Consider the following 72,089-nt stretch of genomic DNA (forward strand, 5'->3'; position numbering starts at 1 on the left):
AGCCAGGCTTGGGCTGATAAGTGGCAAGCACAAGTGCAACACAAGTGCCAGGCAATGACCATCTCCAACAAGATAGACTCCAAACAGCGTCCCTTGATATTCAATGGCAGTAACATCATTGAATCCCCCACTATCAACACCCTGGGGTTACCATTAACCAGAAACTGAACTGGACTACCCATATAAATACAATGGTGACAAGAGCAAACCAGAAGCTAGGAATCATGTGACAAATAACACCCTCCTCATTCTAACGCCTGTCCACCATCTACAAAGCACAAGTCAGGAATGTGCTGGAATACTCTCCACTTACCTGGATGAGTGCAGTTCCAACAACACTCAGGAAGCTTGACACTATACAGGACAAAGCAGCCTGTTTGATTTGCACCCTGTCCATCACCTTATACATTCACTCTCTCTACCACCGATGCACAGTGGCAACACTGAGCACCACCTTCAGGATGTACTGTAGCCAATAACCAAAGCTCCTTCAACAGCACCTTCCAAACTTGTTGCCTCTACCATCTAGAAGGACAAGGGCAGCAGACACATGGGAACATCACCACCTGTAAGTTTCCCTCCAAGTCACATACCATCCGGACTAGGAATTATATCGCCATTCATTCACTATCACTGGTTCAAAATCAGGGATGGAACTCCTTTCCTAACAGCACTGTGGGTGTACCTACATCAAATAGACTGCAGCATTTGAAAAAGACAACTCACCACCACATCTCAAGGACAATTAAAGACAGGCAACAAATACCATCTTTGCCAGCAAGGCTCATGTCCCATAAAACATTTTTTTTAAAGTACATTTATCTATTCTTATCTAGTTCAATATTATGGCTAGCTACTTTACTGTCACATTGACAGTATCCTCCTCTGGAAGATACTCATTTAATATTTCAGCCATAGCCTCTGCCCCGACAAGAAGATCTCCTCTTCAACTTTTCTCTGATGAATTCCAAACGTTTTGGGACTACCCTGTTGTTTTATCTTTTTGCTTATAAAAGTATTTTGAGTTCCCTTTTATGTCACCTGCTAATCTGTTCTCATACGCTCACTTTGCCCCTTGTGAAGGAAGTAGTAACAGTAAAGGAAATTTGAAATTAACTGTAATAGTTTTTAAAATGTTTGAAAAAACTTTTGAAAATTTGTATCAATTGTAAAGGAATCAATTCTAACTTTGGATGAGAAGAAGTGCTGGTCCATTGGATTGGATTGGATTTTTTTATTGTCACGTGTACCAAGGTACAGTGAAAAGTATTTTTCTGCGAGCAGCTCAACAGATCATTAAATACATGGGAAGAAAAGGGAAGAAAAGAAAATACATAATAGGGCAACACAACATATACAATGTAACTACATAAGCACTGGCATCGGATGAAGCATACAGGGGTGTAGTGTTAATGAGGTCAGTCCATAAGAGGGTCATTTAGGAGTCTGGTAACAGCGGGGAAGAAGCTGTTTTTGAGTCTGTTCGTGCGTGTTCTCAGACTTCTGTATCTCCTGCCTGATGGAAGAAGTTGGAAGAGTGAGTAAGCTGGGTTGGAGGGATCTTTGATTATGCTGCCCGCTTTCCCCAGGCAGCGGGAGGTGTAGATGGAGTCAATGGATGGGAGGCAGGTTTGTGTGATGGACTGGGCGGTGTTCACGACTCTCTGAAATTTCTTGCGGTCCTGGGCCGAGCAGTTGCCATACCAGGCTGTGATGCAGCCCGATAGGATGCTTTCTATTGTGCATCTGTAAAAGTTGGTAAGAGTTAATGTGGACATTTCGAATTTCCTTAGTTTCCTGAGGAAGTATAGGCGCTGTTGTGCTTTCTTGGTGGTAGCATCGACGTGGGTGGACCAGGACAGATTTTTGGAGATGTGCAGCCCTAGGAATTTGAAACTGCTAACCATCTCCACCTCGGTCCCGTTGATGCTGACAAGAGTATGGACAGTACTTTGCTTCCTGAAGTCAATGACCAGCTCTTTAGTTTTGTTGGCATTGAGGGAGAGATTGTTGTCGGTACACCACTCCACTAGGTTATAGAACATAGAACATAGAACAATACAGCGCAGTACAGGCCCTTCGGCCCACGATGTTGCACCGAAACAAAAGCCATCTAACCTACACTATGCCATTATCATCCATATGTTTATCCAATAAACTTTTAAATGCCCTCAATGTTGGCGAGTTCACTACTGTAGCAGGTAGGGCATTCCACGGCCTCACTACTCTTTGCGTAAAGAACCTACCTCTGACCTCTGTCCTATATCTATTACCCCTCAGTTTAAAGTTATGTCCCCTCGTGCCAGCCATATCCATCCGCGGGAGAAGGCTCTCACTGTCCACCCTATCCAACCCCCAGATCATTTTGTATGCCTCTATTAAGTCTCCTCTTAACCTTCTTCTCTCCAACGAAAACAACCTCAAGTCCATCAGCCTTTCCTCATAAGATTTTCCCTCCATACCAGGCAACATCCTGGTAAATCTCCTCTGCACCCGCTCCAAAGCCTCCACGTCCTTCCTATAATGCGGTGACCAGAACTGTACGCAATACTCCAAATGCGGCCGTACCAGAGTTCTGTACAGCTGCAACATGACCTCCCGACTCTGGAACTCAATCCCTCTACCAATAAAGGCCAACACTCCATAGGCCTTCTTCACAACCCTATCAACCTGGGTGGCAACTTTCAGGGATCTATGTACATGGACACCTAGATCCCTCTGCTCATCCACACTTTCAAGAACTTTACCATTAGCCAAATATTCCGCATTCCTGTTATTCCTTCCAAAGTGAATCACCTCACACTTCTCTACATTAAACTCCATTTGCCACCTCTCAGCCCAGCTCTGCAGCTTATCTATATCTCTCTGTAACCTGCTACATCCTTCCACACTATCGACAACACCACCGACTTTAGTATCGTCTGCAAATTTACTCACCCACCCTTCTGCGCCTTCCTCTAGGTCATTGATAAAAATGACAAACAGCAACGGCCCCAGAACAGATCCTTGTGGTACTCCACTTGTGACTGTACGCCATTCTGAACATTTCCCATCAACCACCACCCTCTGTCTTCTTTCAGCTAGCCAATTTCTGATCCACATCTCTAAATCACCCTCAATCCCCAGCCTCCGTATTTTTTGCAATAGCCTACCGTGGGGAACCTTATCAAACACTTTGCTGAAATCCATATACACCACATCAACTGCTCTACCCTCATCTACCTGTTCAGTCACCTTCTCAAAGAACTCAATAAGGTTTGTGAGGCATGACCTACCCTTCACAAAGCCATGCTGACTATTCCTGATCATATTATTCCTATCTAGATGATTATAAATCTTGTCTCTTATAATCCCCTCCAAGACTTTACCCACTACAGACGTGAGGCTCACCGGTCTATAGTTGCCGGGGTTGTCTCTGCTCCCCTTTTTGAACAAAGGAACCACATTTGCTGTCCTCCAGTCCTCTGGCACTATTCCTGTAGCCAATGATGACATAAAAATCAAAGCCAAAGGTCCAGCAATCTCTTCCCTGGCCTCCCAGAGAATCCTAGGATAAATCCCATCAGGTCCCGGGGACATATCTATTTTCAGCCTGTCCAGAATTGCCAACACCTCTTCCCTACGTACCTCAATGCCATCTATTCTATTAGCCTGGGGCTCAGCATTCTCCTCCACAACATTATCTTTTTCCTGAGTGAATACTGACGAAAAATATTCATTTAGTATCTCGCCTATCTCTTCAGACTCCACACACAATTTCCCATCCCTGTCCTTGACTGGTCCTACTCTTTCCCTAGTCATTCGCTTACTCCTGACATACCTATAGAAAGCTTTTGGGTTTTCCTTGATCCTTCCTGCCAAATACTTCTCATGTCCCCTCCTTGCTCGTCTTAGCTCTCTCTTTAGATCCTTCCTCGCTACCTTGTAACTATCCATCGCCCGGCCCTGGGTCAATATCCGTGTAGAGTTTGCACATTCTCCTCGTGTTTGCGTGGGTTTTGCCCCCACAACCCAAAAGATGTGCAGGGTAGGTGGATTGGCCACGCTAAATTGCCCCTTAATTGGAAAAAATAAATTGGGTACTCTGAAATTTTTTTAAATAAAATAAATAAATAAATTATTTCTTTGTCGTGACTACTGTGCAAACTGCTCACAATTGCTTTAACTTTCAATTCCCAAATTGTATTAAAATGACGTAAAACATCTTTTTTTTAATATAAATTTAGAATATCCAGTTTTATATCAATATCAAATTTTATTTCCCCAATTAAGGGGCAATTTAGCATGGCCATTCCACCTACCTTGCATATCTTTGGGTAGTGGGGGTGAGACTCACGCGGATACGGGGAGAATGTGCAAATTCCACATGGAAAGTGATCCGGGCCAGGATTGAACCCGAGTCCTCGGCGCCGTGAGGCAACAGTGCTAACCACTGTGCCACCGTGTCACCCCTTAAAACATTCTATCTATCTCTGTAGTCTGCTGTCCTACTTTCAAACTAGTTATTGCGATTGTCTCTTTAAGTCAGACCTCTTTGTTTACTCTTCCTTGAATTCTTCTGAACAATATCTTGGTGTCTGTTCACTTAACTTTGGACTTCTTAGACAGTCTTTCTGTCCCAATTCCCTGGTTATCTGGACTGTAACTTGTACTTGAGGAAGTCTGCCTCTTTGCAGCTCCCGTCCTGTCCAATCTTTTTTCTGATACAGTGATCTGGCTCCAACTGCTCTCACATTATCGAGATTAAAACTTAAAAGCTTTTTACCTTATAAGGACCTCCAGTTACTAATCAACACCCATACCTTTTGTTTATTCTTCACGCCATAGCCCTCTCTAAGCACATTAAAAACACTGTTGGAACTTAACCAACCCCCACATATACAAACACCTTTGTCCAGCGTGAATCGAATTATAGGTTTTACCCTTCCGGGCACAGAAACATTACATTAAACACACTTATAACCATAATTTTTTTAAGATATACCATTACAAATACCCTTAAAACTACCTTTGTTTTCCGAACATATCCTCTCGTGAATTACTCCAGTAACGAGTTAATATATTTACTCATTTATGTGGTAATCTGATTTTCTTCTTTAAAATCTTCATTTACTTATCCTTTTATTCCAGAATTGCTCATGGTTCCTCTGTTCCGTTTACTGTGATGTTGTTTTTCAAACTCTCTCGGGGTTTGTCTGCCAAGTCTGATGCTGCTGCACTTATTAGATTTCTTAAAGCCTTCCCCGTGGCTATTTTGGGTTTGAAATAGAACACAGAGGGGCCCAAATTCATATGATTCATGCGCTTGATAATTCTGCAGGAGCCAAGTGGACAAAGAATTTTGTTGTGTCTACTCTCAACACCCTCAGTCCTTGATATTCTTCCACAAATAAAAGGGAAACAGCTGTGAAAAGATATGAAGGCAGTCTTAAAATGTAGCTGGGGAAGAGAATACTGAAGCCATTCAAAATATTAATTTAAGATATATCATTAGTGTAAAGGCAGGTAGAGGAACCGTGTTTCCATCAGAGCGGTGAGGCAGAGGTTTAACGGAGGTTTTGAAAAGTATTGAAGAGTTTACCTGGAGGGAATAGGAAAAAGACTCCCTTCTGGTTGTGAATTCAGTGACAGAGCCATCGCTTGAAACTTGTCACAAAGAGAATGTGAAGAGAAGTTAGGAAAAACGTCATGCGAATGTTGGAGCACATCACTAGAGAGAATGGTTGAGACAGACACCATTGCATCTTATAAAGGGAAAATGTTTCCCTCAGAGGGTTGTGAGACTTTGGAGTTCTCTTCCTCAAAAGGTTGTTGAGGCAGAGGGAGATAGGTTCTTGATAAGCACCGGGGTGAAAGGAACAGACAGGAATGCAAAGTTGAGATTAAAATTAGATCAACAATGATTTTGTTGAATGGCGGAGCGGACTCAAGGGACTGAGTGACCTACTCCTGCTCCTAATTTGTATGTTATTTGAAGAGTAGGTCCAGATCTATGGTGACAATTTGGGATGGAGGGATTGATTCTGGATTCCTCCACAAAGTGGAGACGCAGATGTAAATTTATATCTTCCACAGACAATTTTGACTACAAATCAAACAGCTATGAAGATATCCCCAGGCATTTGTTTACTCCAATGTTTTCTACTCCTCTGTCCCAGTTGGAGGATCAAGCCAAGCTATGCTTCCACAGGTGCCAAATGTAATGGTCCCATTCTGCACTGTAAATTCTATGATAATCTATGATAATAGTGACGGGAGTGAGATGTGTAAACAATATCGGAACAGTTTCAGTCAGGAAACCTGGGGTCTGGGCTTCCCCCCACATGCTGTGCAGTCCTGTCAACCTAAGTCACATGCTTGGCTCCCTGTCAGTCAGGAAGGACCCTGGAGCAGGCTGCAGGTAAGGAGCCTTCACCGGTTACCATGAGCATGGGGGTGTGGCTAACAGAGAGACCATTCCCTAATACTGGTTGGAGATACAATCTGTAGGGGCGGGGTTTCGCACAAACCTACCAATCTCTCACACAGAACCGATAAATTAGACTGTGAAGCTACTGTCATAATATCCACTCATGCATATAATGAGATGCGGACAGGCAGTGATTGGCACACAGGATGACCAGTAAGCACACAACACAGTGCAGCCAATCACCAGGCAGGACACTACCAATATAAAGCCAGAGGGCACTAGGTTTCCCGTTCTCTTGGGACCCAGCTACTGAGACAGTCAGAGTCCATGAGCTAGCAAGGTCAAACACCATGTGGTAGCTAGTAAGTCTGGTCAGGCTACTACAAGGTCACTAGTCAGATCAGTATAGTGTCAACCCACAGCTGAATATGTACAGCAGTTCATCTAGTTGAATAAAACAGTGCTGGATCTTCTCCAGTGTTAGACGTCTGTTTCTAGCTTCCCTGCATCGAGTGCAGTCCACATCGAACCTACCTGCCTAACACATCATGGTACCAGAGTGATACTGATCTTGACGGACCTACCTCGAGTGAATCAGCATTGACCAGCAAGCTGCCATCCGGTGAAATGGAAAACATCCAGCCTCCTCCGCAGCTCCGCATCTCCGGCAACCTCGCCGCCAATTGGAAAATCTTCAAGCAAAAGTTCCTCTTGTACATCGAGGCCGCCGACCTCGAAGCAGCATCGGATGCCAGGAAGATTGTGCTATTTCTCTCCACCGCGGGGGGCCCACGCCATCCACATCTACAGCTCTCTCACGTTCGCTGACGGCGAAGACAAAACAAAATTCAAAACAGTCCTGCTGAGGTTCGACAGCCACTGCGACATTGAGGTGAATGAGAGCTTTGAATGGTACATCTTCCAGCAGTGGCTTCAGGGTAAGGATGAACCTTTTCAGTCCTTCGTCACCCATCTCCGCATCCTAGCGCAGTCATATAACTATGACTCAACGGCTTATCCATGATCCGGGATCATATCGTTTTCGGGATCCACTCCGACTCCCTTCAGCAGCAGCTCCTGAAAGTCAAACAGTTGACCCTCTCTGTCGCTATCGAGACGTGCGTTGTCCATGAGCATGCTAAGAATCGTTACTCCCACATCAGGGCGGCAGAAACTGCAAAGCTGGCCTCCCACGAGGCGGAACGGGTGCAGGCCATTGCACAAATGCAGGGCCTGAGCATCGAGGAGAGTCGCCGTTTTGCGCGCTTTTCCCGGGTCCCTGCGCATGCTCGCCACGACCGAGTGGACGACGAGCCCGACAACCCGACCGCGCAGGTGCGTACGTTGACCGACCGCACTGCGCATGCGCGATGGCGCATGGAACGCGCTGACGTTGGTGTCATGACGTGTCCGAATTGCAGGCCCATTTAAAGCGGCAATGTCCAGCAAAAGGACGCCGGTGTCTACAGTGTGGCAATCTTGACCACGATGCAGCCCTTTGCAGATCTGCTCCACCGCTCAGCAGCCAGCGATCCCAGCTGTGGCGCAGAAGTGTCCGCTCAATACAACAAGGCATGCCAGATTCCGATCCCGACAGCCCAACAGACCCTGATGCTGAGTGCCTCAAGTCCCCATACGTGGTGGGCATCATAACTACACATGCGCTGCCTTCCACCACAACGGCGAAACGCCTCTCGATCCTCAGTGTGGATCCTGACGACGAGTGGTGTGCTGTCCTCACAGTTAACAAGGCTCGCATCCAATTTAAACAGGACACCGGCGCGTCTTCGAACCTCATCTCAAAATCTGACCTCAACACCATCCGTGCCAGACCAAGCATTCTTCCACCGGCCTGCCAGCTCCTTGACTACATTGGCAATGCCATAGCTGCCAGTGGCTCCTGTCAACTAGGGGTATCCAACAAGGCGAAAAAGGCAATACTGTGGTTTGAAATCGTCGGACCTGACAGAGCGTCCCTGCTTGGTGCTCGAGCCTGCAAACTCCTGAACCTGGTTCAGTGAGTCCACACCATGTCATCATCACCGGCGATGGCCTCGCCTGTTGGAAACTTGCAAGCCGACATTGATGACATTATCACGCAGTACCACAGCGTTTTCGATGGAATGGGCATGCTTCCATACCGATATAAAATCCTGCTCAAGCCGAACGCCACCCCGGTAATTCATGCACCACGCCGGGTGCCGGCACCCCTCAAGGATCGTCTGAAGAAGCAATTACAGGACCTCCAAGACCAGGGCATCATATCGAAGGTCACAGAGCCAACAGACTGGATCAGCTCCATGGTCTGCGTCAAGAAGCCGTCAGGGGAGCTTCGCATTTACATTGCCCCTCAGGATCTAAACCGCAACATCATGCGGGAGCACTACCCGATACCAAAACGTGAAGAGTTGACCAGTGAGATGGCTCATGCCAAATTCTTTGCTAAGCTAGACACCTCCAAGAGTTTTTGGCAAATACAGCTGGAAGCGTCCAGTCGCAAGCTGTGCACGTTCAACACCCCGTTCGGCCGCTACTGCTACACCCGGATGCCTTTTGGGATCATATCTGCCTCCGAAGTATTTCATCGCATCATGGAGCAGATGATAGAGGGCATCGAGGGGGTGCGAGTATACGTTGACGACGTAATTATCTGGTCCACAACGCCCCAGGAATACATCGCTCGCCTCAAGAAGGTATTCCAGAGAATTCATGAACATGGTCTCCTGCTCAACAGGGCCAAGCGCTCATTTGGTCAATCGGATATTAAGTTCCTGGGTGACCACATCTCGCGGTAGGGCGTGCGGCCAGATGCCGACAAGGTCTCGGCAATCAACGCCATGAAGACCCCGGAGAACAAGAAGGCGGTCCTCCGCTTCCTCGGGATGGTCAACTTTCTCGGGAAATTCATTCCAAATATGGCATCCCACACCACGGCCCTCCGCCATCTCGTCAAGAAGTCAACGGAATTCCAGTAGCTGCCCACAAAAGAAGAGGAATAGCGTGAGCTGAAAGCAAAGCTCACAACAGCCCCGGTTCTAGCGTTCTTCGACCCAACCAAGGAAACCAAGGTATCGACTGATGCAAGCCAGGACGGCATAGGGGCGGTTCTCCTTCAGCGAGATGACTCCTCGTCCTGGGCTCCAGTGGCGTATGCCTCCAGGGCCATGATGCCCACTGAGCAACGGAACACTCAGATTGAGAAGGAGTGTCTGGGCCTCCTGACAGGGATAGTCAAGTTTCACGACTACGTTTACGGCCTGCCAAAATTCACGGTAAAAACGGACCACAGGCCTCTAGTCCATATAATCCAAAAAGATTTAAATGACATGACACCTCAGTTACAGCAAATTCCTCTTAAGCTACGCCGCTACGACTTCGAACTTGTCTACACGCCAGGCAAAGAGCTGATCGTTGCAGATGCCCCATCCAGGTCCATTACCACACCGTGTGAACAAAGTGACTTCAACTGCCACATCGAGCGAGGGGCTGGTTTAGGACACTGAGCTAAATCGCTGGATTTTAAAGCAGACCAAGGCTGGCCAGCAGCACTGTTCAATTCCCGTACCAGCCTCCCCGAACAGGTGGCGGAATATGGCGACTAGGGGCTTTTCACAGTAACTTCATTTGAAGCCTACTTGTGACAATAAGCAATTTTCATTTTCATTTCAAGTGCAGTTGTGTGCCACCAACCTCCCAGCCTCTGACGAACGGGTGGTCCAAATTCGTGAGGAGATGGCCAAGGATCCTCTGCTGCAGTGTGTGATGCAACACCTTACCAATGGCTGGCAGAAGGGACAATGTCCCCAGTTCTATAACGTAAAAGATGACCTGACGGTGGTGGAGGGAATCCTTCTGAAACTCGACAGGATCGTAATTCCTCAGAGCATGCGGGCTATGGTGCTGGGCCAACTCCATGAGGGTCACCTTGGGGTTGAGAAATGCCGACGCAGAGCTCGGGAGGCAGTCTATTGGCCGGGCATCAGCCCGGACATTGCCAACACAGTCCTCAACTGCCCTACCTGTCAGAAGTTTCAACCAGCTCAACCCAAGGAAACGCTGCAACAGCACGAGATCGTGACCTCTCCATAGTCCAAAGTAGGTGTAGACCTTTTCCACGCCAAGGGGCGTGGCTACGTACTCCTGGTCGACTATTTCTCCAGTTACCCAGAAGTGGTGAAACTGTCCGACCTCACATCGAAGGCGGTAACCAAAGCCTGCAAAGAAATGTTCGCCAGGCATGGGATTCCACTCACGGTAATTAGCGACAATGGTCCTTGCTTTTACAGCCAGGAATGGTCTGATTTTGCACAGTCCTACAACTTCCGTCACATAACCTCCAGTCCCCACTACCCGCAGTCAAACGGGAAGGCCGAGAAAGGGGTCCATTCCCGCTATCTGACCGAAGTGCCCCGCCGCCTACGATGCTTCCTCCGGATGTACCCTGCCACGAGGCCACCGATCTACCAGCAATCCTGCCGTCCCATGCGACCACCGCGATGGCAGCGATCCCGCCTATCCACGTGCAGGCATCTCCTGATCCACCTCTGCGGCGATCAACAAGAATTTGTCGCAAACCACAAAGACTGAATCTGTAGACTGAACTTTTGTACATTTTGTGACGTCATCGATTTAACCTCTGCAAATATTGTTTTGTTTGCTATGTATCTGCACTATTGACACCTTCCTATGTATATACATTCATTTAGACACCTTTTGTATATAGGCAGGCATATATATATATATATATATATATGTACGCACGCACACCTTCGTATTTATTTATCTAAAAAAATAAATGGGGGAGATGTCATAATATCCACTCATGTACATAATGAGATGCAGACAGGCAGTGATTGACACACAGGATGACCAGTAAGCACACAACACAGTGCAGCCAATCACCAGACAGGACATTACCACTATAAAGCCAGAGGGCACTAGGTTTCCCGCTCTCTCGGGACCCAGCCACTGAGACAATCACAGTCCATGAGCTAGCAAGTGCAAGCACCATGCGGTAGCTAGTAAGTCTGGTCAGGCTACTACAAGGTCTCCAGTCAGTTCAGTATAGTGTCGACCCACAGCTGAATGTGTATATCAGTTCTATCGATGAATAAAATAGTGTTGGATCTTCTCCAGTGTTAGACGTCTGTTTCTAGCTTCCCTGCATCGAGTGCAGTCCACATCGAACCAACCTGCCTAACACATCAGCTACAATACCGGGTGGTTCAGCAGATAGATCAACACTGGGAATGCACCAACGATTACTCATGAGGATAGCACAGCTGCAATTCCTGCACACGCTCCTCACTGCTGATCACATGCTGCTCCTAATCCGGGCTACTTCCTCATTTGCATACTCCCTTCAAGTGCTATCACAATGTGGGGGAGGGAGGGGGACAAATTCCCAGCCAATGGGTGAGGGGGAAGGGGCGACATGACATGTTCATATGAACAGTTCAGAGCAAGTACTGGGTTGCAGAAAAGATGGAGCTAAGCATTTCAGATTGCAAAATGAGTGATTGTGGGGCAGAGTCAAGGATCATAGAGACAGACCACAGTTTGGGAGGGGGGGCTAGGAGGGGGGGGCTGTTGCTGACTGCAGAGATGGGGTATCAGTGATCAATGGGTATGGTTGGTGAGCGCGATGGTGGAGAGCCAAACTGCGGAAAGGAAAGCCAGTTAACCTGGGGGGGGGGGGGGGACACTCCCTCTCTCCTTGGCCCACAAGCAGTGCTAGAAAGGCTCTGTTCTGCAGTGGTCCTCAACTGCCTTCAGCTGCCAAGTTCCCCAAGGCCTGGGAAACTACCGGCCAGCATTAAAACTGGAACCGCATGAAGCCTGCGGTACAAAGCCTCATCAAAATGTTGAAATATGCTGCCTGCAGCTGGGAATGGGTTGGTTGCCTGTTCCTTGTCTATCAAAACTGGAAGTGAGTTGATTTGGGTTGAGATTTTCTGAATTTTATCATCCATTCTAACTCAAATCCGCCCAAACCTGAAATGTAAGATTATCCACTATTCTATTCTGACTATAAAGCTCTTTAGAAGAGCTCATACCTAAACACACCAAGTCCCATTGACCCATCACCCCTGAAACAGGCCAAATCATCTCCTAATCTGGAATATTTAAATTCTCATCCTTACTTTCAAATCCCTCCAATATCTCACCCTTCCCAATCTCCTCTAGGCCTATCACCCTCCAAGATATCTGTGCTTCCCCAATTCTAGTCTCTTGAGAATCCCTGATATTAATCACTTCGTATTTTTCATCAAGCTGGAGAGTGAAGCAGTTGATTCTGAGACGAGGGTCCTGAATCTTAAGGAAACTACGATGGCATGAGGTGCAAGACGGCTATGAAAGATTGGGAAACATTACCAAAGGGATGACAGTAGACAGGCAATGGCAAACATTCAAGGAGCACATGGGGGAACTGCAACACTTGTTTATTCCTGTCTGGCACAAAAGTAAAACGGGAAAGTGGCCAATCCATGTCTTACAAGGGAAATTAGAGATAGTATTCGATCCAAGGAAGAAGCACACAAATTGGGCAAAAAAACCAACGGCCTGGATTCTCCGATTTGGAGACTATGTCCCCACGCTGGCGTTTTAGGCCAGGAAAACTTGGACAAAACGGCCACTGATTCCCCGTTTTGCTGGGGGCTAGCGTCGGGCACCTGGCTGTAGCTGCCGATATGGCCTGGGGAATTGCCGGGTCCGTGGCCATGCCTGCGCACGGTGGCAGCCTGCAACGGCCGCACCATGCTTCATGGCGGATTCTGCTCGCAGACCTGGCCCGCGAAATAGTTCCCCCCTTCAGCTGGCCCGCGCTCCCCGGACCGCCCCACCACAGTGCCCCCAGCCCCGAATATGTCCACCCCTGCCCGCAGATCGTCCCTCCCCAAACTGTAGCGCTGCTGGTCTGAGTCCGCAGCCGTCCCGCCGCGTTCCCGATGGCTGAGAACACAGGTACCCACGCCGTCGGGAACTCGCCGATCGGGGCAGAGCATCGGGGGGCATATGTGGTGCGGCATATTCCTGGAGTACGCTGCATTGGACGGGGTAGAGCATCACAGAAATGGCCCCCGATTCTGTCGGCTATTTGGATTCTCCGCCCGTCGCTGAGCTTTGACAAAGGGTCACCTGGACTCGAAACATTAGCTCTTTTCCATCCCTACAGATGCTGCCAGACCTGCTGATTTTCCAGCATTTTCCTTTTGCTTTCAGATTCCAGCATCCACAGTAATTTGCTTTTTCCAGGAACCTTGGCAGTACATTCATCTTTACCACCTGCAGCACCCCCCTGCCAACATAAAGTGTAAAGTGTCTCAAATCTTGAGTTTCCCCCTTCACCTCCTCCACTAATGCTGTCAAGTTACACCTCTGCATCGTGGCCCACCCATGCATTAACCTGAATCCTCAAATATCTAAACCTCTCTCTGGCCACTTTAAATGGTAGTGCTTTCAAACTGGCCCCCCACCCCGCTGCATTCACCGGAAATACCTCGCTCTTCCCTACATTCAGCTTATAACGGAGAAGGCCGCAAACCGCTCTACAAGCCCATGATTCTGCCCAGACTCTCCAGCAGGTCTGTTACAAGCAATAGCAGGTTGACTGCGTACACCAGTACCTGGTACTCGCTGCCCCACTCACTATCCCTCGCCACTCAGCCGATCCCCAAAGGGCCACAGCAAAGGACTCGATTGCCAACGCAAATAGCAACGGTGACAGCAGGCACCCCTGCCTCGTTCCCCTGTGCAACCGAAATACGCTGTCTCATTCGAACGCACGCTTGCTACCGGGGAAGCATACAAAAGATGCACCCACGTCACAAACTTCAGCCTAAACCTACCCAGAATTTCGAACAGGTACCCCCACTCTACCCAGTCAAAGGCCTTCTGCACATCCATCGATACAATAACCTCAGGTGTACATGCCCCGACGGAGTCATAACAACTTTCAACAGCCTCCTGCCTACCCTTCAAAAAGCCTGTTTGATCCTCAAAGACAACCTCTGGCACAAACCCTCCACCCTACCCGCCAACACTTTCGCCAGTTCTTTCACATCCGTGTTTAAGAAAGAGATGGCCTGTATGACCCACAATCCAGTGGGTCTTTCCCCTTCTTCGGGATCAATGAAATTGACACCCATGACAGCGTTGCTGGCAACTCCCCCCTCTCCAGCGCCTCACTGAACATCCCCAACAGGTGAGGGGCCAACTCTGTCACAAACAGCTTATGAAACTCCGCTGGAAAGCCAGTTTATCGGGGCCTTCCCTGACTGCATTCCCTTGATGCTTTCTATCACCTCCCTCAGCTGCAGTGGTTCGTCCAATGCTGCCTCTTCCTTCTCACAAAACGCCTTATCTGCCAGAAGTTCTGAATCTAATCTTCACCCCGGCCTCTGCACCTGCCCTGGACTAAGCCTGACATCCAGCCAATGTGGTGCATGGTCCAAAAACATAATTCCCACATATTCCGCCCCTACCAACCCTATCAGCACCACCCAATTCACCACAAATAAAATTGATTCTAGAGTACACCTTATACTTCCTCCCTCCCGGGTTCCTAAACCTCCACGCATCCACCATCCCCATATGTTCCATAAACCCTCCCAGCTCTCTCACCATCCTCAACCTTCCCATCGACTTGGGGCTCGTCCAGTCCACCTTCTGCTCCATTATGCAGTTGAAATCCCTGCCAATAATCAGCTGGTGCAAATCCAAGTCCGGAATCGCCCCCAGTAGCCTCTTTGCAAACCCCGCATCGTCCCAATTAGGAGCATATACATTGACTAACACTTCCAGTTCTCCCAGTGAGCCAGAGAAGACACAGCCAGAGTGAGACAGAACCAAGAGTGAGTTTGGGAATTTGAATCTCGGTGGGAATTCAAAGCTGGGTGGGGAGGAAGTGCTTTTTATCCCTGGTAAGTGACTGGTAAGTAGTGTTTCTGTTTTTGTGTTTCTTTGCATTGGTATATATATATATTTTTTTCTTCGTTGTTTCTTTATTTATTTAATTTTGGGGGGGGAAATTGTAATTGTTGAAGTTAACCAAAGGTTTAAGACATGGCAGGAGATCGCGGACCCACGTCATGCTCCTCGTTTGCGATGTGGGATCTCAGGGACACGTCCACTGTCCCTGGCTCCTTCACGTGCAAGAAGTGTGTCCAGTTGCAGCTCCTGTTAGACCGCTTGACGGCTCCGGAGCTGCGGATGGACTCACTTTGGAGCATCCGCGATGATGAGGACGTCGTGGATAGCACGTTTAGCGAGTTGGTCACACGCAGGTGAAGGGTACTGAGGGAGATAGAAAATGGGTGACCAAAAGACAGAACAAGAGTAGGAAGGCAGTGCAGGTGTCCTCTGCGGTCATCTCCCTGCAAAACAGATATACCACTTTGGATACTGTTGAGGGAGATGGCTCACCAGGGGAAGGCAGCAGCAGCCAGGTTCATGGCACCGTGGCTGACTCTGCTGCGCAGCTGGGCAGGAAGAAGAATGGCAGGGCTGTAATGATAGGGGACTCAATTGTAAGGGGAATAGACAGGCGGTCTGCGGACGCAATCGAGACTCCAGGATGGTATGTTGCCTCCCTGGTGCAAGGGTCAAGGATGTCTCGGAGCGGCTGCAGGACATTCTGGGGAGGGGGGGGGTGAACAGCCAGCTGTCGTGGTGCACATAGGCACCAACGATATAGGTAAACATGGGATGAGGTCCTACAAGCTGAATTCAGGGAGTTAGGAGTTAAACTAAAAAGTAGGACCTCGAAGGTAGTAATCTCAGGATTGCTACCAGTGCCACGAGCTAGTCACTGTAGGAATGTCAGGATAGAGAGGATGAATGCGTGGCTCGAGAGATGGTGCAAGAGGGAGGGATTAAAATTCCTGGGACATTGGAACTGGTTCTGGGGGAGGTGGGACCAGTACAAACCGGATGGTCTGCACCTGGGCAGGACTGGAACCGATGTCCTAGGGGGGGCGTTTGCTAGAGCTGTTGGGGGGAGTTTAAACTAAATTGGCAGGGGGATGGGAACCGATGCAGGAAGTTGGAAGGTAGTAAAACAGGGACAGAAACAAAAGGCAGTAAGGTGGAAAGTGTAAGGCAGAGAAGCCATAGTCAGAAATCAAAAAGGGCGACAGTACAACGTACAGTGACTGAGGGGAGCTCAGTGAATAGGACCAGGAATACTAAAAGGAATAAAACGGGAAGTGAAAACATTAATGGTAAGCGACGCGGCAGGCTGTTACATGAAGATATGGGTTCAACGACAAGGAAAATTAGGAGAAACGTTAAGAGGAAATATAACTTAGGAGAGGTTACTGATCGAGGTGTTAAGATTCAGAACAGAGGTCAAAAAGCCAACATAAGTGTACTTTACCTGAATGCTCGTAGTATTCTTATCATAGCATAGCATTTACAGTGCAGAAGGAGGCCTTTCGGCCCATCGAGTCTGCACCGGCTCTTGGAAAGAGCACCCTACCCAAGGTCAACACTTCCACCCTATCCCCATAACCCAGTAACCCCACCCAACACAAAGGGCAATTTTGGACACTAAGGGCAATTTATCATGGCCAATCCACCTAACCTGCACATCTTTGGACTGTGGGAGGAAACCGGAGCACCCGGAGGAAACCCACGCACACATGGGGAGGATGTGCAGACTCCGCACAGACAGTGACCCAAGCCGGGAATCGAACCTGGGACACTGGAGCTGTGAAGCAATTGTGCTATCCACAATGCTGCCGTGCTGCCCTATTCGGAATAAAGTAAATGAGTTGATGGCGCAAATCATCGTGAATGACTATGATTTAGTGGCCATTACTGAAACATGGTTAAAGGATGGTTACGACTTGGAGTTAAATATCCGAGGGTATCAAACTATTCGGAGGGACAGAGTGGATGGTAAGGGAGGTGGTGTAGCTCTGTTATTTAAGGATGACATCCGGGCAACAGTAAGGGGTGACATCGGTGCTATGGAGGATAAGGTTGAATCCATTTGGGTTGAAATCAGGAATAGTAAGGCAAAAAAGTCACTGATAGGAGTAATCTATAGGCCACCAAATAGTAACATTATGGTGGGGCAGGCAATAAACAAAGAAATAACTCATGCATGTAGAAATGGTACAGCAGTTATCATGGGGGATTTTAATCTACATGTCGATTGGTTTAACCAGGTCGGTCAAGGCAGCCTTGAGGAGGAGTTTATAGAATGTATCCGCGATAGTTTCCGAGAACAGTATGTAATTGAACCTACGAGGGAACAAGCGGTCCTAGATCTGGTCCTGTGTAATGAGACAGGATTGATTCAGGATCTCATAGTAAGGGATCCTCTTGGAAGGAGCGATCACAATATGTTGGAATTTAAAATACAGATGGAGGGTGAGAAGGTAAAATTAAGCACTTGTGTTTTGTGCTTAAACAAAGGAGATTACAATGGGATGAGAGAAGAACTAGCTAAGGTAGACTGTGAGCAAAGACTTTATGGTGAAACAGTTGAGGAACAGTGGAGAACCTTCCAAGTGATTTTTCACAGTGCTCAGCAAAGGTTTATACCAACAAAATGGAAGGACGGTAAAAAGAGGGAAAATCGACCGTGGATATCTGAGCAAATAAGGGAGAGTATCAAATTGAAGGAAAAAACATACAAAGTAGCAAAGATCAGTGGGAGACTAGACGACTGGGAAATCTTTCGGGGGCAACAGAAAGCTACTAAAAAAGCTATAAAGAAGAGTAAGATAGATTATGAGAGTAAACTTGCTCAGAATATAAAAACAGATCGTAAAGGTTTCTACAAATACATAAAACAAAAAAGAGTGGATAAGGTAAATATTGGTCCTTTAGCGGATGAGAAGGGAGATTTAATAATGGGAGATGAGGAAATGGCTGAGGAACTGAACAGGTTTTTTGGGTCGGTCTTCACAGTGGAAGACACAAATAACATGCCAGTGACTGGTGGAAATGAGGCTATGACAGGTGAGGACCTTGAGAGGATTGTTATCACTAAGGAGGTAGTGATGGGCAAGCTAATGGGGCTAAAGGTAGACAAGTCTCCTGGCCCTGATGGAATGCATCCCAGAGTGCTAAAAGAGATGGCTAGGGAAATTGCAAATGCACTGGTGATAATTTACCAAAATTCACTAGACTCTGGGGTGGTCCCAGCGGATTGGAAATTAGCAAACGTGACACCACTTTTTAAAAAAGGAGGTAGGCAGAAAGCGGGTAATTATAGGCCAGTGAGCTTAACTTCGGTAGTAGGGAAGATGCTGGAATCTATCATCAAGGAAGAAATAGCAAGGCATCTGGATGTAAATTGTCCCATTGGGCAGACACAGCATAGGTTCATAAAGGGCAGGTCGTGCCTAACTAATTTAGTGGAATTATTTGAGGACATTAACAATGTGGTAGATAACGGGGAGCCAATGGATGTGGTATATCTGGATTTCCAGAAATCCTTTGACAAGGTGCCACACAAAAGGTTGCTGCATAAGATAAAGATGCATGGCATTAAGGGGAAAGTAGTAGCATGGATAGAGGATTGGTTAATTAATAGAAAGCAAAGAGTGGGGATTAATGGGTGTTTCTCTGGTTGGCAATCAGTAGCTAGTGGTGTCCCTCAGGGATCAATGTTGGGCCCACAATTGTTCACAATTTACAAAGATGATTTGGAGTTGGGGACCAAGAGCAATGTGTCCAAATTTGCAGACGACACTAAGATAAGTGGTAAAGCAAAATGTACAGAGGATACTTTTAGTCTGCAGAGGGATTTGGATAGGCTAAGTGAATGGGCTAGGGTCTGGCAGTTGGAATACAATGTTGACAAATGTGAGGTTATCCATTTTGGTAGGAATAACAGCAAAAGGGATTATTATTATTTAAATGATAAAATATTAAAACATGCTGCTGTGCAGAGACCTGGGTGTGCTAGTGCATGAGTCGCAAAAAGTTGGTGTGCAACAGGTGATTAAGAAGGCAAATGGAATTTTGTCCTTCATTGCTAGAGGGATGGAGTTTAAGACTAGGGAGGTTCTGCTGCAATTGTATAAGGTGTTAGTGAGGCCACACCTGGAGTATTGTGTTCAGTTTTGGTCTCCTTACTTGGGAAAGGACGTACTGGCGCTGGAGGGTGTGCAGAGGAGATTCACTAGGTTAATCCCAGAGCTGAAGGGGTTGGATTACGAGGAGAGGTTGAGTAGATTGGGACTGTACTCGTTGGAATTCAGAAGGATGAGGGGGGATCTTATAGAAACATATAAGATTACGAAGGGAATAGATAGGATAGATGCGGGCAGGTTGTTTCCACTGGCGGGTGAAAGCAGAACTAGGGGGCATCGCCTCAAAATAAGGGGAAGTAGATTTAGGACTGAGTTTAGGAGGAACTTCTTCAACCAAAGGGTTGTGAATCTATGGAATTCCTTGCCCAGTGAAGAGAGGCTCCTTCATTAAATGTTTTTAAGATAAAGGTAGATAGTTTTTTGAAGAATAAAGGGATTAAGGGTTATGGTGTTCGGGCCGGAAAGTGGAGCTGAGTCCACAAAAGATCAGCCCTGATCTCATTGAATGGTGGAGCAGGCCCGAGGGGCCATATGGCCTACTCCTTCTCCTAGTTCTTATGTACCGGCATCACGTCTAACACCCCGCTTACTATCACATACCTCTCCACGGGTCTCGCACCTCCCTGGCCCCACAAACCCATTTTCCTGCTCAACAAAATGGCCACGTCCCTCCAATTCGATTCAAACCCAGAGTGAAATACTTGCCCCACCCATCCCTTCCTCAGCCTAACCTGATTCTTCACCCAGAGATGTGTCTCATACAAGAAAATCACCTCCGCTCTCAAACTCCTTGGGTTGCGCAAAAACCCAGAACCTCTTGACTGGTCCATTTAGCCCCCAGACATTCCACGTCACGACTCTTACCAGAGGCTTATGTTTCCACCCCTCTCTATAGTCCGCCATCGTCCCCTGTCGGTTCTGCCTCACCTCATCCCACTCTTAACCAGGCCTCATTGAATCCTGCTCTCATTTTCGCCAGCTCCGCACCAAAGTCCTGGTAAATCCAGACTCGTTTAACCTTCCACTCACAGACTCACTTCGCCCTAGCCCACCTCAGTATCTTCTCCTTGTTTATGGACCCGCGCAACCGCACAATCACCACTCGCGGTGGCTCCCCTGCCCTCGGCTACTGCCTCAAGGACCTGTGGGCCCGGTCCACCTCTGGAGCTTTGTCCAACACCTTCTCCTCCACAAACCTGGCCAGCATCCTTGAAATGTATTTTGTGGTGCTCATTCCCTCCAGGCCCTCCTGCAGACCCACAATCTGCAAATCCTGTCATCTGGACCTGTTCTCCTGCTCCTCCATCTTTGACTTGCATAGATCCCCCAGGATCCCCAACTTCACCTCCAAGGACACAATTCGGTAACTCTGGTCGGGCACCACCTTTTCCACCTCACGGATCATCCCCCCTTGCGCTTCAGGATACTTTTCCACCCCATCCAACGACACTCGAAGAGGTGCCACTGCTCCCTCAATCGCCTTCGACCAGTCACTCTGCATCTCCGCTGTCAAAATTTCTCCTTGATGAAGCGCCTCAATTCCTCCATCTGAGGCTTTCCCACCGGCAACGACCCTTCCCCCTCCGCCATTCTCACAATTGGTGTTGCACCACAAGCTCTTCCAACACCTTAGCCAAGTCCTTCACTGTCTTCTGCAGGGACTGATGGACAGTAGATATACCAATCTAAGGGAGGACGTCTTCTCTTACACTTTCTGCTCCACTTTTCTGCCAAATCTACCCCACTAATGGGTAATAAAATACCGATGTCTTTGAGTCGGAGCTGCCCTGAATGTTGCCACTCACTCCATGGCTGCCACCGGATGACCTGAGCAGAAACAATCGTATATACAGACCCATAATCCCCAAACATTTCTGGAGCGGTTTCAAAATCGGAACAGCAGGTTATTCATGTGGAGTTTGTTACTGCAACTGTTTAATTTGAAAACCATTCATATGGCTGGGACAGAGAACACTATTGCTGATGCACTGTCTCAAGTGAAAAAGGGTCTTCTGGGAACCTGTATAAATAATGGGTTTATAGCGATGTTTTAAAATCATTGCAATGTTAGATGAGGTAGAACTGATAAGAAATGGTTGAGAAATGAAACAGCCTTTCAAATTATGATCTTTCATTTGAAAAAGAAGGAAGGTGTTAAGAATTGAGGAAACTCAAATTTTAAAATTGAAATTGGGATAAAATAAAGAAATAGGTTAAAAAGAGGCTGTAAAGTACAACTGTCTGGAGGAGTGTTTTTGATCTGCAAATTAAGTCAGCAGTAGGAAAACAAGTGTTTACCTGTGACTAGGTGAAAACAATGATGTAAAGAAGAGGTGATTTCAAAGTGGAGACATAAGGAAATAATAGTGGTTAGCACTGTTGCTTCACAGTGCCAGGTTCCCAGGTTCGATTCCCAGCTTGGGTCACTGTCTGTGCGGAGTCTGCACGTTCTCCCCATGTCTGCGTGGGTTTCCTCCGGGTGCTCCGGTTTCCTCCCACAAGTCCCGAAAGACGTGTTGTTGGGTAATTTGGACATTCTGAATTCTCCCTCAGTGAACCCGAACAGGCGCTGGAATGTGGTGACTAGGGGCTTTTCACAGTAACTTCATTGCGGTGTTAGTGTAAGCCTAATTGTGACAATAATGATTATTATTCATTAACTTGCCCCTGTTTACATCAAGTCCCGAGAGTGGGTAGCACCAAAGGAAAAAAATGAAATATCCACAGCAGGACAACTGGAGAAGAGAGCAGGGAAACAGGTACCATCAAAGGAGGCACAGTGGTTAGCACTGCTGCCTCACAGCACCAGGAAACTGTGTTCAAATCTGGCCTTGCGTTACTGTCTGTGGAATTTGCACATTCTACCCGTAGCTGCATGGGTTTCCTCCGGATGCTCTGGTTTCCTCCCACAGTCCAAATATGTGCAGGTTAGGTGGATTGGTCATGATGAATGTGTGGGGTTATGGCGATAGGGCGGGGAGACATAGGTAGAGAGCTCTTTTGGATGGTCTGTGCAGACCTCCTTCTGCATGGAATTCGATGGATTCCCACAGCCAGCTGCAGAAAGCAGGCTCTCCAGAAAACAAGTTGTTGCTGAAAGACTGCTGTTTAAAATCAAAACTCTAACAGAGAAGAATTTCCACACTGAAACTGAAGAAAGCTTTCCCAAACGTGGAAAATAACCTGTGGGGATTGTATCTCTATGCTGGATTTAGCCCATAGAATTATATAATACTGGATGTTGTTTGGCAAAAGAGGAGTTTCTCAGAGTTCAGGAAAAGTAGGTAATTGGGGAAAAGGGGTAACTACGTAAGATAGTTTGACTGCATAGCCACTATTGCAGTTGTGTACAGTTGACGTTTATTAAAGTCATCCTTGTCATATGAGGAGCGGTTGAGGCCTCTGTGTCTGCACTCGTTGGAGTTTCGAAGGATGAGGGGGGGATCTTATTGAAACTTACAGGATACTGTGAGGCCTGGATAGAGTGGAGGTGGAGAGAATGTTTCCAGTAGGAAAAACTAGAACCAGAGGGCACAATCTCAGACTGAAGGGACAATCCTTTAAAACTGAGATGAGGAGGAATTTCTTCAGCCAGAGGGTGGTGAATCTGTGGAACTCTTTGCCACAGAAAACTGTGGAGGCCAAATCACTGAGTGTCTTTAAGACAGAGATAGATAGGTTCTTGATTAATAAGGGAATGAGGAGTTATGGGGACAAGGCAGGAGAAACCTATCAGCCAGGACTGAATGGCACAGCAAACTTGAATTCTGCTCCTACGTCTTATGTATGTGTTTTCTTTGAAGTTAATAAATATTCCTTATTAGTTGATCATAACAAGATTGGACTGTTCCTCCCTAGTTTACACATCTTTCTCACATTATACCATATTGAAACTATACACCACTAAGAACCAATGTTCCAAGTTACCCTTCTGGGTTTTGGGATACTCTCACACTGAACATCAATGGGATGATCGATTTTTGTCAACTAAGGTTGTCAAAAGATATGGGGCTGGCGTTGGCGCAGGATTCGTGGAGTTCCACGACATCACCTGGACCGATTCAGCGACTGTTGAGGGGCCAGCACTGGAGCCAAATGGACCACAATCCATTCTAATGGGAAACGGTGCCGGATTCACCGGATGGATTGACACTCAGGAGGCTGGCAAGCTGCAGCCGCATATACACACTTCACACTCCCCACAGACACACTGCACTCCCCACAGACACACTGCACTCCCCACAGACACACTGCACTCCCCACACACACACACGGCACTCCCCACACACACACACTGCACTCCCCACAGACACACACTGCACTCCCCACATACACACCGCACTCCCCACACACACACACTGCACTCCCCCCACACACTGCTCTCCCCACACACACACTGCACTCCCCACACACACACACTGCACTCCCCACACACACACACTGCACTCCCCACACACACACACTGCACTCCCCACACACACACCGCACTCCCCACACACACACACTGCACTCCCCACCCACACACTGCACTCCTCACACACACACACACTACACTCCTCACACACACACAATGCACTCCCCACACACACACACTGCACTCCCCACACACACACACTGCACTCCCCACACACACACTGCACTCCTCACACACACACACACTACACTCCTCACACACACACAATGCACTCCCCACACACACACTGCACTCCCCACACACACACTGCACTCCCCACACACACACACTGCACTCCCCACACACACACACTGCACTCCCCACACACACACTGCACTCCCCACACACACACACTGCACTCCCCACACACACACTGCACTCCCCGCCCACACACACTGCACTCCCCACACACACACTGCACTCCCCACACACACACTGCACTCCTCACACACACACACACTGCACTCCTCACATACACACACAATGCACTCCCCACACACACACACTGTACTCCCCACACACACACACACACTGTACTCCCCACACACACACTGCACTCCCCACACACACACTGCACTCCTCACACACACACACAATGCACTCCCCACACACACACACTGTACTCCCCACACACACACACACAATGCACTCCCCACACACACACTGCACTCCCCACACACACACTGCACTCCTCACACACACACACTGCACTCCTCACACACACACACACTGCACTCCTCACATACACACACAATGCACTCCCCACACACACACACTGTACTCCCCACACACACACACACACTGTACTCCCCACACACACACTGCACTCCCCACACACACACACACTGCACTCCCCACACGCACACACAATGCACTCCCCACACACACACACACACTGCACTCCCCACACACACACACTGCACTCCCCACACACACACACTGCATTCCCCCCACACACACTGCACTCCCCACACACACACACTGCACTCCCCACACACACACTGCACTCCCCACACACACACTGCACTCCCCACACACACACTGCACTCCCCACACACATACACTGCACTCCCCACACACACACTGCACTCCCCACACACACACTGCACTCCCCACACACACTGCACTCCCCACACACACACTGCACTCCCCCCCCACACACACTACACTCCCCACACACACACTGCACTCCCCGCACACACACACTGCACTCCCCACACACACACACTGCACTCCCCACACACACACACTGCACTCCCCACACACACACACTGCACTCCCCACCCACACACTGCACTCCCCACACACACACTGCACTCCCCCCACACACACTGCACTCCCCACACACACACTGCATTCCCCCCACACACACTGCACTCCCCACACACACACTGCACTCCCCACACACACACACTGCACTCCCCACACACACACTGCACTCCCCACACACACACACTGCACTCCCCACACACACACTGCACTCCCCGCCCACATACACTGCACTCCCCACACACACACTGCACTCCCCACACACACACTGCACTCCCCATACAGACACACTGCACTCCCCACACACACACTGCACTCCCCACACACATACACTGCACTCCCCACACACACACTGCACTCCCCACACACACACTATACTCCCCACACACACACTGCACTCCCCACACACACACTGCACTGCCCACCCACACATACTGCACTCCCCACACACACACTGCACTCCCCACACATACACTGCACTCCCCACACACACACTGCACTCCCCCCACACACACTGTACTCCCCACACACACACTGCACTCCCCACACACACACTGCACTCCCCGCCCACACACACTGCACTCCCCACACACACACTGCACTCCCCACAGACACACTGCACTCCCCACACACACACTGCACTCCCCCCACACACACTGCACTCCCCACGGACACACTGCACTCCCCACACACACACTGCACTCCCCACACACACACACACTGCACTCCCCACACACACACACTGCACTCCCCACACACTCTGCACTCCCCACACACACACTGCACTCCCCCCACACACACACACTGCACTCCCCACAGACACACTGCACTCCCCACACACACACTGCACTCCCCACACACACACACACTGCACTCCCCACACACACACACTGCGCTCCCCACACACTCTGCACTCCCCACAGACACACTGCACTCCCCACACACACACTGCACTCCCCACACACACACACTGCACTCCCGACACACACACTGCACTCCCCACACACACACTGCACTCCCCACACACACACTGCACTCCCCACACACACACTGCACTCCTCACACACACACACACTGCACTCCTCACACACACACACACTACACTCCTCACACACACACAATGCACTCCCCACACACACACTGCACTCCCCACACACACACTGCACTCCCCACACACACACACACTGCACTCCTCACACACACACACAATGCACTCCCCACACACACACTGCACTCCCCACACACACACTGCACTCCCCACACACACACACACTGCACTCCCCACACACACTGCACTCCCCACAGACACACTGCACTCCCCAGACACACATTGCACTCCCCACACACACACACACTGCACTCCCCACACACACACTGCACTCCCCACACACACACACTGCACTCCCCACAGACACACACTGCACTCCCCACACACACTGCACTCCCCACAGACACACTGCACTCCCCACACACACACTGCACTCCCCACACACACACACACTGCACTCCCCACACAGACACTGCACTCCCCACACACACACACTGCACTCCCCACAGACACACTGCACACCCCACACACACACTGCACTCCCCACACACACACAGCACTCCCCACACACACACTGCACTCCTCACACACACACACACTACACTCCTCACACACACACAATGCACTCCCCACACACACACTGCACTCCCCACACACACACTGCACTCCCCCCACACACACTGCACTCCCCACACACACACACACTGCACTCCTCACACACACACACAATGCACTCCCCACACACACACACACACTGCACTCCCCACACACACACACACTGCACTCCTCACACACACACACAATGCACTCCCCACACACACACTGCACTCCTCACACACACACACTGCACTCCTCACACACACACACAATGCACTCCCCACACACACGCTGTACTCCCCACACACACACTGCACTCCACACACACACACTGCACTCCCCACACACACACACACTGCACTCCACAGACGCACACACAATGCACTCCCCACACACACACACACACTGCACTCCCCACACACACACACACTGCACTCCCCACACACACACACTCTACTCCCCACACACACACACTGCATTCCCCACACACACACTGCACTCCCCACACACACACACTGCACTCCCCACACACTGCACTCCCCACACACACACTGCACTCCCCACACACACACTGCACTCCCCACACACATACACTGCACTCCCCACACACACACTGCACTCCCCACACACACACTGCACTCCCCACACACACTGCACTCCCCACACACACACTGCACTCCCCCCCCACACACACTGCACTCCCCACACACACACTGCACTCCCCACACACACACACTGCACTCCCCACACACACACACTGCACTCCCCACACACACACACTGCGCTCCCCACACACACACACTGCACTCCCCACCCACACACTGCAGTCCCCACACACACACTGCACTCCCCCCACACACACTGCACTCCCCACACACACACAGCACTCCCCCCACACACACTGCACTCCCCACACACACACTGCACTCCCCACACACACACACTGCACTCCCCACACACACACTGCACGCCCCACACACACACACTGCACTCCCCACACACACACTGCACTCCCCGCCCACACACACTGCACTCCCCACACACACACTGCACTCCCCACACACACACTGCACTCCGCATACAGACACACTGCACTCCCCACACACACACTGCACTCCCCACACACATACACTGCAATCCCCACACACACACTACACTCCCCACACACACACTGTACTCCCCACACACACACTGCACTCACCACACACACACTGCACTGCCCACCCACACACACTGCACTCCCCACACACACACTGCACTCCCCACACACACACACACTGCACTCCCCACACGCACACACAATGCACTCCCCACACACACACACACACTGCACTCCCCACACACACACACACTGCACTCCCCACACACACACACTCTACTCCCCACACACACACACTGCATTCCCCACACACACACTGCACTCCCCACACACACACACTGCACTCCCCACACACACTGCACTCCCCACACACACACTGCACTCCCCACACACACACTGCACTCCCCACACACATACACTGCACTCCCCACACACACACTGCACTCCCCACACACACACTGCACTCCCCACACACACTGCACTCCCCACACACACACTGCACTCCCCCCCCACACACACTGCACTCCCCACACACACACTGCACTCCCCACACACACACACTGCACTCCCCACACACACACACTGCACTCCCCACACACACACACTGCACTCCCCACACACACACACTGCACTCCCCACCCACACACTGCAGTCCCCACACACACACTGCACTCCCCCCACACACACTGCACTCCCCACACACACACAGCACTCCCCCCACACACACTGCACTCCCCACACACACACTGCACTCCCCACACACACACACTGCACTCCCCACACACACACTGCACGCCCCACACACACACTGCACTCCCCACACACACACTGCACTCCCCGCCCACACACACTGCACTCCCCAAACACACACTGCACTCCCCACACACACACTGCACTCCCCATACAGACACACTGCACTCCCCACACACACACTGCACTCCCCACACACATACACTGCACTCCCCACACACACACTGCACTCCCCACACACACAATGCACTCCCCACACACACACTGCACTCCCCACACACACACACACTGCACTCCCCACACACACACACTGCACTCCCCACACACACACTGCACTCCCCACACACACACACTGCACTCCCCACACACACACTGCACTCCCCGCCCACACACACTGCACTCCCCACACACACACTGCACTCCCCACACACACACTGCACTCCTCACACACACACACACTGCACTCCTCACATACACACACAATGCACTCCCCACACACACACACTGTACTCCCCACACACACACACACTGTACTCCCCACACACACACTGCACTCCCCACACACACACTGCACTCCTCACACACACACACTGCACTCCTCACATACACACACAATGCACTCCCCACACACACACACTGTACTCCCCACACACACACACACAATGCACTCCCCACACACACACTGCACTCCCCACACACACACTGCACTCCTCACACACACACACACTGCACTCCTCACATACACACACAATGCACTCCCCACACACACACACTGTACTCCCCACACACACACACACACTGTACTCCCCACACACACACTGCACTCCCCACACACACACACACTGCACTCCCCACACGCACACACAATGCACTCCCCACACACACACACACACTGCACTCCCCACACACACACACTGCACTCCCCACACACACACACTGCATTCCCCCCACACACACTGCACTCCCCACACACACACACTGCACTCCCCACACACACACTGCACTCCCCACACACACACTGCACTCCCCACACACACACTGCACTCCCCACACACATACACTGCACTCCCCACACACACACTGCACTCCCCACACACACACTGCACTCCCCACACACACTGCACTCCCCACACACACACTGCACTCCCCCCCCACACACACTACACTCCCCACACACACACTGCACTCCCCGCACACACACATTGCACTCCCCACACACACACACTGCACTCCCCACACACACACACTGCACTCCCCACACACACACACTGCACTCCCCACCCACACACTGCACTCCCCACACACACACTGCACTCCCCCCACACACACTGCACTCCCCACACACACACTGCATTCCCCCCACACACACTGCACTCCCCACACACACACTGCACTCCCCACACACACACACTGCACTCCCCACACACACACTGCACTCCCCACACACACACACTGCACTCCCCACACACACACTGCACTCCCCGCCCACATACACTGCACTCCCCACACACACACTGCACTCCCCACACACACACTGCACTCCCCATACAGACACACTGCACTCCCCACACACACACTGCACTCCCCACACACATACACTGCACTCCCCACACACACACTGCACTCCCCACACACACACTGTACTCCCCACACACACACTGCACTCCCCACACACACACTGCACTGCCCACCCACACATACTGCACTCCCCACACACACACTGCACTCCCCACACATACACTGCACTCCCCACACACACACTGCACTCCCCCCACACACACTGTACTCCCCACACTCACACTGCACTCCCCACACACACACTGCACTCCCCGCCCACACACACTGCACTCCCCACACACACACTGCACTCCCCACAGACACACTGCACTCCCCACACACACACTGCACTCCCCCCACACACACTGCACTCCCCACGGACACACTGCACTCCCCACACACACACTGCACTCCCCACACACACACACACTGCACTCCCCACACACACACACTGCACTCCCCACACACTCTGCACTCCCCACACACACACTGCACTCCCCCCACACACACACACTGCACTCCCCACAGACACACTGCACTCCCCACACACACACTGCACTCCCCACACACACACACACACTGCACTCCCCACACACACACACTGCACTCCCCACACACTCTGCACTCCCCACAGACACACTGCACTCCCCACACACACACTGCACTCCCCACACACACACACTGCACTCCCCACACACACACTGCACTCCCCACACACACACTGCACTCCCCACACACACACTGCACTCCCCACACACACACTGCACTCCTCACACACACACACACTGCACTCCTCACACACACACACACTACACTCCTCACACACACACTGCACTCCCCACACACACACTGCACTCCCCACACACACACTGCACTCCCCACAAACACACTGCACTCCTCCCACACACACACACTACACTCCTCACACACACACTGCACTCCCCACGCACACACTGCACTCCCCACACACACACACACTGCACTCCCCACACACACTGCACTCCCCACAGACACACTGCACTCCCCAGACACACACTGCACTCCCCACACACACACACACTGCACTCCCCACACACACACTGCACTCCCCACACACACACACTGCACTCCCCACAGACACACACTGCACTCCCCACACACACTGCACTCCCCACAGACACACTGCACTCCCCACACACACACTGCACTCCCCACACACACACACACTGCACTCCCCACACAGACACTGCACTCCCCACACACACACACTGCACTCCCCACAGACACACTGCACACCCCACACACACACTGCACTCCCCACACACACACAGCACTCCCCACACACACACTGCACTCCTCACACACACACACACTACACTCCTCACACACACACAATGCACTCCACACACACAAACTGCACTCCCCACACACACACACTGCACTCCCCACACACATACACTGCACTCCCCACACACACACTGCACTCCCCACACACACACTGCACTCCCCACACACACTGCACTCCCCACACACACACTGCACTCCCCCCCACACACACTGCACTCCCCACACAATCACTGCACTCCCCACACACACACACTGCACTCCCCACACACACACACTGCACTCCCCACACACACACACTGCACTCCCCACACACACACACTGCACTCCCCACCCACACACTGCAGTCCCCACACACACACTGCACTCCCCCCACACACACTGCACTCCCCACACACACACAGCACTCCCCCCACACACACTGCACTCCCCACACACACACACACTGCACACCCACACGCACACACAATGCACTCCCCACACACACACACACACTGCACTCCCCACACACACACTGCACTGCCCACCCACACACACTGCACTCCCCACACACACACTGCACTCCCCACACACACACACACTGCACTCCCCACACGCACACACAATGCACTCCCCACACACACACACACACTGCACTCCCCACACACACACACACTGCACTCCCCACACACACACACTCTACTCCCCACACACACACACTGCATTCCCCACACACACACTGCACTCCCCACACACACACACTGCACTCCCCACACACACACTGCACTCCCCACACACACACTGCACTCCCCACACACATACACTGCACTCCCCACACACACACTGCACTCCCCACACACACACTGCACTCCCCACACACACTGCACTCCCCACACACACACTGCACTCCCCCCCCACACACACTGCACTCCCCACACACACACTGCACTCCCCACACACACACACTGCACTCCCCACACACACACACTGCACTCCCCACACACACACACTGCACTCCCCACACACACACACTGCACTCCCCACCCACACACTGCAGTCCCCACACACACACTGCACTCCCCCCACACACACTGCACTCCCCACACACACACAGCACTCCCCCCACACACACTGCACTCCCCACACACACACTGCACTCCCCACACACACACACTGCACTCCCCACACACACACTGCACGCCCCACACACACACACTGCACTCCCCACACACACACTGCACTCCCCGCCCACACACACTGCACTCCCCAAACACACACTGCACTCCCCACACACACACTGCACTCCCCATACAGACACACTGCACTCCCCACACACACACTGCACTCCCCACACACATACACTGCACTCCCCACACACACACTGCACTCCCCACACACACAATGCACTCCCCACACACACACTGCACTCCCCACACACACACACACTGCACTCCCCACACACACACACTGCACTCCCCACACACACACTGCACTCCCCACACACACACACTGCACTCCCCACACACACACTGCACTCCCCGCCCACACACACTGCACTCCCCACACACACACTGCACTCCCCACACACACACTGCACTCCTCACACACACACACACTGCACTCCTCACATACACACACAATGCACTCCCCACACACACACACTGTACTCCCCACACACACACACACACTGTACTCCCCACACACACACTGCACTCCCCACACACACACTGCACTCCTCACACACACACACACTGCACTCCTCACATACACACACAATGCACTCCCCACACACACACACTGTACTCCCCACACACACACACACAATGCACTCCCCACACACACACTGCACTCCCCACACACACACTGCACTCCTCACACACACACACACTGCACTCCTCACATACACACACAATGCACTCCCCACACACACACACTGTACTCCCCACACACACACTGCACTCCCCACACACGCACTAACTGCACTCCCCACACGCACACACAATGCACTCCCCACACACACACACACACTGCACTCCCCACACACACACACTGCACTCCCCACACACACACACTGCATTCCCCCCACACACACTGCACTCCCCACACACACACACTGCACTCCCCACACACACACTGCACTCCCCACACACACACTGCACTCCCCACACACATACACTGCACTCCCCACACACACACTGCACTCCCCACACACACACTGCACTCCCCACACACACTGCACTCCCCACACACACACTGCACTCCCCCCCCACACACACTACACTCCCCACACACACACTGCACTCCCCGCACACACACATTGCACTCCCCACACACACACACTGCACTCCCCACACACACACACTGCACTCCCCACACACACACACTGCACTCCCCACCCACACACTGCACTCCCCACACACACACTGCACTCCCCCCACACACACTGCACTCCCCACACACACTGCACTCCCCACACACACACTGCACTCCCCACACACACACACTGCACTCCCCACACACACACTGCACTCCCCACACACACACACTGCACTCCCCACACACACACTGCACTCCCCGCCCACATACACTGCACTCCCCACACACACACTGCACTCCCCACACACACACTGCACTCCCCATACAGACACACTGCACTCCCCACACACACACTGCACTCCCCACACACATACACTGCACTCCCCACACACACACTGCACTCCCCACACACACACTGTACTCCCCACACACACACTGCACTCCCCACACACACACTGCACTGCCCACCCACACATACTGCACTCCCCACACACACACTGCACTCCCCACACATACACTGCACTCCCCACACACACACTGCACTCCCCCCACACACACTGTACTCCCCACACACACACTGCACTCCCCACACACACACTGCACTCCCCGCCCACACACACTGCACTCCCCACACACACACTGCACTCCCCACAGACACACTGCACTCCCCACACACACACTGCACTCCCCCCACACACACTGCACTCCCCACGGACACACTGCACTCCCCACACACACACTGCACTCCCCACACACACACACACTGCACTCCCCACACACACACACTGCACTCCCCACACACTCTGCACTCCCCACACACACACTGCACTCCCCCCACACACACACACTGCACTCCCCACAGACACACTGCACTCCCCACACACACACTGCACTCCCCACACACACACACACACTGCACTCCCCACACACACACACTGCACTCCCCACACACTCTGCACTCCCCACAGACACACTGCACTCCCCACACACACACTGCACTCCCCACACACACACACTGCACTCCCCACACACACACTGCACTCCCCACACACACACTGCACTCCCCACACACACACTGCACTCCCCACACACACACTGCACTCCTCACACACACACACACTGCACTCCTCACACACACACACACTACACTCCTCACACACACACAATGGACTCCCCACACACACACTGCACTCCCCACACACACACTGCACTCCCCACACACACACACACTGCACTCCTCACACACACAAACAATGCACTCCCCACCCACACACTGCAGTCCCCACACACACACTGCACTCCCCCCACACACACTGCACTCCCCACACACACACTGCACTCCCCACACACACACACTGCACTCCCCACACACACACTGCACTCCCCACACACACACACTGCACTCCCCACACACACACTGCACTCCCCACACACACACAGCACTCCCCCCACACACACTGCACTGCCCACCCACACACACTGCACTCCCCACACACACACTGCACTCCCCACACACACACACACTGCACTCCCCACACGCACACACAATGCACTCCCCACACACACACACACACTGCACTCCCCACACACACACACACTGCACTCCCCACACACACACACTCTACTCCCCACACACACACACTGCATTCCCCACACACACACTGCACTCCCCACACACACACACTGCACTCCCCACACACACACTGCACTCCCCACACACACACTGCACTCCCCACACACACACTGCACTCCCCACACACATACACTGCACTCCCCACACACACACTGCACTCCCCACACACACACTGCACTCCCCACACACACTGCACTCCCCACACACACACTGCACTCCCCCCCCACACACACTGCACTCCCCACACACACAATGCACTCCCCACACACACACACTGCACTCCCCACACACACACACTGCACTCCCCACACACACACACTGCACTCCCCACACACACACACTGCACTCCCCACCCACACACTGCAGTCCCCACACACACACTGCACTCCCCCCACACACACTGCACTCCCCACACACACACAGCACTCCCCCCACACACACTGCACTCCCCACACACACACTGCACTCCCCACACACACACACTGCACTCCCCACACACACACTGCACGCCCCACACACACACACTGCACTCCCCACACACACACTGCACTCCCCGCCCACACACACTGCACTCCCCAAACACACACTGCACTCCCCACACACACACTGCACTCCCCATACAGACACACTGCACTCCCCACACACACACTGCACTCCCCACACACATACACTGCACTCCCCACACACACACTGCACTCCCCACACACACAATGCACTCCCCACACACACACTGCACTCCCCACACACACACACACTGCACTCCCCACACACACACACTGCACTCCCCACACACACACTGCACTCCCCACACACACACTGCACTCCCCACACACACACTGCACTCCCCGCCCACACAAACTGCACTCCCCACACACACACTGCACTCCCCACACACACACTGCACTCCTCACACACACACACACTGCACTCCTCACATACACACACAATGCACTCCCCACACACACACACTGTACTCCCCACACACACACACACACTGTACTCCCCACACACACACTGCACTCCCCACACACACACTGCACTCCTCACACACTCACACACTGCACTCCTCACATACACACACAATGCACTCCCCACACACACACACTGTACTCCCCACACACACACACACAATGCACTCCCCACACACACACTGCACTCCCCACACACACACTGCACTCCTCACACACACACACACTGCACTCCTCACATACACACACAATGCACTCCCCACACACACACACTGTACTCCCCACACACACACACACACTGTACTCCCCACACACACACTGCACTCCCCACACACACACACACTGCACTCCCCACACGCACACACAATGCACTCCCCACACACACACACACACTGCACTCCCCACACACACACACTGCACTCCCCACACACACACACTGCATTCCCCCCACACACACTGCACTCCCCACACACACACACTGCACTCCCCACACACACACTGCACTCCCCACACACACACTGCACTCCCCACACACACACTGCACTCCCCACACACATACACTGCACTCCCCACACACACACTGCACTCCCCACACACACACTGCACTCCCCACACACACTGCACTCCCCACACACACACTGCACTCCCCCCCCACACACACTACACTCCCCACACACACACTGCACTCCCCGCACACACACATTGCACTCCCCACACACACACACTGCACTCCCCACACACACACACTGCACTCCCCACCCACACACTGCACTCCCCACACACACACTGCACTCCCCCCACACACACTGCACTCCCCACACACACACTGCATTCCCCCCACACACACTGCACTCCCCACACACACACTGCACTCCCCACACACACACACTGCACTCCCCACACACACACTGCACTCCCCACACACACACACTGCACTCCCCACACACACACTGCACTCCCCGCCCACATACACTGCACTCCCCACACACACACTGCACTCCCCACACACACACTGCACTCCCCATACAGACACACTGCACTCCCCACACACACACTGCACTCCCCACACACATACACTGCACTCCCCACACACACACTGCACTCCCCACACACACACTGTACTCCCCACACACACACTGCACTCCCCACACACACACTGCACTGCCCACCCACACATACTGCACTCCCCACACACACACTGCACTCCCCACACATACACTGCACTCCCCACACACACACTGCACTCCCCCCACACACACTGTACTCCCCACACACACACTGCACTCCCCACACACACACTGCACTCCCCGCCCACACACACTGCACTCCCCACACACACACTGCACTCCCCACAGACACACTGCACTCCCCACACACACACTGCACTCCCCCCACACACACTGCACTCCCCACGGACACACTGCACTCCCCACACACACACTGCACTCCCCACACACACACACACTGCACTCCCCACACACACACACTGCACTCCCCACACACTCTGCACTCCCCACACACACACTGCACACCCCCCACACACACACACTGCACTCCCCACAGACACACTGCACTCCCCACACACACACTGCACTCCCCACACACACACACACACTGCACTCCCCACACACACACACTGCACTCCCCACACACTCTGCACTCCCCACAGACACACTGCACTCCCCACACACACACTGCACTCCCCACACACACACACTGCACTCCCCACACACACACTGCACTCCCCACACACACACTGCACTCCCCACACACACACTGCACTCCCCACACACACACTGCACTCCTCACACACACACACACTGCACTCCTCACACACACACACACTACACTCCTCACACACACACAATGGACTCCCCACACACACACTGCACTCCCCACACACACACTGCACTCCCCACACACACACACACTGCACTCCTCACACACACAAACAATGCACTCCCCACACACACACTGCACTCCCCACACACACTCTGCACTCCCCACAGACACACTGCACTCCCCACACACACACTGCACTCCCCACACACACACACTGCACTCCCCACACACACACTGCACTCCCCACACACACACTGCACTCCCCACACACACACTGCACTCCCCACACACACACTGCACTCCTCACACACACACACACTGCACTCCTCACACACACACACACTACACTCCTCACACACACACAATGGACTCCCCACACACACACTGCACTCCCCACACACACACTGCACTCCCCACACACACACACACTGCACTCCTCACACACACAAACAATGCACTCCCCACACACACACTGCACTCCCCACACACACACTGCACTCCCCACACACACACACACTGCACTCCCCACACACACTGCACTCCCCACAGACACACTGCACTCCCCAGACACACACTGCACTCCCCACACACACACACACTGCACTCCCCACACACACACTGCACTCCCCACACACACACACTGCACTCCCCACAGACACACACTGCACTCCCCACACACACTGCACTCCCCACAGACACACTGCACTCCCCACACACACACTGCACTCCCCACACACACACACACTGCACTCCCCACACAGACACTGCACTCCCCACACACACACACTGCACTCCCCACAGACACACTGCACACCCCACACACACACTGCACTCCCCACACACACACAGCACTCCCCACACACACACTGCACTCCTCACACACACACACACTACACTCCTCACACACACACAATGCACTCCCCACACACACACTGCACTCCCCACACACACACACTGCACTCCCCCCACACACACTGCACTTCCCACACACACACACACTGCACTCCTCACACACACACACAATGCACTCCCCACACACACACACACACTGCACTCCCCACACACACACACAATGCACTCCCCACACACACACTGCACTCCTCACACACACACACACTGCACTCCTCAAACACACACACAATGCACTCCCCACACACACGCTGTACTCCCCACACACACACTGCACTCCCCACACACACACTGCACTCCCCACACACACACACTGCACTCCACACACGCACACACAATGCACTCCCCACACACACACACACACTGCACTCCCCACACACACACACACTGCACTCCCCACACACACACACTCTACTCCCCACACACACACACTGCATTCCCCACACACACACTGCACTCCCCACACACACACACTGCACTCCCCACACACACTGCACTCCCCACACACACTGCACTCACCACACACACACTGCACTCCCCACACACATACACTGCACTCCCCACACACACACTGCACTCCCCACACACACACTGCACTCCCCACACACACTGCACTCCCCACACACACACTGCACTCCCCCCCCACACACACTGCACTCCCCACACACACACTGCACTCCCCACACACACACACTGCACTCCCCACACACACACACTGCACTCCCCACACACACACACACTGCGCTCCCCACACACACACACTGCACTCCCCACCCACACACTGCAGTCCCCACACACACACTGCACTCCCCCCACACACACTGCACTCCCCACACACACACAGCACTCCCCCACACACACTGCACTCCCCACACACACACTGCACTCCCCACACACACACACTGCACACCCCACACACACACTGCACGCCCCACACACACACACTGCACTCCCCACACACACACTGCACTCCCCGCCCACACACACTGCACTCCCCACACACACACTGCACTCCCCACACACACACTGCACTCCCCATACAGACACACTGCACTCCCCACACACACACTGCACTCCCCACACACATACACTGCAATCCCCACACACACACTACACTCCCCACACACACACTGTACTCCCCACACACACACTGCACTCCCCACACACACACTGCACTGCCCACCCACACACACTGCACTCCCCACACACACACTGCACTCCCCACACACACACACACTGCACTCCCCACACGCACACACAATGCACTCCCCACACACACACACACACTGCACTCCCCACACACACACACTGCACTCCCCACACACACACACTCTACTCCCCACACACACACACTGCATTCCCCACACACACACTGCACTCCCCACACACACACACTGCACTCCCCACACACACACTGCACTCCCCACACACACACTGCACTCCCCACACACACACTGCACTCCCCACACACATACACTGCACTCCCCACACACACACTGCACTCCCCACACACACACTGCACTCGCCACACACACTGCACTCCCCACACACACACTGCACTCCCCCCCCACACACACTGCACTCCCCACACACACACTGCACTCCCCCCCCACACACACTGCACTCCCCCCCCACACACACTGCACTCCCCACACACACACTGCACTCCCCACACACACACACTGCACTCCCCACACACACACACTGCACTCCCCACACACACACACTGCACTCCCCACACACACACACTGCACTCCCCACCCACACACTGCAGTCCCCACACACACACTGCACTCCCCCCACACACACTGCACTCCCCACACACACACAGCACTCCCCCCACACACACTGCACTCCCCACACACACACTGCACTCCCCACACACACACACTGCACTCCCCACACACACACTGCACGCCCCACACACACACACTGCACTCCCCACACACACACTGCACTCCCCGCCCACACACACTGCACTCCCCAAACACACACTGCACTCCCCACACACACACTGCACTCCCCATACAGACACACTGCACTCCCCACACACACACTGCACTCCCCACACACATACACTGCACTCCCCACACACACACTGCACTCCCCACACACACACTGTACTCCCCACACACACACTGCACTCCCCACACACACACTGCACTGCCCACCCACACACACTGCACTCCCCACACACACACTGCACTCCCCACACACATACACTGCAGTCCCCACACACACACTGCACTCCCCACACACACACTGTACTCCCCACACACACACTGCACTCCCCACACACACACTGCACTCCCCGCCCACACACACTGCACTCCCCACACACACACTGCACTCCCCACACACACACTGCACTCCCCACACACACACACTGCACTCCCCACACACACACACACTGCACTCCCCACACACACACACACACTGCACTCCCCACACACACACACTGCACTCCCCTCACACACACTGCACTCCCCACACACACACACTGCACTCCCCAACCGCACACACTGCACTCCCCACACACACACACTGCACTCCCCACCCGCACACACTGCACTCCCCACACACACACACTGCACTCCCCACACACACACTGCACTCCCCACAGACACACTGCACTCCCCACACACACACTGCACTCCCCACACACACACACTGCACTCCCCACAGACACACTGCACTCCCCACAGACACACTGCACTCCCCACACACACACTGCACTCCTCACACACACACACACTACACTCCTCACACACACACAATGCACTCCCCACACACACACTGCACTCCCCACACACACACTGCACTCCCCACACACACACTGCACTCCCCACACACACACACTGCACTCCCCACACACACACTGCACTCCCCACACACACACACTGCACTCCCCACACACACACTGCACTCCCCGCCCACACACACTGCACTCCCCACACACACACTGCACTCCCCACACACACACTGCACTCCCCATACAGACACACTGCACTCCCCACACACACACTGCACTCCCCACACACATACACTGCACTCCCCACACACACACTGCAATCCCCACACACACACTGTACTCCCCACACACACACTGCACTCCCCACACACACACTGCACTGCCCACCCACACATACTGCACTCCCCACACACACACTGCACTCCCCACACACATACACTGCACTCCCCACACACACACTGCACTCCCCCACACACACTGTACTCCCCACACACACACTGCACTCCCCACACACACACTGCACTCCCCGCCCACACACACTGCACTCCCCACACACACACTGCACTCCCCACAGACACACTGCACTCCCCACACACACACTGCACTCCCCACACACACACTGCACTCCCCACACACACACACTGCACTCCCCACACACACACACTGCACTCCCCACACACACACACTGCACTCCCCACACACACACTGCACTCCCCACACACACACACACTGCACTCCCCACACACACTGCACTCCCCACAGACACACTGCACTCCCCACACACACACTGCACTCCCCACACACACACACACTGCACTCCCCACACACACACTGCACTCCCCACACACACACACTGCACTCCCCACACACACACTGCACTCCCCACACACACACTGCACTCCCCACACACACACTGCACTCCCCACACACACACTGCACTCCCCACACACACACACACTGCACTCCTCACACACACACTGCACTCCACACACACACTGCACTCCCCACAGACACACTGCACTCCCCACACACACACTGCACTCCCCACACACACACTGCACTCCACACCCACACACACAGCACTCCCCACAGACACACTGCACTCCCCACACACACACTGCACTCCCCACACACACACTGCACTCCTCACACACACACACTACACTCCTCACACAGACACAATGCACTCCCCACACACACACTGCACTCCCCACACACACACTGCACTCCCCACACACACACACACTGCACTCCTCACACACACACACAATGCACTCCCCACACACACACACACACTGCACTCCCCACACATACACACACTGCACTCCTCACACACACACACAATGCACTCCCCACACACACACTGCACTCCTCACACACACACACACTGCACTCCTCACACACACACACAATGCACTTCCCACACACACACGCACACTGTACTCCCCATACACACACTGCACTCCCCACACACACACTGCACTCCCCACACACACACACACTGCACTCCCCACACGCACACACAATGCACTCCCCACACACACACACACACTGCACTCCCCCCACACACACACACACTGCACTCCCCACACACACACACTGCACTCCCCACACACACACACTGCATTCCCCACACACACACTGCACTCCCCACATACACACACTGCACTCCCCACACACACACTGCACTCCCCACACACACACTGCACTCCCCACACACACACTGCACTCCCCACACACATACACTGCACTCCCCACACACACACTGCACTCCCCACACACACACTGCACTCCCCACACACACTGCACTCCCCACACACACACTGCACTCCCGCCCACACACACTGCACTCCCCACACACACACTGCACTCCCCACACACACACACTGCACTCCCCACACACACACACTGCACTCCCCACACACACACACTGCACTCCCCACACACACACACTGCACTCCCCACCCACACACTGCAGTCCCCACACACACACTGCACTCCCCCCACACACACTGCACTCCCCACACACACACTGCACTCCCCCCACACACACTGCACTCCCCACACACACACTGCACTCCCCACACACACACACTGCATTCCCCACACACACACTGCACTCCCCACACACACACACTGCACTCCCCACACACACACTGCACTCCCCGCCCACACACTCTGCACTCCCCACACACACACACTGCACTCCCCACACACACACTGCACTCCCCATACAGACACACTGCACTCCCCACACACACACTGCACTCCCCACACACATACACTGCACTCCCCACACACACACTGCACTCCCCACACACACACTGTACTCCCCACACACACACTGCACTCCCCACACACACACTGCACTCCCCACACACACACTGCACTCCCCACACACACTGCACTCCCCACACACACACTGCACTCCCCCCCCACACACACTGCACTCCCCACACACACACCACTCCCCACACACACACACTGCACTCCCCACACACACACACTGCACTCCCCACACACACACACTGCGCTCCCCACACACACACACTGCACTCCCCACCCACACACTGCAGTCCCCACACACACACTGCACTCCCCCCACACACACTGCACTCCCCACACACACACAGCACTCCCCCCACACACACTGCACTCCCCACACACACACTGCACTCCCCACACACACACACTGCACTCCCCACACACACACTGCACGCCCCACACACACACACTGCACTCCCCACACACACACTGCACTCCCCGCCCACACACACTGCACTCCCCACACACACACTGCACTCCCCACACACACACTGCACTCCCCATACAGACACACTGCACTCCCCACACACACACTGCACTCCCCACACACATACACTGCAATCCCCACACACACACTACACTCCCCACACACACACTGTACTCCCCACACACACACTGCACTCACCACACACACACTGCACTGCCCACCCACACACACTGCACTCCCCACACACACACTGCACTCCCCACACACACACACACTGCACTCCCCACACGCACACACAATGCACTCCCCACACACACACACACACTGCACTCCCCACACACACACACACTGCACTCCCCACACACACACACTCTACTCCCCACACACACACACTGCATTCCCCACACACACACTGCACTCCCCACACACACACACTGCACTCCCCACACACACACTGCACTCCCCACACACACACTGCACTCCCCACACACACACTGCACTCCCCACACACATACACTGCACTCCCCACACACACACTGCACTCCCCACACACACACACTGCACTCCCCTCACACACACTGCACTCCCCACACACACACACTGCACTCCCCAACCGCACACACTGCACTCCCCACACACACACACTGCACTCCCCACCCGCACACACTGCACTCCCCACACACACACACTGCACTCCCCACACACACACTGCACTCCCCACAGACACACTGCACTCCCCACACACACACTGCACTCCCCACACACACACACTGCACTCCCCACAGACACACTGCACTCCCCACAGACACACTGCACTCCCCACACACACACTGCACTCCTCACACACACACACACTACACTCCTCACACACACACAATGCACTCCCCACACACACACTGCACTCCCCACACACACACTGCACTCCCCACACACACACTGCACTCCCCACACACACACACTGCACTCCCCACACACACACTGCACTCCCCACACACACACACTGCACTCCCCACACACACACTGCACTCCCCGCCCACACACACTGCACTCCCCACACACACACTGCACTCCCCACACACACACTGCACTCCCCACACACACACTGCACTCCCCACACACACACTGCACTCCCCACACACATACACTGCACTCCCCACACACACACTGCACTCCCCACACACACACTGCACTCCCCACACACACTGCACTCCCCACACACACACTGCACTCCCGCCCACACACACTGCACTCCCCACACACACACTGCACTCCCCACACACACACACTGCACTCCCCACACACACACACTGCACTCCCCACACACACACACTGCACTCCCCACACACACACACTGCACTCCCCACCCACACACTGCAGTCCCCACACACACACTGCACTCCCCCCACACACACTGCACTCCCCACACACACACTGCACTCCCCCCACACACACTGCACTCCCCACACACACACTGCACTCCCCACACACACACACTGCATTCCCCACACACACACTGCACTCCCCACACACACACACTGCACTCCCCACACACACACTGCACTCCCCGCCCACACACTCTGCACTCCCCACACACACACACTGCACTCCCCACACACACACTGCACTCCCCATACAGACACACTGCACTCCCCACACACACACTGCACTCCCCACACACATACACTGCACTCCCCACACACACACTGCACTCCCCACACACACACTGTACTCCCCACACACACACTGCACTCCCCACACACACACTGCACTCCCCACACACACACTGCACTCCCCACACACACTGCACTCCCCACACACACACTGCACTCCCCCCCCACACACACTGCACTCCCCACACACACACCACTCCCCACACACACACACTGCACTCCCCACACACACACACTGCACTCCCCACACACACACACTGCGCTCCCCACACACACACACTGCACTCCCCACCCACACACTGCAGTCCCCACACACACACTGCACTCCCCCCACACACACTGCACTCCCCACACACACACAGCACTCCCCCCACACACACTGCACTCCCCACACACACACTGCACTCCCCACACACACACACTGCACTCCCCACACACACACTGCACGCCCCACACACACACACTGCACTCCCCACACACACACTGCACTCCCCGCCCACACACACTGCACTCCCCACACACACACTGCACTCCCCACACACACACTGCACTCCCCATACAGACACACTGCACTCCCCACACACACACTGCACTCCCCACACACATACACTGCAATCCCCACACACACACTACACTCCCCACACACACACTGTACTCCCCACACACACACTGCACTCACCACACACACACTGCACTGCCCACCCACACACACTGCACTCCCCACACACACACTGCACTCCCCACACACACACACACTGCACTCCCCACACGCACACACAATGCACTCCCCACACACACACACACACTGCACTCCCCACACACACACACACTGCACTCCCCACACACACACACTCTACTCCCCACACACACACACTGCATTCCCCACACACACACTGCACTCCCCACACACACACACTGCACTCCCCACACACACACTGCACTCCCCACACACACACTGCACTCCCCACACACACACTGCACTCCCCACACACATACACTGCACTCCCCACACACACACTGCACTCCCCACACACACACACTGCACTCCCCTCACACACACTGCACTCCCCACACACACACACTGCACTCCCCAACCGCACACACTGCACTCCCCACACACACACACTGCACTCCCCACCCGCACACACTGCACTCCCCACACACACACACTGCACTCCCCACACACACACTGCACTCCCCACAGACACACTGCACTCCCCACACACACACTGCACTCCCCACACACACACACTGCACTCCCCACAGACACACTGCACTCCCCACAGACACACTGCACTCCCCACACACACACTGCACTCCTCACACACACACACACTACACTCCTCACACACACACAATGCACTCCCCACACACACACTGCACTCCCCACACACACACTGCACTCCCCACACACACACTGCACTCCCCACACACACACACTGCACTCCCCACACACACACTGCACTCCCCACACACACACACTGCACTCCCCACACACACACTGCACTCCCCGCCCACACACACTGCACTCCCCACACACACACTGCACTCCCCACACACACACTGCACTCCCCATACAGACACACTGCACTCCCCACACACACACTGCACTCCCCACACACATACACTGCACTCCCCACACACACACTGCAATCCCCACACACACACTGTACTCCCCACACACACACTGCACTCCCCACACACACACTGCACTGCCCACCCACACATACTGCACTCCCCACACACACACTGCACTCCCCACACACATACACTGCACTCCCCACACACACACTGCACTCCCCCACACACACTGTACTCCCCACACACACACTGCACTCCCCACACACACACTGCACTCCCCGCCCACACACACTGCACTCCCCACACACACACTGCACTCCCCACAGACACACTGCACTCCCCACACACACACTGCACTCCCCACACACACACTGCACTCCCCACACACACACACTGCACTCCCCACACACACACACTGCACTCCCCACACACACACACTGCACTCCCCACACACACACTGCACTCCCCACACACACACACACTGCACTCCCCACACACACTGCACTCCCCACAGACACACTGCACTCCCCACACACACACTGCACTCCCCACACACACACACACTGCACTCCCCACACACACACTGCACTCCCCACACACACACACTGCACTCCCCACACACACACTGCACTCCCCACACACACACTGCACTCCCCACACACACACTGCACTCCCCACACACACACTGCACTCCCCACACACACACACACTGCACTCCTCACACACACACTGCACTCCACACACACACTGCACTCCCCACAGACACACTGCACTCCCCACACACACACTGCACTCCCCACACACACACTGCACTCCACACCCACACACACAGCACTCCCCACAGACACACTGCACTCCCCACACACACACTGCACTCCCCACACACACACTGCACTCCTCACACACACACACTACACTCCTCACACAGACACAATGCACTCCCCACACACACACTGCACTCCCCACACACACACTGCACTCCCCACACACACACACACTGCACTCCTCACACACACACACAATGCACTCCCCACACACACACACACACTGCACTCCCCACACATACACACACTGCACTCCTCACACACACACACAATGCACTCCCCACACACACACTGCACTCCTCACACACACACACACTGCACTCCTCACACACACACACAATGCACTTCCCACACACACACGCACACTGTACTCCCCATACACACACTGCACTCCCCACACACACACTGCACTCCCCACACACACACACACTGCACTCCCCACACGCACACACAATGCACTCCCCACACACACACACACACTGCACTCCCCCCACACACACACACACTGCACTCCCCACACACACACACTGCACTCCCCACACACACACACTGCATTCCCCACACACACACTGCACTCCCCACATACACACACTGCACTCCCCACACACACACTGCACTCCCCACACACACACTGCACTCCCCACACACACACTGCACTCCCCACACACATACACTGCACTCCCCACACACACACTGCACTCCCCACACACACACTGCACTCCCCACACACACTGCACTCCCCACACACACACTGCACTCCCGCCCACACACACTGCACTCCCCACACACACACTGCACTCCCCACACACACACACTGCACTCCCCACACACACACACTGCACTCCCCACACACACACACTGCACTCCCCACACACACACACTGCACTCCCCACCCACACACTGCAGTCCCCACACACACACTGCACTCCCCCCACACACACTGCACTCCCCACACACACACTGCACTCCCCCCACACACACTGCACTCCCCACACACACACTGCACTCCCCACACACACACACTGCATTCCCCACACACACACTGCACTCCCCACACACACACACTGCACTCCCCACACACACACTGCACTCCCCGCCCACACACTCTGCACTCCCCACACACACACACTGCACTCCCCACACACACACTGCACTCCCCATACAGACACACTGCACTCCCCACACACACACTGCACTCCCCACACACATACACTGCACTCCCCACACACACACTGCACTCCCCACACACACACTGTACTCCCCACACACACACTGCACTCCCCACACACACACTGCACTCCCCACACACACACTGCACTCCCCACACACACTGCACTCCCCACACACACACTGCACTCCCCCCCCACACACACTGCACTCCCCACACACACACCACTCCCCACACACACACACTGCACTCCCCACACACACACACTGCACTCCCCACACACACACACTGCGCTCCCCACACACACACACTGCACTCCCCACCCACACACTGCAGTCCCCACACACACACTGCACTCCCCCCACACACACTGCACTCCCCACACACACACAGCACTCCCCCCACACACACTGCACTCCCCACACACACACTGCACTCCCCACACACACACACTGCACTCCCCACACACACACTGCACGCCCCACACACACACACTGCACTCCCCACACACACACTGCACTCCCCGCCCACACACACTGCACTCCCCACACACACACTGCACTCCCCACACACACACTGCACTCCCCATACAGACACACTGCACTCCCCACACACACACTGCACTCCCCACACACATACACTGCAATCCCCACACACACACTACACTCCCCACACACACACTGTACTCCCCACACACACACTGCACTCACCACACACACACTGCACTGCCCACCCACACACACTGCACTCCCCACACACACACTGCACTCCCCACACACACACACACTGCACTCCCCACACGCACACACAATGCACTCCCCACACACACACACACACTGCACTCCCCACACACACACACACTGCACTCCCCACACACACACACTCTACTCCCCACACACACACACTGCATTCCCCACACACACACTGCACTCCCCACACACACACACTGCACTCCCCACACACACACTGCACTCCCCACACACACACTGCACTCCCCACACACACACTGCACTCCCCACACACATACACTGCACTCCCCACACACACACTGCACTCCCCACACACACACTGCACTCCCCACACACACTGCACTCCCCACACACACACTGCACTCCCCCCCACACACACTGCACTCCCCACACACACACTGCACTCCCCACACACACACACTGCACTCCCCACACACACACACTGCACTCCCCACACACACACACTGCACTCCCCACACACACACACTGCACTCCCCACCCACACACTGCAGTCCCCACACACACACTGCACTCCCCCCACACACACTGCACTCCCCACACACACACAGCACTCCCCCCACACACACTGCACTGCCCACACACACACTGCACTCCCCACACACACACACTGCACTCCCCACACACACACTGCACGCCCCACACACACACACTGCACTCCCCACACACACACTGCACTCCCCGCCCACACACACTGCACTCCCCAAACACACACTGCACTCCCCACACACACACTGCACTCCCCATACAGACACACTGCACTCCCCACACACACACTGCACTCCCCACACACATACACTGCACTCCCCACACACACACTGCACTCCCCACACACACACTGTACTCCCCACACACACACTGCACTCCCCACACACACACTGCACTGCCCACCCACACACACTGCACTCCCCACACACACACTGCACTCCCCACACACATACACTGCACTCCCCACACACACACTGCACTCCCCACACACACACTGTACTCCCCACACACACACTGCACTCCCCACACACACACTGCACTCCCCGCCCACACACACTGCACTCCCCACACACACACTGCACTCCACACACACACACTGCACTCCCCACACACACACACACTGCACTCCCCACACACATACACACACTGCACTCCCCACCCGCACACACTGCACTCCCCACACACACACACTGCACTCCCCTCACACACACTGCACTCCCCACACACACACTGCACTCCCCACCCGCACACACTGCACTCCCCACACACACACACTGCACTCCCCACCCGCACACACTGCACTCCCCACACACACACACTGCACTCCCCACACACACACTGCACTCCCCACAGACACACTGCACTCCCCACACACACACTGCACTCCCCACACACACACACTGCACTCCCCACAGACACACTGCACTCCCCACAGACACACTGCACTCCCCACACACACACTGCACTCCTCACACACACACACACTACACTCCTCACACACACACAATGCACTCCCCACACACACACTGCACTCCCCACACACACTGCACTCCCCACACACACACTGCACTCCCCACACACACACTGCACTCCCCACACACACACACTGCACTCCCCACACACACACTGCACTCCCCACACACACACACTGCACTCCCCACACACACACTGCACTCCCCGCCCACACACACTGCACTCCCCACACACACACTGCACTCCCCACACACACACTGCACTCCCCATACAGACACACTGCACTCCCCACACACACACTGCACTCCCCACACACATACACTGCACTCCCCACACACACACACTGCACTCCCCACCCGCACACACTGCACTCCCCACACACACACACTGCACTCCCCACACACACACTGCACTCCCCACAGACACACTGCACTCCCCACACACACACTGCACTCCCCACACACACACTGCACTCTCCACAGACACACTGCACTCCCCACAGACACACTGCACTCCCCACACACACACTGCACTCCTCACACACACACACACTACACTCCTCACACACACACAATGCACTCCCCACACACACACTGCACTCCCCACACACACACTGCACTCCCCACACACACACTGCACTCCCCACACACACACTGCACTCCCCACACACACACACTGCACTCCCCACACACACACTGCACTCCCCACACACACACACTGCACTCCCCACACACACACTGCACTCCCCGCCCACACACACTGCACTCCCCACACACACACTGCACTCCCCACACACACACTGCACTCCCCATACAGACACACTGCACTCCCCACACAAACACTGCACTCCCCACACACACACTGCACTCCCCACACACACACTGTACTCCCCACACACACACTGCACTCCCCACACACACACTGCACTGCCCACCCACACATACTGCACTCCCCACACACACACTGCACTCCCCACACACATACACTGCACTCCCCACACACACACTGCACTCCCCCCACACACACTGTACTCCCCACACACACACTGCACTCCCCACACACACACTGCACTCCCCGCCCACACACACTGCACTCCCCACACACACACTGCACTCCCCACAGACACACTGCACTCCCCACACACACACTGCACTCCCCACACACACACTGCACTCCCCACACACACACACTGCACTCCCCACACACACACACTGCACTCCCCACACACACACACTGCACTCCCCACACACACACTGCACTCCCCACACACACACACACTGCACTCCCCACACACACTGCACTCCCCACAGACACACTGCACTCCCCACACACACACTGCACTCCCCACACACACACACACTGCACTCCCCACACACACACTGCACTCCCCACACACACACACTGCACTCCCCACACACACACTGCACTCCCCACACACACACTGCACTCCCCACACACACACTGCACTCCTCACACACACACACAATGCACTCCCCACACACACACTGCACTCCCCACACACACACTGCACTCCCCACACACACACACACTGCACTCCTCACACACACACTGCACTCCACACACACACTGCACTCCCCACAGACACACTGCACTCCCCACACACACACTGCACTCCCCACACACACACTGCACTCCACACCCACACACACTGCACTCCCCACAGACACACTGCACTCCCCACACACACACTGCACTCCCCACACACACACTGCACTCCTCACACACACACACTACACTCCTCACACAGACACAATGCACTCCCCACACACACACTGCACTCCCCACACACACACTGCACTCCCCACACACACACACACTGCACTCCTCACACACACACACAATGCACTCCCCACACACACACACACACTGCACTCCCCACACACACACACACTGCACTCCTCACACACACACACAATGCACTCCCCACACACACACTGCACTCCTCACACACACACACACTGCACTCCTCACACACACACACAATGCACTTCCCACACACACACGCACACTGTACTCCCCACACACACACTGCACTCCCCACACACACACTGCACTCCCCACACACACACACACTGCACTCCCCACACGCACACACAATGCACTCCCCACACACACACACACACTGCACTCCCCCCACACACACACACACTGCACTCCCCACACACACACACTGCACTCCCCACACACACACACTGCATTCCCCACACACACACTGCACTCCCCACATACACACACTGCACTCCCCACACACACACTGCACTCCCCACACACACACTGCACTCCCCACACACACACTGCACTCCCCACACACATACACTGCACTCCCCACACACACACTGCACTCCCCACACACACACTGCACTCCCCACACACACTGCACTCCCCACACACACACTGCACTCCCCCCCACACACACTGCACTCCCCACACACACACTGCACTCCCCACACACACACACTGCACTCCCCACACACACACACTGCACTCCCCACACACACACACTGCACTCCCCACACACACACACTGCACTCCCCACCCACACACTGCAGTCCCCACACACACACTGCACTCCCCCCACACACACTGCACTCCCCACACACACACTGCACTCCCCCCACACACACTGCACTCCCCACACACACACTGCACTCCCCACACACACACACTGCAATCCCCACACACACACTGCACTCCCCACACACACACACTGCACTCCCCACACACACACTGCACTCCCCGCCCACACACTCTGCACTCCCCACACACACACACTGCACTCCCCACACACACACTGCACTCCCCATACAGACACACTGCACTCCCCACACACACACTGCACTCCCCACACACATACACTGCACTCCCCACACACACACTGCACTCCCCACACACACACTGTACTCCCCACACACACACTGCACTCCCCACACACACACTGCACTCCCCACACACACACTGCACTCCCCACACACACTGCACTCCCCACACACACACTGCACTACCCCCCCACACACACTGCACTCCCCACACACACACTGCACTCCCCACACACACACACTGCACTCCCCACACACACACACTGCACTCCCCACACACACACACTGCGCTCCCCACACACACACACTGCACTCCCCACCCACACACTGCACTCCCCACACACACACTGCACTCCCCCCACACACACTGCAGTCCCCACACACACACAGCACTCCCCCCACACACACTGCACTCCCCACACACACACTGCACTCCCCACACACACACACTGCACTCCCCACACACACACTGCACGCCCCACACACACACACTGCACTCCCCACACACACACTGCACTCCCCGCCCAAACACACTGCACTCCCCACACACACACTGCACTCCCCACACACACACTGCACTCCCCATACAGACACACTGCACTCCCCACACACACACTGCACTCCCCACACACATACACTGCAATCCCCACACACACACTGCACTCACCACACACACACTGCACTGCCCACCCACACACACTGCACTCCCCACACACACACTGCACTCCCCCCACACACACACACTGCACTCCCCACACGCACACACAATGCACTCACCACACACACACACACACTGCACTCCCCACACACACACACACTGCACTCCCCACACACACACACTCTACTCCCCACACACACACACTGCATTCCCCACACACACACTGCACTCCCCACACACACACACTGCACTCCCCACACACACACTGCACTCCCCACACACACACTGCACTCCCCACACACACACTGCACTCCCCACACACATACACTGCACTCCCCACACACACAGTGCACTCCCCACACACACACTGCACTCCCCACACACACTGCACTCCCCACACACACACTGCACTCCCCCCCCACACACACTGCACTCCCCACACACACACTGCACTCCCCACACACACACACTGCACTCCCCACACACACACACTGCACTCCCCACACACACACACTGCACTCCCCACACACACACACTGCACTCCCCACCCACACACTGCAGTCCCCACACACACACTGCACTCCCCCCACACACACTGCACTCCCCACACACACACAGCACTCCCCCCACACACACTGCACTCCCCACACACACACTGCACTCCCCACACACACACACTGCACTCCCCACACACACACTGCACTCCCCACACACACACTGCACTCCTCACACACACACACAATGCACTCCCCACACACACACTGCACTCCCCACACACACACTGCACTCCCCACACACACACACACTGCACTCCACACACACACTGCACTCCCCACAGACACACTGCACTCCCCACACACACACTGCACTCCCCACACACACACTGCACTCCACACACACACACACTGCACTCCCCACAGACACACTGCACTCCCCACACACACACTGCACTCCCCACACACACACTGCACTCCTCACACACACACACACTACACTCCTCACACAGACACAATGCACTCCCCACACACACACTGCACTCCCCACACACACACTGCACTCCCCACACACACACACACTGCACTCCTCACACACACACACAATGCACTCCCCACACACACACACACACTGCACTCCCCACACACACACACACTGCACTCCTCACACACACACACAATGCACTCCCCACACACACACTGCACTCCTCACACACACACACACTGCACTCCTCACACACACACACAATGCACTTCCCACACACACACGCACACTGTACTCCCCACACACACACTGCACTCCCCACACACACACTGCACTCCCCACACACTCACACACTGCACTCCCCACACACACACACAATGCACTCCCCACACACACACACACACTGCACTCCCCCCACACACACACACACTGCACTCCCCACACACACACACTGCACTCCCCACACACACACACTGCATTCCCCACACACACACTGCACTCCCCACATACACACACTGCACTCCCCACACACACACTGCACTCCCCACACACACACTGCACTCCCCACACACACACTGCACTCCCCACACACATACACTGCACTCCCCACACACACACTGCACTCCCCACACACACACTGCACTCCCCACACACACTGCACTCCCCACACACACACTGCACTCACCCCCACACACACTGCACTCCCCACACACACACTGCACTCCCCACACACACACACTGCACTCCCCACACACACACACTGCACTCCCCACACACACACACTGCACTCCCCACACACACACACTGCACTCCCCACCCACACACTGCAGTCCCCACACACACACTGCACTCCCCCCACACACACTGCACTCCCCACACACACACTGCACTCCCCCCACACACACTGCACTCCCCACACACACACTGCACTCCCCACACACACACACTGCACTCCCCACACACACACTGCACTCCCCACACACACACACTGCACTCCCCACACACACACTGCACTCCCCATACAGACACACTGCACTCCCCACACACACACTGCACTCCCCACACACATACACTGCACTCCCCACACACACACTGCACTCCCCACACACACACTGTACTCCCCACACACACACTGCACTCCCCACACACACACTGCACTGCCCACCCACACACACTGCACTCCCCACACACACACTGCACTCCCCACACACACACACACTGCACTCCCCACACACACACTGCACTCCCCACACACACACTGCACTCCCCACACACACACTGCACTCTCCACACACACACTGTACTCCCCACACACACACTGCACTCCCCACACACACACTGCACTCCCCGCCCACACACACTGCACTCCCAACACACACACTGCACTCCACACACACACACTGCACCCGCCACACACACACACACTGCACTCCCCACACACAAACACACTGCACTCCCCACCCGCACACACTGCACTCCCCACACACACACACTGCACTCCCCTCACACACACTGCACTCCCCACACACACACTGCACTCCCCACCCGCACACACTGCACTCCCCACACACACACACTGCACCTCCCACAGACACACTGCACTCCCCACATCCACACTGTACTGCCCACGCACACACTGCACTCCCCACACACACACTGCACTCCCCACAGACACACTGCACTCCCCACACACACACTGCACTCCCCACACACACACACTGCACTCCCCACAGACACACTGCACTCCCCACACACACACTGCACTCCCCACACACACACTGCACTCCTCACACACACACTCCACTCCTCACACACACACAATGCACTCCCCACACACACACTGCACTCCCCACACACACACTGCACTCCCCACACACTGCACTCCTCACACACACACACAATGCACTCCCCACACACACACTGCACTCCCCACACACACACTGCACTCCTCACACACTGCACTCCCCACACACACACTGCACTCCCCACACACACACTGCATTCCCCACACACACACACTGCACTCCCCACACACACACTGCACTCCTCACACACACACACAATGCACACCCCACACACACACACACACACTGTACTCCCCACACACACACTGCACTCCCCACACACACACTGCACTCCCCACACACACACACGCTGCACTCCCCACACGCACACACAATGCACTCCCCACACACACACACACACTGCACTCCCCACACACACACACACTGCACTCCCCACACACACACACTGCACTCCCCACACACACACACTGCATTCCCCACACACACACTGCACTCCCCACACACACACACTGCACTCCCCACACACACACTGCACTCCCCACACACACACTGCACTCCCCACACACACACTGCACTCCCCACACACACTGCACTCCCCACACACACACTGCACTCCCCCCCCACACACACTGCACTCCCCACACACACACTGCACTCCCCACACACACACACTGCACTCCCCACACACACACACTGCACTCCCCACACACACACACTGCACTCCCCACCCACACACTGCACTCCCCACACACACACTGCACTCCCCCCACACACACTGCACTCCCCACACACACACTGCACTCCCCCCACACACACTGCACTCCCCACACACACACTGCACTCCCCACACACACACACTGCACTCCCCACACACACACTGCACTCCCCACACACACACTGCACTCCCCATACAGACACACTGCACTCCCCACACACACACTGCACTCCCCACACACATACACTGCACTCCCCACACACACACTGCACTCCCCACACACACACTGTACTCCCCACACACACACTGCACTCCCCACACACACACTGCACTCCCCACACACACACTTCACTCCCCACACACATACACTGCACTCCCCACACACACACTGCACTGCCCACCCACACACACTGCACTCCCCACACACACACTTCACTCCCCACACACATACACTGCACTCCCCACACACACACTGCACTTCCCACACACACACTGTACTCCCCACACACACACTGCACTCCCCACACACACACTGCACTCCCGCCCACACACACTGCACTCCCCACACACACACTGCACTCCACACACACACACTGCACTCCCCACACACACACACATTGCACTCCCCACACAAACACACACTGCACTCCCCACCCGCACACACTGCACTCCCCACACACACACACTGCACTCCCCACATACACACTACACTCCCCACACACACACTGCACTCCCCACCCGCACACACTGCACTCCCCACACACACACACTGCACTCCCCACACACACACTGCATTCCCCGCACACACACTGTACTGCCCACGCACACACTGCACTCCCCACACACACACTGCACTCCCCACACACACACACTGCACTCCCCACACACACGCTGCACTCCCCACACACACACTGCACTCCCCACACACACACACTGCACTCCCCCCACACACACACTGCACTCCCCACACACACACTGCACTCCCCACACACACACTGTACTGCCCACGCACACACTGCACTCCCCACACACACACTGCACTCCCCACACACACACTGCACTCCCCACACACACACTGCACTCCCCACACACACACTGTACTGCCCACGCACACACTGCACTCCCCACACACACACTGTACTCCCCACACACACACACTGCACTCCCCACACACACACTGTACTGCCCACGCACACACTGCACTCCCCACACACACACACTGCACTCCCCACACACACACACTGCACTCCCCACACACACACACTCCACTCCCCACACACACACACTGCACTCCCCACACACACACTGCACTCCCCACACACACACACTGCACTCCCCACACACACACACTGCACTCCCCACACACACACACTGCACTCCCCACACACACACACTCCACTCCCCACACACACACACTGCACTCCCCACACACACACTGCACTCCCCACACACACACACTGCACTCCCCACACACACACACTGCACTCCCCACACACACACACTGCACTCCCCACACACACACTGCACTCCCCACACGCACACACTGCACTCCCCACACACACACACACTGCACTCCCCACACACACACTGCACTCCCCTCACACACTGCACTCCCCACACACACACACTGCACTCCCCACACACACCATCCCAGCCAACAAGATGGCAGTGAGGAGAGCGGCATCAAGATTCAGAGATGCTGAGCTGGAGACCCCCCTGGACATGGTGGAGGAGAGGTGGTTGATCCGGTACCCCTGCCTGGGAAGGAGGCGGCCACCATTCCCATTCGCCATGCTTGGGCACAGGTGGCAGAGGCTGTGAGCGCCAAAAGCAACCGGAGCCACAAGCAGTGCCATAAAATACTGCATGGCCTCCTCAGGGTGGCCAGGGTGAGTCGGCAGCACTGTGCCCCTGCACTAACCACCATCCCACACACCCATGACCCCCACCTCCCCCCAACAACCCGGACGGCACTGAACCACCACCCTGCGCCACATGCCGGCACCCATACCGGCTGCCATGGCCGGGTGCCCTGGCCACTGATGCCACCAGCTACCCACCCCTGGGCTGCATGTGTCAGACTGTCTAACACTGTCGTTTTCTGGCCCCCTGACCCCTAGGAGAAGGCTGCCCACAACCACCATGAGTGGGAGAAAACTGGAGGGGGACCGCTGTACCTGCAGTCCCTCACCATGGCTGAACAGAGGGCACTGGATGTGGTCGGCGGCCCAGAGGAAAGGGAGGTCACCGGGGTGGAAATCGGCCACGGGCAAGGAAGTGAGACCCCCCTGAATTGCTGTTCCCCATGGCCCCCCCCCCCCGCAACAGCACCACCCCCACATCTCCCTCAACAGCACCCCCACCCTCATTATCACCCCCATCCCACCTCACCCCCAGCCCACCCCCGGCCTGCGTCTAATCATGCATCTTGTTTTCTGTCTTGCAGTACCTGCTGGTGATGGGGCATGTCCTTCCGGTGCTCCCTGGTGCCAGCCAGTGCCCCCCGTGAGCCGAGCAGTGGCGCCGAGAGCAGCTCAGTCACCAGCCCTCTGCCGAAACCCCGGAGACCCCGGAGCTCGAGTCCGAGGATGACACAGATTTCCCGTCACAGTTGTCTCCAACACCCTCCATTATCCCAGACACGCTCACCTCGGGTGGGCATTTTGCTAAAGAGGCTCCTGGGACACTATCTGATGCGTACCACACAGCTGATCCGGTACATCAGGTGGAGGTAGGAACTCCCGATGGGAGTGGATGGTCGGAGGGCAGGCCGACCCCAGGAACTACCTGTCGTTCAAATGCGGTTCAGGCCTCTGGAACGGACAGTCCCATCTATAGTGAAGATGGTGTCGCAGAGCCAAGGACTACATGAAGGGGTTGTCGACGAGCATCCAGTACCTGCGGGTGCAGTTGGAGGAGTCCAACCGTGTGGAGCAGGAGGTGACGCTGACCATGCGTGCTATCCAGGCTAACACCGCACGGATGGCGTCCGCAGTGGAGGCACTGGGAGTGAGGGTTCTGGCTATAGATCAGCATGTCCAATGCCTAGGGCATTCTGTGCAGGCGCTGGCCGAGGCCCACAGAAGGCCATGGCTGGGGATGTTGGCGGCAATGCCCAGGCACTGGCCGATGTGGCGCAGACACAGAGGGAGATGGCCCAGTCCCACAGGGAGATGGCGCAGTCACTGGCTGATGTGACATTGACCCAGAAGGTGGTGGCGCAGTCAATGAGTGATGTGGCGCAGTCCCAGACAGAGATGGTCCACTGCCTGTGCTCCATGGACACGAGCATGCACACCCTGGCCGAGAGCAGAGCGGGGCTCCAGGACTGGCCATGCCAGGTAGCGGGGAGCCTCAGGGGATAGCTTCGCCCACACCCGGGGGGTACTGGGCACTCCGAAGGAGGAGGAGAGGATGGGCCCTGCTGGTGACTCTGGCAGGGGAGGTGCCGGAACACTGCGGCACCCATCTGTCTCTGGCGCATCTGGTGGGCAGCGGGCAAAACAGGGAGGCACCACACCACCTGCAACACCCGAGCAGTAGCATCCGGCCTGGTCGCTCCAGAAGACAGCCACAAACAGGGACCCAGGTCACAGGGCGGGAATCACAGCAGGCCGCCTCAACTCCTGCTTTACTGTCTGGGGATCCACCCAGACATATCCTTAACGGCCCGTAAGGCCAGAGTGATCGACACCAGTTATGTTGGCAAGGGTGCAGGGCATATTTTAGTTACATGGGCTAGGGCATAAAGCAGTATATATCTGTTGCAACCTGCCTTGGTGCTCTGTCAGATGGGTGTGAGGGGTGGCCTGGCCTTGGCTGGCCTTGGAGTGCCCAATACCCCCCCGGGTGTGGGCGGAGCTATCCCCTGGGCCCCATGTCCTGCCCACCTTCACCTGTATCCTCCTCATCGGACGAGACCTGGGCTTCAATCTCCTCCGACAGCATGTCGCCCCTCTGCAGTGTGATGTTCTGGAGGAAGCAGCAGGCCGCCAGACTGGAGGGCCCCTCCAGAGCGGTCCAGACACCTAAACCGCATCATTTGGAGGCCGAAGCACAGCTCAATCACGTCCTGGTTGCATCATGAGCATTGTTGTAGCAGGTCTCGGCATCGGTTTGCGGCCTCCAGATATGCATCACCAGCCACGACAGCAGCGGATAACCCATCACCCAGGAGCCAACACCCCAGCCGGGGGCCATCTCAAACATGTCAGGAATCGTCGGGTGTGCCAGGATGAAATCGTTGTGCACACCGCCCGGGTTTCGGGCACAGAGGTGAATGACCGCGCAGCTCATGGTCACATATCAGCTGCACGTTCATCAAGTGAAACCCCTTTCGGTTTGCGTGGAGCGGCCTGTCATCTGCAGATGCGCGTCGGTGACCATGCATCCTGTCGATCACCCCCTGGACATGTCGGCGATGGCAGGGAAACCTGACGCCCGGGCATCCTGGTGGGCTTGGTCCACATTGAAATGGATGTATTGACCTGCCTGGGCATATAGGGCCTCCATGGTGATGTGGGTGCACCTGTACACCGAGGTCTGTGAGATTCTGGATAGATCCTCACTCGGTGCCTGGAAGGACTCAATGGTGTAAATGTTCAGGGCAACCACCACCTTGAAAGCCAGTGTCTTCCCCCATTCCCCCGCGGTGCCAGGTGTGCCATGATCTGGCAGACATGTGGCATTGCCCCCCTGCTCAGCAGGAGTCTCCGGCGGCATGCCTGGTCCGGCAAGTTCTCGAATGACACGCCGGTACACATGAGGCCACATGAGGTGCTTCCTTTGCACCTCCTCCTCCTCGGCCTGTTAGGCAGCTCGCTCTCCATCCTGGACGGCTGCCACCTGTTCCTCTGCAGCATGCTCCTCTGCTGCACGCTCTGCTGCTGCAGGTTCCTCCTCCTCCCCGCCCTGCCCTTGCCAATGATACGCGCCGTGGCCCCTGTCCGGCACCCCCGTAGAGGCTACAGTGGGCATTGCCCTTGAGTGGGCCATATGATGCCTCACCTGCGGGTGACGACCGGGTAGCGGATGGTATGGCTGAGGGTGAGGTGCAGGGGTGGGTGGTTGGGGGCACCCATATGGCCGATGTCACTCTGCAGAACCAGGGACTAAGGTGGGTGGCAGTGGAGTGCGCAGCAAGATGGCTGCTTTGTAGGGTGCGGTAATGGCGGTCTGTCCCTGGACACCGTCCTAGTCCTGTGGGGGGAGGGTGTCACTCCGGCCACTCGGCCTGTTCTCATATCATCACCAACCCCCTCACCCCCGGGCCCCGGCAGGCCCCGCCTACCCCAGCCAAACCAGGCAGTGTCCGGCCCCGCAGTCCACGGTCGTTCCTCTCCGTGTCCTAACTCCTGTCTCTCCCTCAGCAGCCACGACAGCGATTTCGCGATTTTTAAAAGCACAAGTGAACCGCGCCCTCGGGAAGTCGGCCCATCACATATCTCTACCCTTTGTTGACTCAGCCCCTCAACAGTGCCTTGAACTGCTGCTCCAGCTCCTTGCTGCTGCCCTGCTCTCCTCTATCTCCATGAGGTTTCACTGACTGCAGGCAGTCTGACTTGGTCTGACTAGATTCCCTTAACTGACTCTCAGGGGAATCAAACTGCTCTATTCATGGCTCAATAAGAGCACCCTACACATGCTCACGCCCTCTCCTATCCCAGTAACCTCAATTTGGACACTAATATGCAATTTAGCATGGCCAATCCACTTTTTAATTGTGGGAGGAAACCAAAGCATCCAGAGGAAGCCCATGAGGACATGGGGAGAATGTGCAAACCCCACACAGTCACCCAAGGTCCGAACTGAACACTGGGGCGTGATTCTCCCCTACCGGGTGGGGCGGGGGGTTCCGGCGTAATGGAGTGGCGGGAACCACTCCGGCGTCGGGCCCCCCCAAAGGTGCGGAATTCTCTGCACCGTTAGGGGCCAAGCCCTCACCTTGAGGGGCTAGGCCTGCGGCGGAGTGGTTTCCGCTCTGCCGTCTGGCGGGAAAGGCCTTTGTCGCCACGCCAGCCGGCACCGAAAGGTCTTCGCCGGGCGATGCATGCGCGGGAGCGTCAGCGGCTGCTCACGGTATCCCCGCGCATGCACAGAGGAGGGGGTCTCTTTCACCTCCGTCATAGTGAAGACCATGACGAAGGTGGAAGAAAAAGAGTGACCCCATGGCACAGGCCAGCCCGCGGATCGGTGGGCCCTGATCGCGGGCCAGGCCACCGTGGGGGCAACCCCCATGGCCAGATCGCCCCGCGCCCCCCCCCCCCCCAGGACCCCGGAGCCTGCCCGCGCCGCCTTGTCCCGCCGTCCAAAAGGAGGTTTAATCCACGCCAGCGGGCGAGGGTTGACAGCGGCGGGACCTGGGACCATCGCGGGCCGGAGAATCGCCGGGGGTGGGCCCCTTCCCGCCCCTGCCGAATCTCTGGTGGCGGAGAATTCGTGACACGGCGGGGGCGGGATTCACACCAGCCCCTGGCGATTCTCCGACCCGGTGGGGGGCGGAGAATCGAGCCCCTGGTTCCTGGTGTTGTGAGGCAGCAGTGCTAACCAGTGTGTCACCGTGTTACCTGTGTTAATAAGTTTCTGCCTTGTTTACTTCAATCATCTTATTCATTTATAATCTCATAATTAAATGTTGTGTTTTGATGATTCAGTAAAAGATTTGCAGAAGGTTGTAAAGTTTAATGGAAAACATTTATTAACAAAAAATAATTTTATAAATAGTAAAATTTGACACCAGTTAAAGTTATCATCTGAACAATGACATTTTGTGTAACAATGTCCTCCACATTTACAAATTTCTTGCAATAAAATATATTTTTCCACATATACACAACGGTTCTGTTGATTTGTCGAGGGGGGGGGAAGTGAGGGAGAGGGGGGCACAGAGGGTGGGATTGAGATGGGGAGGGAGAGAGCATTTAGATGTACCAATTGTTAATTGTAGAAGCTCAAAGTTTGAAAGCAGCAGCTGCTGAAGCACAGTATCCTGGCACAGTCATTTTCAAACTGAGGGTTGCTACCCAGAGGCGGGTCGAGGCAGGTGTTGGGAGGGTCAGAGGGCCATTGGTTGTGGCATTCCCGATCGCAGGAAGAAGTGCCCAGTAGCCACGACCAGTTTTGAAAATGCCGGCAGTGCTGGTGTGAGCTGCAGGGATTCTGGTGAACAAGCCATTGAGATGAATAATAATAATAATAATCTTTATTGTCACAAGTAGGCTAACATTAACACTGCAATGAAGTTCCTGTGAAAAGCCCCTAGTCACCACATTCCAGCGCCTGTTCAGTTACACGGAGCGAGAATTCAGAATGTCCAAATTACCTAACAGCAAGGGCTGGATTCTCCGCCGGCGGGATGCTCCATTTTGCCGGCAGTCCGGGGGTTTCCCGACGGCATGGGGCTCCCCACAATGGGAAACCCCATTGGCCAGCCAGCGTAATGGAGCATCCCGCCGGCGTGCTGAACCAGAAATGTGGCACGGCGGGTCGGAGAATCTAGCCCCATGTCTTTCGGGACTTGTGGGAGTAAACCGGAGCACTCAGAGGAAACCCACGCAGACACGGGGAGAACACGCAGACTCCCCAAAGTGACCCAAACCAAGAATTGCACCTGGGACCTTGGAACTGTGAAGCTACAGTGCTGACCACTGTGAAGCTGAAAGCCGGAACAAAGCAGTACAAAGATGATTTCTTAAGGTATGGGTTTAATAATTGTACCATTGCAAATCAGGATTCAAAGCTCATGTGTGTTATATGTAGGGAAGTACTGGCAAATGGAAGATTAAAGCCCTTAAAACTTCAAAGGCATTTGAAGACATGGTGAGTTTGAGGACAAATCTTTTGGGTTTTGTTTCAATGGGTGCAGTGAGATCTTAAATCCCCACCTTATCGCCATTACCCCACCAAAGGGCAATTTAGCCTAGCCAATCCACCTCACCTGGAATTCTTTTGACGCGAAGATCAGTCAGATTGGGTCCCGAAGGATGGCTGGTTGGTAAAAATGGGTCCCGGGCAAAAAAGTTTGAAAATCACTGTCCTGGCACACATCTCCTCCGACATCATTTCAGGCTGTCCTTTGTCTACGCTCGTTGTGGGTAATTAATTTGCTTCCTCGCCAGGCGGAGATATAGCCTGACACTTCTCTCATGATTCTTGTGCCTACGTTGAAGCCTCCAAAGAGGTTCAAGGATTTTAAGAAGCCAAGTGCGCTGCCCGAGCAGAGGTGGAGCATGTTTGTAAATTTTGAATATGCACTGGATTCTGCAATATAGTTCACATCAGCTTACGGAGGCTTGCATAAATCAACTGAGGCATTAAACTTTGTTAAACCATTTGAAGTAATCACTGAGGCTTATAAGGATCAACATTATATCAGGGAGACTCTTTTTAAAAAAAATAATTTTTTAAATTAAGATTTTCACAAAATATCAATAACAGAATGAAAAAGAAACCCAATAGAATTAAATACAGAACAAAGTAAAACAACCCCCCTGCCCCCCTCCCCCCAGACATAAATAATAAATTAACACCCCGAGTTAACACAAAGCAAACCTAGCAAATATATACACCCCTTAGATCCCCCAAGGTAAATAAACAAAAATAAAATAGAACTCCCCCCCCCCCCCCGCCCGGGTTGCTGCTGCTGACCATTGTCTACCGTTCTGCCAGGAAGTCCAAGAACGGTTGCCACCGCTTAAAGAACCCTTGTACCAATCCCCTTAAGGCGGATTTCACCCTCTCCAATTTAATAAACCCCGCCATATTGCTGATCCAGGATTCCACGTTTGGGGGCCTCGCATCCTTCCACTGAAGAAGAATCCTTCACCGGGCTACCAGGGACGCAAAGGCCAGAATACCGGCCTCTTTTGCCTCCTGCACTCCCGGCTCCCCTGCAACCCCAAATATTGCGAGACGCCAGCCCGGCTTGACGCTGGATCCTACCACTACCCACACCGTCCTCGCCACGCCCTTCCAAAATTTCCTCCAGCGCTGGGCATGCCCAGAACATATGGGTGTGATTTGCTGGGCTCCCTGAGCACCTAACACACCTGTCCTCTCCCCCCAAAAAACCGACTCATCCTTGTCCCAGTCATGTGTGTCCTGTGCAGCACCTTAAACTGTATGAGGCTGAGCCTCGCGCACAAAGATGAAGAGTTCACCCTCCCGAGGGCATCTGCCCACGTCCCCTCTTCGATCTCCTCTCCCAACTCCTCCTCCCACTTACCTTTCAACTCCACGACCGAGGCCTCCTCCTCCTCCTGCATCACCTGGTAAGTTTCCGAGATCTTGCCCACTCCAACCCACCCCTCCGAGAGCACCCTGGCCTGTACTGTGCGTGGCAGCAGCCACGGGAATTCCACCACTTGCCGCCTGGCAACCGCCTTTACCTGTAAATATCTGAAGGTGTTCCCCGGGGGAGCCCATACTTCTCCTCCAGTTCACCCAGGCTCGCGAATTTCCCATCCACAAACAGGTCCCCCAACCTTCTTATTCCTGCCCTGTGCCACCCTGAAAACCCTCCATCTATTCTCCCTGGAACAAACTTCCCCCCTGTGCCGCCTCCACGGCCCCCAGATTTTGAGGGTAGCCGCCACTACCGGGCTCGTGGTATACCTCATTGGAGGGGACGGCAGCGACGCCGTTGCCAGCGCCTCCAGACTCGTACCCTCACAGCCCCCTCCGCCCCCATCACCCACTTGCGCACCATCGCCGCATTGGCGGCCCAGTAGTACCCACAGAGGTTGGGCAGTGCCAGCCCCCCCCATCTCTACTCCGCTCCAGGAACACCCTTCTCACCCTCGGCGTCCCTCGTGTCCACACAAACCCTGTTATGCTCCTGTTGACCCGCCTAAAGAAGGCCTTCGCGATAAACATGGGGAGGCACTGGAACAGGAACAAAAACCTTGGGAGCACCGTCATCTTAACTGACTGCACCCTGCCCGCCAGGGACAGCGTCCCACCTCTTGAACTCCTCCTCCATTTGCTCCACCAGCCTCGTGAAATTAAGTCTATGCAGAGCCCCCCAGCTCCTGGCCACCTGGACCCCCAAGTACCTGAAGCTCCTCTCCGCCCTTTTTAGTGGGAGCTCACCAATCCCCCTCTCCTGGTCCCCTGGGTGAACCACAAACAACTCGCTCTTCCCCATGTTGAGCTTGTACCGTGAGAAATCCCCGAACACCCTGATGATCCTCATTACCTCCGGCATTCCCCCCACCGGGTCCGCCACATTAAGCAGCAAGTCGTCCGCATAGAACGACACACTATGCTCCTCCCCGCCCTGCACCAGCCCCCTCCAGTTCCTCGACTCCCTCAGTGCCATAGCCAGGGGTTCAATCGCCAGTGCGAAGAGCAGGGGGGACAGGGGACACACCTGCCTCGTCCCTTGATGCAACCGAAAGTACTCAGACCTCCTCTTGTTCGTGGCCACACTCGCCATCGGGACCTCGTACAACAGCCTAACCCACCTGACAAACCCCTCCCCAAACCCGAACCTCTTCAACACCTCCCACAAGTACTCCCACTCGACCCTATCGAAGGCCTTCTCAGCGTCCATCGCCACCACTATCTCCGCCACCCCTCCCTCGCCGGCATCATAATAACGTTCAGGAGCCTCCGCACATTCGCGTTCAACTGCCTCCCCTTCACAAATCCCGTCTGGTCTTCATGGATCACCTGCGGCACACAATCCTCAAATCTCGTGGCGAAGACCTTCACCAGCACTTTGGCATCTACATTTAACAACGAAATCGGCCTGTAAGACCCACACTGCGGGAATCTTTGTCCCGCTTCAGGATCAAGGAGATCAGTGCCCGGGACATCGTCGGGGGCAAAGTCGATGTCTCCCTTGCCTCATTGAAGGTCCTAACTAGCAACGGGCCCAACAGGTCCACATATTTCTTGTAGAATTTGACCGGGAAACTGTCCGGCCGCGGTGCCTTCCCCGCCTGCATGCTCCCTATCCCTTTGACCAGCTCCTCCAGACCAATCGGGGCCCCCAATCCTGCTACCGCTCCCTCCTCCACCTTCAGAAACCTCACTTGGTCCAGAAAGCAGCCCATCCCTCCGTCCTCCCGTGAGGGCTCGGACTGATACAATTCCTCATAAAAGTCCTTGCAGACCCCATTGATGTCAACCCCACTCCGTACCACACTCCCTCCACTATCCTTAACTCCCCCGATCTCCCGAGCTGCGTCCCGCTTCTGAAGCTGATGCGCCAGCATCCGACTTGCTTTTTCCCCATACTCATAAATCGCCCTCTGGGCCTTCCTCCACTGCGCCTCCGCCTTCCTGGTGGACACCAGGTCGAATTCGGCATGGAGGCTGCGCCTCTTCCTCAACAGTCCTTCCTCAGGCACCTCCGCATACCTCCTGTCTACCCTCACCATCTCCCCCACCAGCCTCTCCCTCTCCCTCTGCTCTCTACTCCCCTTGTGGGCCCGAATGGAGATCAGCTCTCCCCTAACCACCGCCTTCAGCGCCTCCCAGACCATCCCCATTCGGAAATCCCCGTTATCGTTGGCTCCAGGTATCTCTCTATGCTTCCTCAGACCTGCTCACTCACCTCCTCACCCGCAAACAGCCCCACCTCCAAGCGCCACAACGGGCACTGGTCCCTCTCCTCCCCCAGCTCCAGGTCTACCCAATGCTATCGCCGAGTACTCGGTATCCTCTACTCTCGTTATCAGCACCCTACTCATAATAAAGAAGTTGATCCGGGAATAAGCCTCATGAACGTGCGAGAAGAATGAAAATTCCCTAGCCCCCGGCCTTGCAAATCTCCAAGGGTCCACCTCTCCCATCTGGTCCATAAACCCCCTCAGCACCTTAGCCGCCGCCGGCTTCCTACCCGTCCTGGACCTGGAGCGGTCCAGTGCCGGATCCAACACCGTGTTAAAGTCCCCCCCCCACCCCCATTATCAGGCCCCCACTTCCAAGTCTGGGATCCGACTCAACATGCGCCGCATAAAACCTGCATCGTCCCAGTTCGGGGCGTACACGTTGACCAGCACCACCCTCTCCCCTTGCAGCTTACCACTTACCATTACGTACCTGCCGCCATTGTCTGTCACAATGCTTGACGCCTCGAACGACACCCTCTTTCCCACCAAGATCGCCACCCCCAGATTTTTGGCATCCAACCCTGAGTGAAATACCTGACCTACCCACCCCTTCCTCAATCTTACCTGGTCTGTCACCTGCAGGTGTGTCTCCTGGAGCATGACCACATCCGCCTTCAGTCCCTTCAGGTGCACAGACACTTGGGCCCGCTTGACCGGCCCGTTCAGTCCCCTTACATTCCAGGTTATCAGCCGGATCGGGGGGCTACCCACCCCCCTCCCCCGCCGACTAGCCATAGCCCCACGCCCGGCCGTTCCCCACGGCGGCAGACCCCCATCCCAACCCCCTCTACTCGCTCCAGCTCCCCCTTGACCATAGCAGCAGCAACCCAGTCCCCCCCCCACCCCCCCTCCAGCTAGGATCCCTCCTAGCTGCTTTACTCCCCCCATTGCACTCCCGCAAGTCAGCTGACTCCTGCTGACCCCGGCTACTCCCGCATCTCCTTCAACTCCTCCCATTGTGGGACATACCCTCCTCCTCCATTACCCATCCAGAGGCTCTCCGCCTCCCCCTTCCATCCCAAGTCCGGAAAACAACCCTCGCTTCCCCCCCCCGGCCCCGCCCCCTCCAGCCTTTAGCGCGGGGAAAAGCCCGCGCTTTCCACCTGCCCGACCCCGCCACCTCTGTCGCCGCTCCTTTTACAGGCCCAGTCCCCTCACCCCCAACTCAGGCCTCACCCTCCCCCGCGGGGCCCCATTCCCCCTACCGGCCATCCACCCCTACTCCATTTACTTACCCCCCTCCAAGAGCTCACCCGACAGACCCAACCAAAACAGTGCCCGACCCAAACAAAACAGTGC

Source organism: Scyliorhinus torazame, chromosome 13 (genome assembly GCF_047496885.1).
Source record: "Scyliorhinus torazame isolate Kashiwa2021f chromosome 13, sScyTor2.1, whole genome shotgun sequence".
In the NCBI taxonomy this organism is placed as follows: Eukaryota; Metazoa; Chordata; class Chondrichthyes; order Carcharhiniformes; family Scyliorhinidae; genus Scyliorhinus; species Scyliorhinus torazame.